Raw genomic sequence first — 72089 nt, 5'->3', positions numbered from 1 at the left:
AATACCTTCTTCAGGGTTAGTATCTACGGCAATATTAATTCTGTTTCAATGTTTGGAATATTAAACTAATATCAGTGTTCTTAAAGTCTTTTTTGCGTATATCGATTTTCAGATATTTATTTTATCTTATTCCAAGTTCAATCAAGTATTAGTGGTAAACGTTAATTTTTACAGGGTTGATATCGATTTTCCTAAGCAACAAGGTAATCCCTATGGCAATACTATTTTAAATGTGGAACTTTTTCTCGGAAATTTGGGCGTTTACATTTGTATTGTGACTTTTTATTTATCGAGCAAACCTTACCATGATTAAAATGACGTTTAAAATCATACGGTTTATAATCCTTTTTAGCAATGCTAGCTGATTATTTGTTCCTGCATTTTAAAAAGATCAATACTCACTTCTCTTTCAACAATACTGTGACGTTTAGCGCCATCTGTTGACTAGTAGCATTGGATGTTACGTTTATGTTTTGAAAGTCGTAACTTATTATTTTAACGCCATCTATTGCTAAGTGGCAAAAAGTGTTAGAAGCAGCATTTAAAAATATGAGGTCCAGTATTGATTTTCAACTACCTAATTTATGCAACTACATCCAGTGACGTCAATTTGGTTTCCGTACTTCCGGTTACAGAATGGAATATTTAAGACTATTAGAATAAAAACTTAGCCTTTACTTATTGAATTTTGATCAAATAATATCCTTTAATATTGTGTTCTTAGTCTTTACTAGGATTTTCGAGGTGTATAGTTAGTTTCTAGATATTCAGAATTACACTTATTATCTCGTCTATTGATCAGTTTCAATTTTATTCTTATCGTTCCCAGTAGCTGTAACATAAGGTTCTCGAAAAGCAGAAGTTAAAGTAATTTATATTTGTTATTGCTATGAAAAAATCTGTAGTTACAAATAGATAACTGCTTCTGTTTGGGAATTGTTAACGTTACTTAACATTAGTTAGCACACAAATAATATGCGGATTTTTTTTAAAGTAAAACATCACAAATTTTTATAAACATTTATTACATTTAATTAATTACGATAGATTAAAATTATGAAAACAAATGCATCCGTAAAATAAAATATTCAAAAATTTCACTCATTAATTTCTTGTTTACATTTCTTAAACAATACTAAAATGTAGACATATCGATTTTATTTTTCCTACAGATTACCAAAAAAACATTTCCATTTCATTATTATTAAAACGAATGACTAACCTCATAGTAATTTACTTAACACAAAGTCTTATACGGAATTATTTTCTTATGGGCACTATGTAATAACTTACTTGAATACAATTTACTTTACAATTATCTATCAAGTAAGTGGTAAAGAAAAAAATAATCATACACCACGACTTTGTACTTTACGACAATGTAACTTTAAGAGACTTTTTTACTTATAAAATGTCTAGAAGTATAATATGTAACTACATCCCACTATTAAAATTTAACGGCATATAGAGAAACCTTACATATCTATGTTTCTTAATGTTATTAAAAAAATAGATATTTGGTGAATTAAAAAGACAAAAAGGCTCGCGTTTTTTTAAACAAATGTTATTTAATTTCAGTATACTTATATTGTAAATAATTTTATCTCTTACAAGGCCTGCAATTTCTTAAAATTACTACCATAACATAAAAGAAGGATTATTATTAAAAAATCACTGAACTGTTTCTTTCTGTATCCTTCAAGATGTCAACACATTTCCATACAAGTAATTCAGCAGTGGAAATTGACACTAATTTTATATCAGCAGTACATTTAAAAACAATGTCGAGGTTCGTCGCAGATTTTTGCCCAGTTGCCATTTGTTAAGACATGCGAGATGCGTATGTCATTATGACATCATATTGTAAGTTTTTAATAAAACTTTAACCATAATAAGACAACTTACAATACAACTTGTGTGGTTAAAATAGGTTTCCACTAGCAAAACATGTTTGAAAACATATTATTTCTGTTTTAGAATAGGAAATGTTTACATTTTTGTATACTTAGTTATTGTATACTAGTTCTTGTTTTAGAATGTGATAGTTATTCTAGTATGTATTAATAACACAAACATTATTTTGTCTACAGGTTTATTAAAAAAAATAATATCCATTGGTTATTTGTTTATTAAAATAGCAAAATTACAAACATTAATTAAGATAATGTCCATAATAAGTTTTTCAGGCATATGCATTTTTATTTACTGATTTTATTTAAAGAAAATTGTCCGATCATTTGCCACATTTCGGAGTCATCTGTTGATTAATTTGAAGTGTAGATTTATCGTACTAAATATATCCCTTACGGATGACTAAACTAGTCCTAAACACTCGATTCCTAAGCAAAAAATTAAGATATAATACATCACATGTAAGTTAAAGTATTAAAAAGGCTAGACAGTGGTATAAGCAACGTATCCAAAATTCACAAAAGAACATTGGAGACGACGCAGATTGTCTTGTTCTTTCTTCTTCTGGTTTGTCTTCTCTTCATGGGATCGTAGCAGTGCATGCACCACACAAACCTCTCTAGAACCGAATTTGTCGCCTCACTTCAAACAAATTCGGATCTACAGGGTAGATGTAGGGCACTAATATTGATGCCGATGGCACCAAATTTTCATAAACTTCTTTCTTCAAACTGTGAATATAAAATCTTATAATTAACAAATATACATTTTTAGGATTTGAGCAACAAAAGTAGATGTGTTTTAATTTTTTTTACAATTCAGATATGATTAATACTTATTTATAAGTTGCTTACAAAAACAAGTCGTTTTTTTTTACTTTGGCGCAAAACAATCAAAGATAAAAATTAAATTACAATAATATTAAAATTAATTTTAATGCAAGATATATCAGAAGAGACATTAAAATGTTCCCGTAGTACGCTGCTTACTCGCTCACCCAACACACAAACTCGAAATCTGAAATAACAAAGAAGAAAAAAAAACGTTAAATTCTGCTCAACCGGTTATGAATCACTTCGCGTCTATATTTAAAACAAACTGTCAAAACATGTATATCCATCACAATTTGTAGTAGTGATGTCAACGCGCGCAGCGGAATTTTTATCGATTACAGTAAAATTAGCGAACGTCGAGAGCTTGTTACACGCACAATGAACACATTGTAGCGTGCAACAGACAGCGCGCGGCGCGGCGCGGCGGGGCACGGCGCGATCGATCATCACAACACTAGTACGCCATTTATAAACGAGCGTTTTAAAATAAACATCGCCGACAAGTGAGGACGTCCGTGTTTGTAGACTTCACTAGCTTCAACAAATCGTGATCGAATCAACGTGACAAGGTTAGAAAGCGACAGGTGAAATGAGCCGTTTGGAATTATTTTCGATGCGTATTACGTAAACCTCAACGGAAGGAACGTAATAGCAGGAATGCCTTTTAGACACTGACCGCTAATCAAAATTCAAAGTGCGTTACGCGGACATGTTATAAAATATTGAGCTTCGCGATTGTTTCATCATCCTAAATAACTGACGAGTCGTTTGTTTCTTTATCTTTCCGTTTTGGATCACACAAATTTACAGTTTTATAATTACGATGTACCCGAATTATGGATAAATATTGATTTGACTTTTAAAGGCGTGTCCGTAGAACGAGAGCCGCGTCGGTAAGTCTGTCGGCGGCGCTACTTGCCCGTGTGATTCGCCAGCCTTGGTGTAACGAGGCCGGCATCCGCCGCGGCGCCGCAACTGGGTCAGAGGACGCGCATGCGCTCCGGACGCCAGCAATGAGCGCCGCCCCCGGCCCGGGATCGAATCAAACATGGACCCCCACTTCTACATCGACCGATGTACTCTGACCTCCCCTTCTCGTACGCGTCCCCGATAATATAGATCTACCCGCGAAAGCTCCAAAGCTCTTCTTCTATTGGGCGTCGCTTAAACGGCCTTTGGATAAATCTGTTGAATGTTCATCCCACTAGTTGCTAAACTGAATCTAGGATATTTTATTAGATCCATTGTCGTCCGCGTAGACATTTCATTACTGTTAGCGACTAGTGTCGACCTAATAATACCGCCTACTGGAAGACTTATTGATCCAGGGAACGTTTTACTTATATCTCTTATGGTCAGCTTACGTCATGTCTCATATGATTGAAGGAAATTGTCTCAAAAGATGAAGGAAATTATCACGCAAAGATTATAAAACGTTCAGTACGTTAAGCACCAATTTTACAAGACAGTAAACGATATTTATTAATTTAAATTAGCAAGTAAATAATAATAACTTCAGTACAACCATAAAATAAAATAAAAAAACATACAGACGAATTGAGTACCACCTTCTTTTTGGAAGTCGGTCAAAAATGAAATCTATTAAGAATTTATTCACTTGAAATTAGGCAGCCACAAGAACCTAAGATATGGAAACTGTACAAAATAGTATAAAGAGATTGACAGTTTTGTGTCAATAGCCACTTGTAAGGTCTTGACTAGAAAAAAAGATGCCTATATTTGAATTTATGAATATAGTAATACTTAATATAAAACATAAATATCAAATGTTGAATATGTTTGAGTGACCTAGTATGAATATGGCAATAACATGTGAGAATAATTGAAGCTAAGGTCAGTAAATAAAATTAAGTCAAAAATAAATGAAAAACTCACCAATAAAACTGGCTGTTTATTAAACTAATTACTAAAAGAGACCACTGAAAATACAACTAACGAACTATATATAGAAGCAACTAACTAAGGTGGAACAGAAATGTGATGTTCCCTCAACGAGAGACGATCTCAGTCTGATGCGTTCGCGCGGCGCATCGTCAATATTGGTGATGAAAACTGTTAGCAGGCCACTAATTGTACCGCAGCCTACATAGAGGCGGCGGTAATTGGCCCATTTACACGTTTTGTTAGTCCGCTCTGCATAATTGTTGGCCGTTTATACGTGAGATATGAACGCGTGAACCACGCAACGAATACAATATTAGGAAATTATGTCGACCATTTAACTGAATCAACACAATTAATGAAACTAAGGAAATGCTAATTAATTTGGAAAATTTTCAGCTTATTTTGACTCATACTCTTTCTTGGAATCGTGTTAATTCGAAATATATCTCAAATATTGTAATCTTGCTGGAAAATTATATAGCATAATTTACATTTCATACATAAATAATGTAATATACATAAATAATGTAATGTAGTAAATAAATTCTGAGTTTTTAACAAATTCGACCCTCGTGTTACATCTGTTTAAACTCGTAATGTAATTCTGTGTTCTCATTCCTCTAAAAGGAAATTTAGAATTACCTTAAAAGTAAAGTATACGTAAAATTCGTCAACATTAAAAATCTTTCGTCATGATGAATGACAAAAAAATCGCGTGGAATATTTTGTACCTTCCAGGGTCCATGCGTCATAATACCCAAGAATCGTTGCGAAACAATGAACCAGATGAAACAATAATGAAAGTTTCCAAAATATTAAAAGCTTTTGTATGCGTAACGCTAATAAACCTGACCCAGAAAGCGGTTATGGTATACAATTATCGGGATGCCTTTGTTAAATGGACTAATATCTGAGTATACATAGAGTCTATTGTCTACGAACTCCAAATTTTATTGGTGCTATTTCAATGTTTTTAAGAATTGCCGCTTTAAGCACAAAAAGCGTGTTTGCCTTGTTATAATGCCTACCTAACAGTTGCAAGCTCTTTTAAAGAAATAAATTAAAATAAATACAATGTCCGAGGTGTGTCTAAAATAAAGGTTTATTTGCAGTTCTGTTTAAATGTAAAAATGTAATAAAGATTATTAAATGAATACTTACATATTTTGCAGGCTTGATGCTCCCATGTTCGCCCGAGAAATTGATTGTGCCCTGAAAAATAATATTGTTACCTTTGAAAAATTTAAATATAAGTAAAATTCTTGGTCATTTTTCCAATAGAGTAACCGTTTAAAATATTCTAAATTCTTAATATCGATACACAATTTCCAGATATCAAGCCAACCTTGTTCATCCCGCTCCTAACGCGCCAAACTGGCGCTTGACAGTCCCGCCAAACATGGCGGCCACTCGTGTGGGAAGCGGAAATACACGAATTACTACGAGTCAAAAAAGGATGGTACAATCTGTACCCGTGTGCAAAAACGAGACAGGAGGCAGGTCCCTGTTATTCCATAGTGTTGGACAGGGATAACGATATAGAATTCGACGAGCGGGTGAAAGGATAGGAATCCCGTCTAAACGGTTTTTAGGGTGGAGTTGTCTGGAGTCCGGGACCGGCGCGGCGCGCAGATGGCAACAAAAAGGGACCGGACCCGACTAAAATTTGGGAATAAATTGAACGACATTTTTGCCACATTGCTACGCTGCCCTTTTCTCATCGCAAGGACACACATTTTAGTTTTTGTGCTGACCTGCATTCTTTACAAGTATTCGTATTATTTTCACTTGTACGTCTAACTTTAACACGTTAAGGTCATATTCAAATAATTTTACTACTAATGTTATGTAATATTACTATGATAAAAGAATGTTTGTGCCAAAACTTGTTTCTCACAGTCGAATTAGTCATATCCAAGTCACGAGGTCACTGACTCCACAGTTATTGTTCGCTTCCTGCGTTTTATTAAACTTCACATTTACAGAGTTAAATGTAAGCAATGTGAAACGTCGTTTCAATTACTATTCTTTCTTTTTCCGTCTTAATAGCTACATTCAATTCATATTTAAATGACAATCAATTTTGTTACAACAGTAGCAAATTAATGATTTGTTTAACACTTCACTAATATAGTTTATTTAATCATTCTGTTGTTTTATTTTATGTTAAATGGGTTATGAAGGAAGCGGACGAACACATAAGTATTTTGCTAAGCTTAAACGATAATCTTTAAGAGAGCCGTAAGGTTCTAACTAGTTGCCTAGGGGTCTATTCGAAATCCTCTTGAATATTGCAAAATTATGTTAATCTCCTTCAAGCTATTGTACAAAATTTAAAGTTTCAACGTTAAGAACATTGTTTAAAGATAACCGATTATATATTTAACCTTATTAATGGTTTAAATTTGCTTTATAATAAGGTTTGAACCAGATAACGAGATTAAGGCGGCGGAAGCTGAGTTATCAAATGTTTGCTTGCACCTTATGACTTCATATCAATGTAGATTATACCTGTATATTGTTTGTCATACGTTGAACAGGTAGCTACTGATAAAACTATATTTGAATAAGATATCTGAGATTATCGCACCAAAGAAATATGGTGTCTGGCTTAGACACGAGGCCGGGATGTATTTGAGAAAAATTACACTGAAATTAGTACAAAAATTTGATAATTCGACGCTATAATAAAAAGTAATCATAAAAATCTGTTTACCAGATCCGAACATAAACAAGAACATACGAACTGAAAACTTTGTCCTTTTTAAATCAATCAAGAAATCAATGATTTAAAAGTTGTGCTTATAAAAATTAATATCAGTTTTTGTCGCCTAAATGTACAAGCTACAAGCTTAAATAAACTTGTTTAAAACATTCAACTTCAATTAAAAAGCAAACCGCTGAAATCAAAGCTGTCGACCCTTCAATGTCTAAAAAACAAGAACTTAAATTCAAGTAAAAATACATCATTTCTGAATAGATTACATTAAAGCACGTAAATAGAATATTAGAATACGTTTATAATTGATTTACAAAAATATTTACGAAGCAAAGTTTTAATGTGAATAACTTTCTAATGAAATGGATTTGATATATTTTTGTCACGCAACTTAACGGTTCTGTTTCATAGCGAAGTTTTAAGGGGAAATTTTATAGCTAACATAAAACTTACGGAAGCCTTGTTTTGATACTTATCATGTCATCGTGCTTTAAGGTAAGTTTTTTTTATAGTAATAGGGGACAAACGAGCGGCTTGAACACCAAGGTGGTCAACGACGCCCATGGACATCCGCAATACCAGAGGAACCAGATGCGTTGCCGGCCTTAAAAGTTATTTTCAATGTACTCTTGTAATTTAAAAGGATTTGTTTAACGTCAAGAAGAATTAGAATTTTGTATTAATACTGATTTCTATTGCCAAATCATTTCAATTTAGAATGGTTTTGTCATTATTTTTTCACTGCGCAGTCAAATTTATTTACGAATGTTTCCCCATACTCTAGCAGTACTAACATATACAATAATCTTTCTTTACTGTTATTGAGGCTTACATTGGAATGGGAAACAATGTTAGATTTTGTTTATTCGGAGGGTGCGAGCGTATGGTTACCAGAGCAGCAGAGTTGGGGAGTGAATTACAAACAAGGATCCAATTTATATGTAAGAGAAATAATTACAAAACGTACATTTACTGGAAGCACGTTGTAATATAAAAATACTTAGTTCAACCACGTCTCACGGGGGTTGTAAAGAACGCCAGGAGACTAAGTTTGTTCAAAATCGGGCGTAAACCTTTGCCTAAACTGTTGTACAACTCTTGTGCGATTTTCGATTGTTTCTCAGCTAATTCAACTGTTTGTTGCACAACTAAAAATCGAGTAGTGTGCGCACCTCCATATAAGTTCATAGGAATCAAAGCGCGGAAAAAAACTGTGATGTGCGCACGCTCTAAAAAACGGTATTACTTAGAGAATATGGTTTGAAAGAACCAAATCAGAATGCGGTCTATTGTACTAAATATGATTTGATTTTAATGAATACTTAACTAGGAGCTTTGAAGTATTGTTTATACAATATAGTCATATTACAATATCGTTTTTAAATTTAGCCTTATATCTGATAATGTATCAGTAAATCTATTAGATAAATTATTAATTTTATTAAATTATTTGAAAACTTATTGGGGTATAAGCGATAATCCAAGTACTTCAAGACCATACATAACAATCCTATTTATATTCCGTACAATGTCACACATCTTGTTTCATCACGATGCGTATCCGTTCTAGTCCAAAGCATATTGATTGCTTCTCGATATCTTGTCAATAAATCTAAAGAAAAAAATCGATTCTATTTGTCAATTCAGTTCTAGTTTATTAATTCGATCGATTCTGATAATGTTGCCAGTTCTTTTGCTTTGTTATTTTCAAAGTATTTATATATAAATATGATACGGCTCGGTTATGAGTTTTGCAAATAGTTTATCTATAATAGTTTTAAAATTAATAAATCGACTTTTTTACTAACGTAGATAAGACATAACGCAGATATCTTTGTGATTTTTCATGTCATCAGTCTGTGACGTCATTATGGTGTTATGGAATCTTCCGAGATAACTTGCTTTAGATTTATTATTGCCAATTGATTTGCCAATTTAGGTCATTTTTATTTAGCTTTAATTTTAATAAATCTACTATTACATGTCATCCTAATATCTGCCTGATTTTTCTAATTTTATTCAAGTTGTAATTATTATTTTTTAACTAAGTATTAATTATAATTTAATAAATAAAATAAAAGTAATGGTCTTCGCTAGTTCCTTTCTTATTTTTAATGATTGTTCAATATTTAAAAGTGGATGTAAACGAATATTAAATAAATAAGTAAATATGAGACCATTAAATATAGTTACCTAACGTTTAGGTATGGAGGTGGATGGGATGGCGTCTGAGGCGTTCCGCACATGCGCAGTGCGGGCTCTGATATCGACAAGTTGGGGCGCGACGCTCTGTTCCACCCCAAGCTATACAAATATAACCAAATCTCTGTTGCTACATGTACTATGTTAAATTTTGTATACGTATAGATTTCGGTTAGTTAACTATGATACAATTTGGATATTACAAGGAAAAATAGTAAAGTAAAATCTAGATTTCTGTGTATTTATCTGAATCCTAGCGTTCCTAAGTATAATTTTATTTAAATACTTTGATAGGGGTTACAGAAGCTTTATAATTACGGAAGCTAATTCTACCTAAATATAGACATCGTTCCATTCTCCGGCTTTTTTTTTTTCGTTTTATTTTTATGATACTGTTATTTACGTATTGATGGGGTTTCATTTGAATATTGCTGTAGAAACAAAGGACAATCTGATTTTTTTTTTAATTTTAATCACTCAATGTATACCCTGATACGGTTTTCCCGTATCGCGTTTGGCAAAAAAGTCGGTACATAAGTGGATTTTATTATACCATACAAAAAATTAAATAGAAACAAACGAAGTATGATATAGTATCTATTTAACTGACAATTAACTTTAAAGTTAACCTTAGTACCCACAGTTTAGGCTTTTTTCATTATTACCCCTAGCATGAAAGCTAGAGCCTTTAACAGTCTATTTCATTAATTTGCAAAATTACATCTTTATTTTATACATTTAGCTTCTTATTTTTACAGTTTTTATTAATACAAGCTAAGAGATGTTAAGATTAAATAAATATTACTAACACTACAGGTATTGAGATTATGGACATTATTAAAATTAAAAGTGGTAAAACGAAATCATACTTTAATATAGTGGGTAAATGCGAGAGTTTCGTTGGGTGGATGTTTGTTAAAGTTTCTAGCCTAAATGTCTAAACGGATTTCGGTGAAATTTAGCAAAGATGTAGATAATAATCTGGAAGAACACATATCCTAATCACTTTTTTTTATATTTCCACGCGGACAGAGTCGCGGGCGAAGGCTATTATAAAATAAAATGTAGGAATGTTTAAGTTCTGTACATTTTGTTATTGCGATAGTCTTTTCTTTTTAGCACTAAATCCGGGGCAACTATATGGGATAAATTTTGACTGATATTTTAGGCCATTATACGCGGACTGCGAAGACGCGTCTTGTATTGTTGGATCGATTCGTTTAGATACCGAACCTAAAACCAGTCGCAACAAAAACGAAAACTAAAAGGTCGACTAAAATCATATCAAGAATCAGAATACCTACATATTAAATATAACTTCTAAGCTGAATAACTTTAATTTGTACTTAGATTTTTTTAGAAATAAGCCTGAAATTTTGATGGTTATTGATGGATTTTAATAGCAAAAAGTTAAACTTTATCTTCGGAAGTATAACAATATCGACATTTGTAAAATGTATTCTTAAAATTGCACTTTTAATTATTTTTAGTTTTTTTAAAAAACATTAAAATAGTGGTAAATTCAAACAAGCTAACTGACAACACCAAATTATAAATAACATAAGTTAATTAATAAATCGGTAGGTAACTTAATAGGCGGTAGTTTAGTATTTTCCAAATTAATTAGATGTAGGTAGAAAAATTATGCTTTTTGTTTGTTATGATAGCAAATGAAGCTGATAGGAAATGTTAACTTCGGAAAAAAAGATCTCATTTTATTAAAGAGAAAATCAAATCTAAAAAATCTTACCAATAGTCAATCAGGCCGCGTAATCACCACCTAGAAAAATTAACTTATTAAAAATATTGTCTCAAGACAACAAAAGACGAAAACTGTAGGTAAAAGTGTGTTCTTACCGTGTCTGCGCAGTCGTATGGGGCGGCCGCTCCGAGTGCAGGGCGAGAGAGCACAGAGCCAGCCCAGCCCCCGCCCCCGCGCCGCGCTCCCTCGCCACACCCCGCACCCCTCAGCCGCCATCATTCGCCCACCCAGGGTTGCCAGCCGCCCGGGCTTTCCCTACTTTATTACATTCGAGGGCTCGGATAATTTGAGTTTAAAATTTAAAACATTTTTAAAATGACCAACAGTAATTGAATTATTAAAGATTTGTGAGGGTTTTTGTAAAGTAATTAGATGGATTTTACGTAAGATACATTTTATGAGATGAATTTTTAAATTCCATGAATATTATTTCGGTATATATTTTTACATGCTATGTTTTTGCACTATAATACATTTTTGTTTAATTACAAAATCACTCTCTAAATACTTTAAAACGATATTTAACAAATCAATTTAAGACATGAATAATTTACTCTTTTTATGATTTTTATGACCTATTCGTAGTAATAATATACCGTAATATTAAAGGTACGGTGTACAAGCCAAAAGCTAAAGCACATTTACGTCAAAACTAGATTTTTTAACGTGGTTTTTCGTGGTGCTACTTCTATTTGTTTTAAATATTATCGAAGTGGTTTTGATCATAAAGTTGTGGAAATTTGACCGAGACGATTGCGATTGTTATAAGTAAAATAAAAATATGTGAATTATTTAATAAACGATTAACGTTTACTAGCGTTTAATTTGAAACGGAAAGGAGTATACTTTCCAATGTATTCAGTTTAAAGCAATTTTCTTTTATGTCTGCAAGAATCTTTAAAGATTTTGTTGTTTTAAACACTCAATCAACATGTATCGGTATCGTAAGACTTGAAATTGTATGTGATACGAAATACAGAAGAAAAATAAACATAGATATGCAAATTATTACAAAATGAATCACAACAAAGAGGCTGATACATGTATTTGCGAATACACTTATGACATCAATGTTACGTAAATTATTACGAGTATAAAAATACACAACAAAATTTGTACCAACAAAAGTGGCAATTGACAGCGAAACCGTTAATACTCGGACGCGTGGAGTGACGTAACCCGTAGTAGCCTGAATATAAAGATGTGTACACACCGAGAGTGACCAGAGTTTCCAATTATTGGAAAACCATTGAAATTCATGTTTCTTGATTTGAATAAATATTTTTAAAAATACACTTTATTTGTCTTTTTTCTAAACTAATATAACAAAAAAGAAAGATTTGTATTTTTTTAATTATTGAAATAACTTAAAAAGTACTTGGTCGATTTAAAAAATTCTTTCCCTATTAAAAAGCTACCTGAGCAACATAGGCAATAATGTAGTAACAAAAGCTGTATTTGTATTATTTTTTAATGTCACGCGGGCGAAGTCGCGAGCAACAACTAGTCTTTTAAATCTTCATAGCCTTTTATTAATGTTTTTCATAAGCAACAAGTATTTTGTTCAATATAACTACGACATTGGATATTTAAACATTTATGTTAACTATAATTCTGATACGCAAAAGTTCGTTTTTTTTTTGTAATTTAAAAATTGTGATATGGCGTAAAGTTTGTACACTAGCATAGTATATGCTTCCACTATATGATCCTTGCGTAGTAACTCTGCGTGCAATCTAACTCAAGGAACTATCTACAAGAACAGAACTCTAAGACGGGACATAAAATACTAGATACTCTTATACAATAAGCTAATTAGTTGATGACACAAACTATCATTACAGTATTATAAAAGTTTTTTTATAATTAAATAATAATAATGCCAATCAAAGTATATTTTTGAATAATTATACATTTTAATAAAAAGCCCTACACTTCGACACGCCTCAGGCTATATTCACGCTATTAAACTTATGGAGTAAACAATTTACTTTAATTCGAATATAGACAAATAATAAAAGCTATCATTGTGAACTAAGCTTACTTAGTGATACGTCCGTCCGGTCTACTGTCTAACGAGATGCCATATGGTGCTGTGCGGTGACTCAATACTACGCGTTCTGAGACGACACTAAAACGAGTTTTTAGCAATATTATTTAACATGTAATAGACAACAACGGTATAATGAAATGCAAAAAAATGTAGATACCATGTTGTAAATTTTTATGTAAAAATTTGAGTAATGTTATTTAATTAGGATTTTTTCTGCCATATTCAAAGCAAATGCTCTTTTTAAATAAATAAATCTTTCTTCTTACTTCAATATAATATTATAAATGCGAAAGTTTAGATGGATGGATAGATGGATGTATGGATGTTTGTTAGAGTTTGTAGCCGAAACGGGTGAACGAATTTCGATGAAATTTGGCATACACGTAGAGGACAGTCGGGAAGAACACGTAGGCTATAGCAGTTTTGATTTTTTTAATTCCACGCGGACGGAGTCGCGGGCAAAAGCCAGTAATAATATAAATGTGAAAGTTTAGATGGATGGCTGGATGTTTGTTAGAGTTTGTAGCCTAAACAGTTGTACGGATTTCGATGAAATTTGGCGTAGATGTTGAGGATAGTCTGGAAGAACACAAAGGCTATTCACTTTTTTTTTCAGATCCACGCGGACGGAGTCTTGCTCTCTTTACTCTCTCTCTCTTTAATGCTCTCTTTACTAATACGCAATATCTATGTGATTTTTCTTACGCCTTACACAAGTTTTTTTTAAACCTCCTACTTGCTAAAACCAACCGTTTTGAATGTTTTAATAATTTCAGCTTGGATAATAGAAACAGTATTAGTTATTTACAACCCTAGAAGTTCAAGACGCCCCATATCCAATCTTTAAAATGTTCAAGAAATTAAGACATCAATAACTTTATACAAGAAGATACAATTATTAGCTAGAATTACATAATTTTTCCTACTTGTTAGACAATGTAATGCTTTTTTTCTTTATTTTTTTTAGTAAAACCACTCCCCTAGTTTATTTTTTTTATTTATAGATCGTGCTACCAAAAGCTATGTATAAATTTTGCATCTGTGGTAAAACTAATCATTTTTAATATTTCACCGATTTTGAATGATCGAATAATATTTTTTACAAATAATGCTTTTTAAATAAAGTGCAGCCAAATGCATCGGTCTGTGTCAATCAGCCCTAAGATTATTTCGCACGACAGAGCCCGGCCAATCCGTGGCCACCCCTTCCCCTATTGGTGAATTTTAAAAAGGGAATTTAATCTGTTCCCCTTCAGACAGCTGACGAGCCTTTTAAAAGGGACCATTTAGTTGATCTGACACTCAGAGAATGTTTAAAGTGTTTAACTGTAAAAATAAAGTAAAATCAAGACTTATTAAGTTTCTTGTAGTCTTTTTTTCTAAATCTTAATTTATTTATTTACATTTCATATTTATCTAGAGATTTGTTTGATTTGATTATGCTTTTTGTGAGTTTTAATGAATACATTAATAACTAAGCGACAGCAATCTTTTGTAAAAAAATTATAAAATAAAATCATGATTGATTATAGCGCCATCTAGTTACAATTTTGGAAACTACAGTTTTTAATTTTTTTTCAAGCATAACTGAATTTGGTTTTGAGATTTCTGTAATTGGTCTGCATATGATGGGCAATAGTAATACCATTCTGCGATAAAAAATTAAAATTAATATAGTGGTAATAAACACAGAAATTCAAAATTTCAAAAGTTCAAAAAGTTTCAGAAATGTTGAAAAACTATATCACTTACCTTTATACTTACCTGTTTAATTTGAAGACTCCAAGTAACCACTAAAGATAGCAAAATATGACCAACAGGTGAAGAGTTGAGACTCTCATACTCATACTCTCTCATATGGGAAAATAACATAATAAAAGTAAATACCAGCGTAGTAGAGGATGAAGTAACATATGCTACATACTGAATAACATTGCCTTCTTGCATTAGAGCAGTTATCCCCCGTCCTCCTCTAGAGCATCAAAAACTGTACATTGAATATAACTATTTCTTATGTCAGTGATAGCTGCCCCTTCCCTAGACTTGTTTGGTTTTGCACTCTTCTTGTGTTCTTTTTAAGTTTGACAATAACCAAGTCAATAGAGGAGAAGCTGTAATGCTAGATACTTGCTTATTGCTTGGCATTAGTTGTAATATGATAAGCATATGCTGTTAAAAATAATTGAAATATTGAAACACTTACTGAAAACGTGGCTTTCTGTGTTAGGCATGCTGGAGACACGATGGCTGGACGATAAGATCTTCGTAGCGTTGTCCTATTAAAAAGAAGTAGATATTTAAAACAAAACTTAACAAATGCATTGCATAGGCGTTGATAAGGGGAAGGGGGAGCAGCTGTAGATAATTTAAAAATCTAAAATAGATATTCGAATTAGACCCCCCTCTCCTACCCAAACTCAAAAGATTATATTAGTTATATCATAAAAAAAAAAATTTGATCCCCCATAAGTCTCAGCAGCGGTTTAAAAAACAGATAAATATAACATTTGTCCATATGTAAAAATTAGTTAAGTATATTATTAAGATAAGTGTTTTTAAACTTTTGTTAAGATTCACGCTTAGTGAACTAAGCATTAAATGCAGACAACTGACGCATTTATAAATATAAATGATGATTACATTAATTATCTAATTAAATAAGGGTCATAAATGTAGAGTCGTCCCTGAACTAACCAGCTTTCCCGTTTGCACCGCCATCTTCCTTCCGCGCATGCGCAAACTCATTCTTTATTTATGACTTTTCATTTTTTTTAATTCAATGTGTCTTTTGCTTTTGTAAATTTAAAATGTAGCTGGAAAATACAAAATATTGTAACATAATGCACTTCTAATTAAATTAGTTTTAAAATAAACAACCTAAATTGTTTTATTACTAATTTCATGAATCGACCTTTTCTCAAAAATGTTAGGTCTCACGTGTATTTTTATAGATCGCGTTTCTCAAATTACATTTTAAGTTGGAATAACGACATCTAGCGTTTTGTAACTGAAATGTAAATGTCAAATGTTTTCCATAGACAACCGAGACGTTGATAGAAATGGCTAAGAGATGGCGCTGTTACTTTTAGTCGGGAAATCACATTATATAAAATTTTATTTCGAGTTTCCGCGTTTTGACGAATTAGTTGACTACTGTACAATTAAATAACATAACCTTTAAAAATACGTAGTTTTCTATCAAACTCTTAATACCGTTACCGAGATGACCTATATAAAGATGTTCGCGTTTTAATATCAGAAATAGGTTAGTTCCAAAGAAAAACAATTATTGTTCATTATAGCTCATCAAAGAAATCTATCTCATAAAACGCGTCAGCTTAAACAAGGTGCGGGGAGTTTCCGATGCAAGTCCCCGCTCCCTGAGGCAAAATCAATACTCCCGATTGCTTTGTATCGGCGCCGCATAAGGCTGCATCTAGACTAGATTTTTTCATCTTTGCTGATACTAATCCTTTTTATAGTCTAAGCCACTATACGTGTAAATAAAAAACAATCAGATCATCTGATAACACGAACAAGCATGTATTTATAAAGTAAACGCCTATAATTTGAAATTAGTTGACTACGTATCGAAATCTCTGCGAAAATTAATAAAAATCACCCTCCAATTTATTTCCAATTTAAGATGCCCTTTTATTTTTAGAGTTGCGATTTAAGATAAAATAAATACTAAAGTACAACATTCAAAGATTTTTTTTAAAATAAAAAAAAAAATAAATATTATTATACTACATATGAAAACCAAAAGCGGCTTTATCTAAATAGCATTAAGGTTTACTTGTTATTTTTTCACTAATTTAGAAAACAAATAGTTTTTATTTGTAATAAAAGAACAACGCCATAGCAAAGTAAAACTAAACGAGATTTGATACAATTACAATACCCGAGCACAATTTACAATTACCAAGGTATTATACAAGTCATAAAAAAAACTTCACTCCAGTATGAACATAAGCTGCCCCGATTTGGTTCAATCACTGCGCATGTCCGAACACAACGCAGGCGCACTAGAGGTGCCTTTGTGGCGGCCATATTTTATTGCTTTTTTTTGGTCAGCCTTTAAACAGAAATATCGCCATTCATGGAAGTCAGGTATAAATTTCATGTTAACAGTTTTTATGCCGGGGGCCTAATGCAACGGAGGGCTACTATACGCCGCTCGGGGATTAACTAAAATTCTTTTAGTTTTGTTTGGTTGAAATTTTTGTTGTCGAAAATATTGAAATTAATCCTTTGTTAAATTGTTTTTGTAATAGGATTAAGAGGCATTTGTATCTAATATCTTGTTAAGTCTACTTTTTTTACACTACTCAATATTTAAATGACATGGTTCTGCCTGATTCAACAATTTTTGCTACTCCCATAAAATGCAAATTTGGGCGTAGCAATCTGGAAAATTGTAACGAAATATTTCTATTTAGCTACATAAATAAAGGAAAAATAAATGAATGGGTACAATATTAATAGTATTAAGTCATAAATTGCTCAGCATTAATTAATTTCTTAGTACTGTAATTAGGAATAGTTGTAAAGATTTAACATTTGCAATAAATTATAATACAAATGCAAGTAAATTGAAAATTATTTCTTTTTAATTTAGCACTTACCTGTTAAAATCCTTATCGATTGAATTTTGCGCATCGGAGTGGGTTGGCTGCCAGCACTACATCTTCTACTGGCCGTCGTATTGACACTACGAAAGCTTTTCAGCGCGCACGAGCGAAACTAGTCTGTGAAAATACTCAAAAGCTGCTTTATCATCTCGTGTGTTTCAGTTTTTAGTGCCATCTATCGGTGACCTTAGAAACTACTAAGACGATTTCAACTTTCAAACTCATACAGTGTGAAGGTTCCAACTCAAAACATGAAGTCCGGAATACAGCTGTTTAGATAACTCATAAAGTAGCTTAAAAATATTACCAACATTTCATTCAACATTTTAAATTTTCTTCATTCTTAATTCATAATGTTAAGCTAGATTAGTTCAAAAATCTTATAAGAATTTTGTCGACGGCTTGTTGAGTACAACGCCATCTGTCCAAAAGACATTAATTAAAATTTCACTGTTTTGATCCAACATGTTTGTTGAAATATTATGGGTTTAATATTTTAAAAATAGATGGCGCTTTACATATTTCCACTTAAAATAATTTGTTTTATAATTTTTCAACAACACAAAATATGTTTTATTCATCATTAGCAAAGTATTTGAACAATAAATGTATTTCGCAAAGCAGTTCTAGAAATAATTTTAGTCATCTAACCTTTACCTACCTAGTTTTCTTCTTTTATAATAGATGGTGCTTGTTAAAATTGGTTTATTTTTAAAAAATATTGCAAAGAAAAATTGTATGTAATCTATAAATAATAATTTTACCACCGGAAAAAACTACAAATCAAATCTATATTGATTACTGGCAAGGCAATATTTTTTTTTGCTGTTTTGTGAAATGATTACATTTGAAATTTACACTTATACAAAAATATAGATGTAAATTGGCGTTTTAACTGCATTTAAAAACACCTTATACCTTTTTATGATCAATGTTTGATTTTGACTAAACCAAATCATTAATGCTGCGTGGTTATATATTTTACTTATAGAGAACTAGCTTTCGCCCGCGACTCCGTCCGCGACTATCCTCTACATCTATGCTAAATTTTATCGAGATCCGTTTAGCCGTTTAGGCTACAAACTCTAACAAACATCCATCCATCCATCTAAACTTTCGCATTTATAATATTAGTAAGATATGCTAGATTTCTCTTCGATAGTAATGAAGCGATGATTGATAGAGCTCTTGTCTACGACTGTACTCAGCCTTTATACTCCGACCAGTGCGAGGGAATTTTTACGTTGCGGAGAATTTTCTCACTTCAATAGTTTTCAATGAAGACATTTAGTGTTTATTATAAAGGATATTTATCATTCTTTTGATATGAAAATATTGTACAAGAACGTATTAATCATTTATTTTGACATTCGCTGCATCTTTTTACTGAATGAAATAGGATGTAATTAATGAGTAGATGATTCATATTATTTAATAAGAACTTATGCACGTTAATTTTACTAATAGTATAAATTCCAAAGTTTAGGATGTATGGATGGATGGATGTTTGTTAGAGTTTGTAGCTGGCTGAAGGAATTTCGACTAAATTTAGTATAGATGTAGAGGATAGTCTGGAAGAATACATAGGCTACTCACTTTTGTTTTTATTCATTCCACGCGGACGAAAGTTAGTCTCATATAAAATCTCACCTTCTTAATGACGTTGCTATTTGTTTGATAATAAAAAAAATACAAAACTCCCTTCGTTAAATATTTTTGAAGCCCCAAGTTCTTTTTGCAATAAGAATTTCCTGTATCTCCAAAACAGTTTGACGAATCTTAATGAAATTAGGCATAGATGTAGAACATAGTTGGAGAACCACAGACTACTTACTAAGTTCCTTTAACACTTGCATAGGTTAAAGAAAACTTTAAATTGTAATTTTAAACCATTATCATTAGTAATGCTTAACTTTTAAATTTTTTCACCACCTGACAAATCGATTATCCATAATAATTTCTCAAAATAAAATGGAATCTTATCAGGGTCGTCAAAACGGTGTCTTACAAGGCTTGTACGACACCGCGCGCGGTGAAAAATGATTCGCGACACAGCACACCTTAATGCGAGCTATCTTATGATCGGCCTGCGGTCTCCGGCTCTACGGACAGCGATACATTAATAATATTACTCATTGTTACGATACACTATCCGCGAACGTATCTTAAAGGGCATGCCTTTGAAAGTATTCGAGTCTTTTTTCCTTGCGCAGATGTCAGATTGGATGATCCCATTGTATTAGGAAAGTAAGGCTAGGTATAATGGTAAATATTAAATTCAAGAACATACAATTTCCAATAAGAGCCAACATAACTATTACGTATCTGTAGATGTTGATAAGGAGCGTACATACTAAACACTTGCAAAAATGTTTTTTTATTAGTTGGTGATCCAATTAGAATTAAAAAATGTGTCTACTCGGAATCCTACTTATTGGGACATCATTTCTGAAGACCAAAGAAATATTTTACGAGCTTTCCAAGATAATGTTTCATCTCTTCCAAACGACATTTTCTTGTTTTTATAGTAGTCTTTGCACGTTGATAGTCAATTACTATGAACGGTGGTGAAGGTATCACACTTTTGAAGGGTAATATATATAGCTATTTCGTTTCGAATGTTAGCATGCAGGAATTGCATTAGTCTTGAATTTAAAGGCAATTTTATTCCTAGATCCTTTTCCTGACACTTGGAATATTAAATCTTTTCCAACAACTGTATCAGAGCGTAGCGAACGAAACGAAATATTCGGACGGTATGATTTATAGGTTCAGCCTCCGATACGCGGCCCGCGACCTACAAACTGAGGCAACCTTCACATTTTTCGACAGTCTTTTGTTGGCGGCACGTGGTGCCGGCGCCCCAGGTTCGGCTGTCATGTCATCGCCGCTACGTCCATTTATCATCACTCAATACTATCAAGCCAAGCGGCGTCTAACTGACGCTCCCAGCGTCATATAACTCCAGCCCCGGAATTCGTGTACGAAAGTGAATAGTAGTCTAAATTAAATGTCTCTTTGGTTTCAGTACACATTATTTCCTCATTTAAAAAATAGTGTTTTTTTTTCTATAATATGAGGTGGCAAAAGAGCAAGTGGCCACCTGAATCCACCGAAATGGAAAGCGACCCATAAACATTCGCAATTGCAGATGCGTCTCCTACCCTGAGGAGGAGACGCACATAAAGAGGACATTTCCCCTTCCTATGCGTCTCCTCCACCGTCAAATCCACTTTTCCTTCCCATCCTTTTCTTTAAGAAAAGGGTGGAAAGGGAAGGGGACTAAAATTAGGCCTCCGGCTCCACACTCATCAGAATTGCATCCACTTCACGCCTGTTTTCTGTGTGGTCGTGGTATTACACCGGGCGAGTCGGCCCATTCGTGCGAAGATGTTAAAGCGGGCTCTACCACAGTTGAATTTTATCTTTAATCAAACAATCATATATCATCATAATTTATTTTATCATCACCAATTTTTCAAATTTAATACACATTAATTATACAATACGATAATTTAAATGATCAGTGGATCCACACTACAGATCTCATTTAAATTGGAATGAACGATAAACATATTTATATTTTATTAAATTACAATGAAATAACACAACTAAAACAGTATCATACAATATAGAAGGAAGATCGGGGAACAATAAAACTTAGGCCGCGTCCTATTGCACAGTAATTTAAAAGTCCATGATACATTTCATAAAAGTTACTTACGCATAGTTTTAAAGAATTTGAACATTTAAATTGAATTACTCTAATCGTTACATCTAATATTTACAAACAATAAATAAAGAAACAAATTAAACGGTTCGGTAAATCAATATACTAACGTCCAAGCTGATAGGAAAAAAAACTTTGAAACTCAGATTCAATCGCTGTTTGACTTAAGAATAAAATTTAACAAAATATCACAGTTGACCACGACATTTCTATTATAACAAAACTTTAAAATTTAACTGCAAGTCCATGGGACAGTGGGTTTGAAAAAAATAATAAAATTAACTACAGACGTCATAGTCATTAAGGAAACAATAAATTTACTCGCTAAAGATATTTAAGTACATTTTACAAATACGACATTAAATATATTACGTAGTCACATGTACTGGTATAGCTTGATCAGGAAAATAGATACTATCACGAGGGCGCCTTAACCGCCTCCTTCATTTCACCACCTTCTAATATGCGAAGAAATTTTTCCATACATTTCCGAAATATCATAAGGTGTGTTATGTTCCTGGTCAAGCTATATACTGTGAGATATTCATAGAATGATAGCAATATTTCAAATGATAATAAAAGTAGATCATTTAAGAGGAACCGTGTTACAAGTGATATAAATATTTCATTACGTATTTACAACTAAGAACAGGAACATAAAACAGTTCTTAAAGAAGTACTAAGTTGGATAATATATTAAATTTCCACCATACCAGCTACATGACAAAATGTATTTACAATATAAAGAAGAAACTTCTAATTACTCACATTATTTCTTTTTATTAACTGAGCTTATATTTTCAAACGACAATGTCTTTCCAAGCATTTCTTTGATCGTAACCAATCAATGGCGATTAAACAAAATTATCAATGTCATACGATTCGAATGGTTTTCGTATTTGACAATTTTTACTAAATCCCTGTACATTTCCGAATTTGTTGTATGTGTACGCATTACCAAATTCAGATCAATAATACCGGTTACGCACAGCATTTCGTAAAACAAACGATGTCTACCTTAACTAACTAGCCATCACAATTTACATGAATAACTTTAAATTACTTTACACTATTAGGAATAGTATGCAGATCAAATTACGGCTTATGACTAGGTAAAATTCTTTCTACACCAATGTTTGTCATTGTTTAAACGTTTTTTACAAACGTCCAAACAATAATGGTACCGATCGAAGATATCCTTCGTTCAAATATATCCGATCATAGTCTCGGACACCTAATAGACTCTATGCATTGAATTTATTAAACTATGTTACATGTTTGGTCTTAAATAAGGATTTTGTTCACACGCATTTTATTCTCGTCCTTCACTTTGCACAAACACGAGTCTTTACTGTCACTGGTAGTGTCCAATTATTTCAACTTTTGTTTAACACATATTGAAATTTTTCGAACAGCGAATAACTGATCCAGTCTGGTTGCTATAACATCAAAAATCTAGATTTCGATTAGAGATGGTACAAGCAACCTCGTCTTATATACGATCGACTGTATGCTTAGTAAATCAGTTATCCACTATTCGAAAAATTCCACTGATCCTATGCGGAGAGATGCGCGAATTGACTCGGGTGAAGGTCGAACTGGTACGGATGGCCGTACGGATTCATATGGTACGGGACGATATTCATCGATGCCATCTTATGTTCCTTCTTCCACTTCATGCGGCGGTTCTGGAACCAGATCTTGATCTGGCGCTCGGTGAGGCAGAGCGCGTGCGCGATCTCGATCCTTCTCCTCCGCGTCAGGTATCGGTTGAAGTGGAACTCCTTCTCCAGCTCGAGCGTCTGATACCGCGTGTACGATGTCCTCTGGCGTTTTGTTTCCCCGTTCGCGTTCACCGTACCTGGAAAATTTTAAAACAAATTATTATAAAAATTTAAATTACGTGTTCGAGTTTGTTTGATGCAGTTTTATTAGTCACAAAACGTGAGGCACGCTACTATTTAGAACTGAATGCCCGTTTGAGCGCCAATGAATACTTGGCTCGATCGACTTCGTGCCTTGCTACGCTTGCCCGATTGTGATATACGGCTAGAGGCGATGCGCACGATTCGAGAGCAAGATTAAAAAGAATAAAATAAAAATTACACGCTTCTACAATTTGTTATTTTACTTCCGAGCTGTCGCATAATTCCGATCTTGTAAAACGCATTGTAGCCAACATGTTGCGTTATAAATCATGGTTTTCGACACGTGTTATTGCAAGACAGATCGGCGTCCGAAATAGAATCGTGCGGAGATCAAGAGCGAGAATAATATTGTAGTAAATAAATAGTTATTATTTGTGGAAAGTCGAGAGAGATGTGCGGCAGTGAGACGAAATCAAAGGAGTGGCTGTCGAACGACGACGTCGCGAGCGGTCGAGTCATCGGTTGCAGGCGCAGGGCGCACCTGTCGCTCGGCGTCGCCGGCCGCCGCCCGCGCGCCTGGCCGCTCGCCATGCCCCGTGATCGATACGCGCTGAGTCTCGAGTATGTCTACCAAATTAAACCGAGCCATTTGTTATATTTCTTTAAGTAGCCTCGCCCGCTAATGAGTTACTTTCGCAATATGATTAAATTATATTCAAACTGTTGCATTTAATAGTTCTTATAACGAATTAAATCAGTTGGATAACATATTGAAATCTAAAACGAAATTATTACAAGGAGCAAAGAACAATTGAGTAAAAGAATAAAATAAGTGTAACGAAAACAGTAGTGAGCTGATTTCCTTTATGCAGGCGGAGATGGCAGGCCCGCGTCAATAAAGATGTTAAACCGCTATAAATATTTGATGTCCGAAGTACTACAAGTGAAGTCGCGGCAAAAACCCTACGGATTGAAATGTTAGTGACAGCTCGATGCACAAACAACCGACTGACAGCATTATTTTAACATAATCCTTGTATAGAGACGAAACGAATGGACGCAATACGAGGGCATATGAATTTCAATGCGATCTCACGAATATGTTGATTTTGATAAAACGCTAACATCGAGTTTCTAATTTGAATTAAATATGACGAGGAAGTGCACATGTTTCAATATTAAATGTAGAACTATTGATTTGGAATAATAAAATAACTCGATAAGCAAAGGATAGTGAACGGTAGCGGGCAAAGAATAACAAAGGTTTGTTGATAATGTAGTTCTTTTATTCTTAATCTGTGGAATTTTAAAACAAAACAAACAATTTAATTGATAATGGCGATCCATCAATACAATTTTCTTATTATTAATGTCATAGATGGATTAAATGATTTATTACATTTAATAATAACCTAAAAGTGGTAAAAATCAGTGAGAAGAAGAGATTTATTCGTCAGATCAATATCAACATTAATATTACAAATAGTAGATTTGTATTTAATATATGAAAAAAAAAAACTCACAACTACTGGTCGGATTAAAAAAATCTTTTGTCATTAGAAACACTCTAATTTACTATTTTTTTTATTTATTAATTATTACTTACATAGGCTATACATATTATTACATTTTACTTATTCATCCGGACGAAGTCCCGGGATAAACCTAGTCATATACAACATAATGCATAATATTCGTACAGTGCTTGAATCTAATAATTGAATAACACAATTTATTCCCTGTCATCTGAATAAAGTTAAAATTATTTACGATCCAAGTGAATAATTGTTCACGTCGTTAAATTAACATAGTGAATAGTTTCTGCAATGTTTATCTTAATACGTGTACTATACGTATATTCTATACATTTTCATTATTAATAATGATACTGAGTTGTGGTTTAACAAGAATACTTGTAATAAAATAAAATGTCTCGTAATAAAAACATCTTGCAAAATTTTCGTAATAATTGACTTTGTAAGTGACCTTTGTGCATATTTATTACTAGCTGTTGCTCGCGTCTTGGTTCGTGCGGAAATAAAAATTGTAGTAAATATAACCTATGTTACTCAGTGATAACGTAGCTAGTTATTAGTGACATAATTTTTGGATCGGCTCCGTAGTTTTTGAGTTATTCAATACGTACCAAAATACACATCTTTACTATTTATAATATTAGTATAGATGTCCCAAAGTCCTAGTCTCAGCTGTAGTTTTTTTAAATGTAAAAGAGAAAAGGTAAAGATGGACTGGAGCTTTTGAAATAAACAAGTATTCATCTAAAACTAGAAAATAAACTACGAATATTTTCTAACTCAGAACATTAATTAAACTTAAAACGTTATGTAACATATAAAATTTAAGTCGCTATAAAGCAAAAAATTCTAGCTAGAAACTTGTCGTTGACATCGACACCACAAATAGGCAGTTTTTATCCGACGCAGGTAATTCTAGGTCACAGACCATTGATATTCCGTCTGCCTGGATCTAGACATATTGCATGGTCGAATTTTAAACGAATGGCATCGTAATACTTATGGATGAGACGATATTTGTTAACTAAAACAGCTAGTGTCTGGTGACGGCTTCATGATACTTTTTACGTGTATCTTGTTTCCAAAGGGATTGCAGAGATTTTTTTTGATATTCTAAATGTTATTTATTTAATAATTAATATAAAAGCGTTTTAATGCTACTAGTAGTTTTATTAAATAAATATAACGAGACTATTTGTAAAACATTAAAGGTAACTACAACAAAATGTAAATTATTTATAAAATCTTAATGTGTATAAATATATGTTTTTTATTTCTATGTGACATGAGATGCTTTTAAGTAATTGAATTAAATGGTTTATGGAAAATGTTTGCAAATTTTCAATTAACGTAATTTCTGTGTTTGTTTAATGTTTAATAAGTTAACGTTAAATAACAATTGAATTTAGTATTATTAGGTATATGAGGCGAAATAATTGTTAATTTTTGAACGATTAAAGTTGCTGGCAACTAATAATTTTGAGTACTGGCTGAATGTGCATCGTGCATGATACATGTGAAGACGACGATAGAATGACTGATGACAGTTGTCATTGAATGGTAGAATGATGCGCTTTTTTATTATAAAATGAATTAGTTAATCTCTGTAAATGTTTGCAATTCGATTAGAGTGCATTGCGAAGTTATCAATTAAGATGGTGATCAACTAAAGATAGTGTTTCTAATGTTATGCGATTGTTATTTCATTATCTCCGACATACGCACGCCTACAATCGAAGATCGTTACCGTGTAAATCAACCTTCGGATTTAAATTCTACACACCGCTCGTCACTCCGTCAAGTAATAAATGTAAAATGCAGATATGTATTCTAATAAATCATCCTTTTTAAAATATATCTTGATTTTAGTAACTTTGCTGATTTTATTAGAACAGTTTTTTTTGTGCAGTATCAGTAAGAGCAGTATAAGAGAATATAATCGACCTTGATGATAACCTTAGAGTTCGTCGCAATGGACATTAATAAAAAAAGTTTTGCATAATAGTAGGCATTTCAAGATAACAATAATGACACGCGTCAATAAACAAAACAAATTAAAAAAAACTGCAAAAAACAAAGCAAATAGATTTATAAAAAATGTTAACTCAGATAATTTTTAATGGAAATGTGATTTGTATTACATCAATTTTATTCACCAGTTTATTGTAAATCCATTCGCACTCTGCGTTAATTTTATTTGCTTATGTCATATCCCTTATTTTAAATTAAACATGAGAAATATCATAAATACAAGTTGTAACATTTTTCTATCTCTCGTATATCTTTCCATCAACGTATATACTTAATAAGCTCGCGTCTCTGAATGCCAACATAAAAATGTTTAGCGATAAAACATCAAAGACGCCATGACTAATGATATCTAGATGAAAACAGAATACATGCAATAAAAGTGTCACGTATTTTTTATAACAGCAGTCAAATTAACTACAGCCAAAGAGCAAAAGGGCCGTAGATTTCGTTTACTACTGAATATTTGCTATGCTATGATACCTTTTTTAGCGTCAGCGGCTCAAGGGGTAAGCACTTGTAATCCATAATTCCTGGTTTCGATCCCGCTGTTCTTTCGGTGAATGAAAAAAACGTAATCCAACCTGCACATATCTCCTAATAAATTCAGAGATGTGTGTGAAGTCAAGCAATCTTCACTGGACCCTCATGATTGACTACGGTTTATTAATTTAGGGTAGGCTTCAAACTCCGGAATAGAATCATATAGAGAGCAGATGATACATGTCGTAGAAATGTTTCTTTAAATATTTTTGGGTTACTTTAATAGTTTTTAATAATCCTAGTTTTTTTTTTGTTTTCTTCTCTTGCAACTGTAAATCTTTTAGTATTTTTGTGTGACTTTATGAGTCTTGTTCAATATTAAAATCACAGCCATTATGTTTTGCTGTATCGTTCATATGTTATGCTGTAAATATAATGAATAGAAATGCTATGTCAAATAAAAATAAAATATTGCGCTTCAAATTTTCTTGTTGAAAGACATTTTTATCTATCTGAATGCAGATGAAAGAATTTAGTGGGAAGTTGTTTTTTATTCGGATGGTGCGGTAGTATAAGCAGATTGCACAAAACAATATTTGATACTAGCTTTCGCCTGCGACTCCAATCGCGTGTAGTTCAAAATACAAAAGTTAGTAGTCTACGTGTTCTTCCAGACTATTCTCTATATCTATGCCAAATTTCATCGAGATCCGTTCAGCCGTTTTATCTACAAACTCTAACAAACATCCATCTATTTTTGATTTATGGCTGCTCACTTTTGAGTTTTTTAATTCCACGTGGACGGAGTTGCTGGCGATAGCTAGTTTGACTCTAATTAACAACATTTTGTTCTATTTACTAAAGAATAATGTAAATAAAATTAAATTGATCAATTTAAATCTGATGTTAGTAAAAGAAAAAAAAGGCGATGCGATTTGACAGTAGGTAAAAAAAAACGTGTTACAAGTAGGAAATAAATCAAGTGGTTAATCTGAATATCCGTCTTCCAAAAATCAGGTGTAAATCCCATTATTCTTCAAATAAAGTAACTATAATAAATGGTATTGTCTCACTGATGGTAATGAGAGGCAGTCGCCAAGGCGTCTTCCCGTCTGTATGTATAACATCTGCCTATTACAAGTAGTCGGTGCATCGTCAAACAGGTCATCACACAATATTCAATATATGCGAACAGACACATTAATCATGAAGAACGGGTGAATTTTTGAAATTTAAAACACGACTAGAGGTTTATAAAAAAGATGAAGACACCGGTAACGACTGAAATAGGTAAAGAATACATGTCTACTGAACACATTGTATGTTTATAATAGGTTAAAAACTAGTTTTGCTCGCGGCTTCGGTCGCAGGAAATTAAAAAATAATGAAAACGAAGCCAAGGTTTCTTAGAGATAGCGTAGGTTTTTAATGGTGAAACAGCTTTTGAGATCGGCTCAATAGTTTTTGAGTTATTTCAATACATACAAAAATACAAACGTTTTTTCTTTATAATCATACTAATATCATAAATACGAAAGTATAGATGTTTGTTAGAGTTTGTAGTCTCAACGGCAGAACGGATTTTGATGAAATTTGGTATATAGATGTAGACGCGGATGGAGTCGCGGGCGAAAGCTAGTATTAGTATAGATGTACGTCTACGTATAATAAATGTAATGTACACGTGTGACTTGATGATAGTAAAATACATGAAAATCGCCAAATGTATGAGTAAAAATCAGTAGGTACTATAAATTAGTCGGTCTTATGAGAAGAGGTACATAATTTGTTACCCGGTGTTTAACTTTATTTTGAAAATAGTGATGCGATTTGATTTTGAAACACAATATAAATTACAATACTTTTGTAGGAGGAAAATTTTTGCAGTGGTAAATCCAGTGCCTTACCTTGAAATTTAAGGCTTTTGTTGTATGAATAAGTGATTTCGACTGAAGAAATATCATTGCATTATGAGAAATATCTACTTCATAATTGATCACGTTCGCATTGTAAAGTACTAGCTGTTGCCCGCGACTCCGTCCGCGTGTAATTAATAAAAACAAAAGTGAATAACCCATATCTTCTTTTAAACTATCCTCTATGTCTATGAAAAATTTCATCGACGTCCGTTCAGCCGTTTAGGTTACAAACTCTAAGATCTATCCATCCATCCATCCATCCATCCATCCATCCATCCATCCATCCATCCATCCATCCATCCATCCACCCATCTAAACATTGGCATTTATAATATCAGTATGATCTATTACCTTACATAGTAGTAAGTCATCTTACTAACTTACAACAAACTGGGGTAATGATTTAAGTATAATGAATTGACTGTAATAAATTAGGAAGTAAAATTATATTCGACGACGGAAAATATTTGCATAAATAATTCTTTTACTTTTTAACTTCGAAGCACGTATTAAAGTTTAACATAATGATATAGCGACAGTGTAGACACACCTTTATGGCGCCAATTCACCTGCGTTCAGTGTAGCCTGTCACCGCGACTTGTCAGTGCTGAGTGACAGCCGCAAGGTGGACTGTCAAGACACTCCCGACTTAGCCGAGTTCCTGTTCCTGATTTTTTATAACTATTTGCTTAACATCACGATTTTTAACCTGTATTTAACCTGTACCTGTATAAAATTAAATTAATTATGCTTACTAACGCATAAATTAAAAAAAAAAAAAATAGAGGAAAAAAATTGTGTTTGTGTGAATTATCAAATTACAAATCGTTCACCCATTTGTTTTTGTTTTTTTAATAATCACATTACTATTCTATCATGGTTAAACATAATTTATTAGAAATAATCAGGCGCGTTTAAAATCAACTACAAAACTTAAAAGGTTAAGTCTGTAAGAGTTTGAAATCAAAAAGGCCGACGAACATGGAGGGCTTACTGCAAGGCAATTATTTTACCTTGTCGCCTACCTATCACGATTCTACCTACTTTTAAACGCTAACCGCGCTTCGTGATACAGAGAGCCTTCTTGTATTTTTTTTTTCGTATCTCTTGAGGGCTATCGCAACGTGTTGGCCAGTCCCGCGGTGAGACTTTAAGCTTTTTGATTTACTTTAACCAACAAGTTTTTCCTTTTTAATTTACGATGTTATCTTTAAGAAGCTACAGTACGATATATGCGATATCTCGATGTTTTATTCTGTAATCTTTGATTAAATAAATTGCCACCTTTTTAAAAGAATGCAGATTTAGTTTTACTCTTAATATATCGTTGTCTTTGTAACGCAGATCTGGGGTGGCATGAGAATTTTTGAAAAAGTATTCGAAACTTCATCGACAAATTTATAAGCCATCCTTATTGAAATTTAATTTAAATTTGCTGTCGTAGTTGGTATACATTTATAACGGACACATAGAAAAGCAAAGACGTACTAAAATAAAGACAGAATTATTGATCAAAATAATTATAGGAAGAGTCATGAATACTACATTAGCTTTGTCTTCAGAAAACATATTGTATAAAATATAATGACTAATTAACAGTTCGGTTGACATATTATATCTAATTTTAACTACACTCAGAACTTAGATGAAGGCAATCAGCTTTAGGAATAAGTGCTCTATGAGATTAAACATACGGGCTAAATTTGAAATCATTATTTTTGTTTGAGAATACAATTCACACATTTAAGAATAGGTTGGTTGATGTCACAGGCGGCTGGGAGTCACGGGAGCGTATAAAATGTAGGTAATGAAATATGGACGTGCGCCGCTGCGCGCACGCACGTACCAAATTATGTCATCAAGTAGAGCGACGCATCTTGTTCTGTTGGTCCAAATGTCGTTGCCTATCCTCTTATTGCTTGGCGCACTGCCTTGCTATTAAATTAAACGTTGTAAGGAAAGCTCTCTCAATATCCTGAGTAACTCAGTATTAGGCAGGGGTGCCTAAACTTGCCTTCCTACCTTTCGTAGATTTTAATCATTGATTTAAACACACATATGGTTAGTTGTCTCTAGGTGGTTATTGTATTTTTCACTTTAATTATTTGATGTTATCGTATTACTTTTCCTTTTTTACATGCTATATTACCCGGCATTGATAATGAGAATGCAAAAGCAAACAAAGTGCGTTTAATACGTCTATAAAAAACAAAGAATGGTTTTAACTTAGAAAGGGGCGTGTACATTCAGAGCAATGAGGTTAAATATCTATTTGCGTCTCGAGACGCCACGAAGAAATAATGCACACCGTTTAAAAGTGAATCCGAAGATTGGCTGATTGGGAAGTCGCTGGAAACACGGAGAGCATTATGAGTGAACATCTCACGTTTATGGTTCACTAATCACGACTGAGAAATATTAAGGACACTAATATCTTGTACACATTTACATAACATGCAATAAATCACGTGCGCAGGCGCAGCGACGGCGCCGTTGATAAATTCTTATTTGAACTTTTTGATGGCCTATTTCGATACAACAGAGTACTGATTGAATCTTAAAGTGTGCTGTCGCATTTTTTCTGCATTGAACTGTAGATTTATTAATAATGTTCTACAAAGCATTTTTAAAATATTTTAATAAACAAACTGAACAAAAACAAATAAATGTATAATTCTAAGAGATGTTTCTCACTCGATTCGGTTCCGAGCACAATCTCTCACGATGTAAAACCGGTAATAATTTCAAAAGTATCGCCCAATAAATGATGCCATAAATTAAAATTAATAATACGCACGCCCAGCGCAACACAGGCCTCATGTGCGGAAAGCTAATTGAATATTAATTTCATAATAAATCTGGCCGAGTCACTCTCTACATATGCTCTTTAATTTATAATCTTTTACGTAAGCAATAAATAAATATAATATTTATAGTATCTCTAGTTTACCAGTGCTTTAAAATAATAAAATAGCTTATTCAAATGTTGAATCAAAGAGCCCACTACTGTCTTTGTCATTAGTATTTATTTTCATGAACATCAATAGCTGCAATTTCTGTAAGTGATTTTGTTACTAATCATAGTGAAGTAACTCTTAACGTAGGGCTGTCAAAAATAATGCAACCTCATTTATTATCGCCATTTATACTAAACTAAAGTTTAAATTTTATTGAAAGTGATAAATGAGTAATTATTCCGAATCACGTCTCACAATTTGACAAGTCTTGGCATATTGAAATACATCACCTAATATCGTGGGACGAGTCTCATATGGCGCGCATAACAAACATCTTCCGTTTCTTGTAATTTATTACTTTTATCTCGAGCACGGTCTGGTCACCGCGCACAAACAAACGACGGCTCAGACAATAAGACAAATCGACCGATTACAGAACACTACCTGTGCGTGGTAGGCCGGGTAATGTCCATGCAAATTGCTATGCTTTTTTGTAACACTGTCATTATTACTTTCCTTTAGTCCAAGTAAAAGTGGAGTCACTTTCTTTGACGTCTATTAGTATATTAATTGCTATGCCATTATGTATAATGTCCTTTCGATTTTACTTGCTTTCGAGACAATAGAACGATCCGGGGAAAAAAGTATTTCAATGGTAGTTGACCTGGTCAGATAAAGCACGCAAACCGACATGGGGTTTGCAACATTTGGTAAGATTCGCACAGAGTCATGATTTATTGTTTGTGCTAAATGCGCTTTGTTATTTTGAAGCAAGCGGCCGCGTTGTTTTTAAAACACCGCTTGTTGTAAATTTATAGTAGGGTTGCAAAATCAAATGCGACGTAAACATATTCTGAGAATTTCACCAAGGAATTACAATGAACCCATTAGGTATCTAATATTAGGTACATTTTCTGGCAGGGAGGTCTAGTAAATGTAAATGCACAAACATAGATGCATGGCACAAATTGTGTCTTACGAAATTGTACACAGAATTTACTTATCTAGTTCCTATATGAAATCTTTAAAGTTATTCGATGATTGATTTTAATAAACAAGTCTCAGACTTGTTGGATAAAAGACCTCGATGTTTTTACGTATGTAAATGTAGTCAGTAATAAGCCTCAAATAGAATATGACATAATCGTAAGGACTCGTTTGCTCACTTTGAGGATTATCAATTAAATGCGTACTACGAAACGTTATCAAAACAATATGATACTACGATCTAAAACGTATGGATATAGCAGTAACTTCTGTGGTATATCTACGTGTTCAGCGAACGGTATCGTTTATCAAATTCGATCATTAATCTAAGACTAGATAAAGGCCAATCCACGGCACCCCGTGCGTCGAAAGAAATCTCCATACAAAACATTACTCGACTGTGTTGAGCGATTTATGCGACGGCCAGCCCACAGAGCACGCCGCGTTCCTTATTGTATATTATTGTAGTGACACCGACTAATTTGTTGGTCGACTGATGAACAGGAATGGACTGCATTAACGAAATATCGATGATCTCGAAACGATAATAGTAACGCACAGAAAGTGCACATAGTTTCAAATTTTCTATTCATCTGTTTATAGAATAGATGTTTGCCAGTTATGTAAATAAAGAAAAACGAAATTGAAAATAGATTATTTGCAAAGAATTGTTTATCTAAGTAAAATTTATTGCTTTGATAAATTTATGATCTGCGAACAGTAGTTGTTTCAACATTATCATTTACTACTTGAGGTTTGGATTAATTTTTATAAAAATTGTAGATATTCGCATAATAAAAATAAAAATCAATTGGTCTTTAATTTATCAAGAGTATTGATAAAATTGTTGTGCAATTGTTTGTAAAGTTATCAAATACTAGCAGTTCCCGGGCGGCTTCATATGCATTAAAATATAAAAAATATTTGACTGTGTACATTTGTCAAATTCGCAATTGCAAATATTTATAAAAATTACCGTTACCATAATAACCTTGTTTACTTAATGTTGGCAGCATTAGCTATGGTCCCTTCCCCACATGAAGGATTGCTCCAATTTTTTTACTCCCTAAGTCTAACAGCGTGAAAACATATAGTCTAAAGCGTCGTAAGTGCAGGGCTTTTTATTAAAGATAGAATTATTCAAAAATATGCTGTGATTGCTGACCTGACATCTTATGCCACGAAACAGTGTATGTTTACGCTTTTTTATATTAGTATAAATTCATGACGATGAAGAATGCATACGTAAACCACGCGATGATAAATATTTTCCACATTTAAATGTGGATGCAATCAATGTATTAATCAAGTCCAATCAATGTGAATGTTTCATCTTAGAGAGTGGATTTATTTAATCCGCCATCGTACAAGAGTTGCGCGGGCGCTGTCACCGCCGCTGACACGAGCTGCGCACGCGCCGCTTCCCTTTACATTTTCAGACAGTGCTCACGTAAAATTGTCGTTTATTAAAACATCGATGTTTGAATACATTGGATCGGGTATTAATATCCCATAGCAGATATTAAGTAGGCAAATTTCTAAACGACCCACATTATAATTCTGAGTATTCAAACATTCGTAATAGATCTGGGAATAGTTTATTTGTCAATAAATTAAAGTTCAAACTACTAGAACTTTTAACTCTAAATAAAACCGGCATTAGTTTGTTTACAAACTGCAGAATCCACGGTTGTCTTACTAAAGCATTAGCTGTCATATGTTAGAATACGAACTTGAAAGCTGTTGCTCGATTAGGAAATTACAGGTGGTCACAGAGTTTATTTATCTTACCTTCCAGTTTATAAACACAGAAAGAATATGATTCATCATCCAACGCTAGGGATTCCCACATATTATTTTCGCAACAACGACAACTTGATCAATTTAGTATTTCTGGAAATGTTGTAAACGTCACGTTACTCCTTACAGATTTAGAAATACTATTTCCAGTTGATCTAATTTGAAAGTACGCTCGAGAATGAATCTCCCAATGTGATTATAGGTTTAATAAATTCCGCGGAATCGTATCGACAACACCAACGAGTTTTAAATAAAAATTCAACATTTTTGTATCGACGCGCGCACAATTTGATAGGAAACGAGTGGTTCTTCGCGCGTCCGACATCTCAAAACAAACGTACGCGCGTTCGTACGTCGGTATTTGGACGTGCGGCGCGCTGGACTCGGATCTTCTTTGAACATGTTTTGACTAGCTAAATCGGTGTATAAACCGCTGCTCTTATTAATATACTTCGGTTCAGTTTTAATTATTGCTCGTTCGTGTTTTATTGCTTTCACACGATCGAGGAAAACATTGCATCTTTGAAACTATCAATTATGACTTGAGTTGATTTAAAACGGTCTTGTAAAAATACATTGTTAGATTGATGAAGAGATATTACTTTTTAAAATATTAAAGTAGTTATTGTTGTACTAATCCGAAAAAATAAACTTTATGCATCAAAGAAGACAAGATTCACTTTAAGAAACTCCGATGATCAAGGTATTGTTTCAAATTTTGATCCGTTTAAAAGTCAACATTTCAGTACACATCGGACTCGTGATGGTTTGTAACAAATACATTTATGCGTAAACAAATTCGTATAAAGAATAAAATCATTTCGTTTTTTAATATTCATTTACATATTGGTCCAACCAATCCTAATCACTGTAAGTCCAGAACAGGTTTTTCGCTGCATACGTATTTAAGGTAGACTGCACTATAGCTGCACTGCGGTACCGGGTAGGTATGCGTATGCATTTGCACGTGCGCGACCCCGCCCAGTCCGACTGATAATAATTATCCAATTACAGAATGACAACCAATCGCCGCCATTTTAATTGGTTCGCGTCGCTTCGATTCGCTATGCATTGATCCATAAATCTGTCGCAAGACTGAATGTATGCAGATATATTCATCGTTGCGTTCTGATATTTATTCAGGAACTGTTAGTGCAAGATATCCTTTAAAGTATTATTGCTTGACTGATGGTTGGTGTTCATTTAAAGCGATAAATGGTTGATTTAACAAATCGATGTTTTTACTCATACAAAGATAGGACGCTAATCGCTATTCCTTCAAGGGCAATGTATTACAATTTCAACATGAATTAGGCTTGCAGTAAGTGATAATCTAAATTACTTGATTTTATTAATATAAACTATTTATTACCATTACGACTACGACCATTTTTTTGTCTGCAGTTAATGTAATATTTGTGTGTTTTGAATAGTATTTTGTGACTTTACAGACATCGAAATATATATTAATCAAACTACATTTTTCCGTCAATTAATCAAATCATCAATCTGGTATTGGCGTTTTAATTGCGCATTGTTTATTGCGCTTTAAAAGCCCAGAGAAACGAATACGCAACATTTTTTTCTATATAACCATTAATAACTGTCGGCGTTTCCTTGGTAAGCGTTTCGCCCCAGTCGGCTTGGGGTAGTTTTACCGCGCCTAGTACTATTGCTCCTGCTAAATATTTGTTTACAAATATTACTTTATAGTCGTTCATCGACGTTTTAAACTTAAGAATGCAAATTTCAAACGAATTAAAATAGCAATGTAAATCCAATACATAAATATTTCCATTAATTAAGAACAGTGAATAAATGTAATGGTCTACTCCATTTAATAAAATCAAAATTCAAAAAAGTAATTAAAACGTTACTTCTAATAAAAAAATCTGTTTCGTCGATTTGAAACTTTATAGAAGCCTTTAGAATTTAAACAAAAGTAGTCTATTGATTAAAATACAGGCGCAAAATTCGTTCAACTCGTAACAGTGAAAATAGTTCCGCGACTCGAGTGGCAACGTTCAGTGAGTTTGTTCTATTGAACAGACGTTGTTCAAGAATTAATGAAGTCGGCACGTCGACCCCTGTCACCGCTGACGTGTGCCCCGTCCTGCTCCTGACTTCACCTTAACATCACTGACCTTTTGTTGGAATGTCGATACACTACGTGGAGACTTTAGCAATGGTAACTGCTGATGTTCTGGACATAGGGCAACACCACAACACTAGTATTAGATAACTATAGTCTTAGAAAGTCCTGTAATTGAGGTAAAATAATAAACTTCGCTATGGACCGAAATTAGTTAGTCCTTGACTACTAAGGACTATCATGAATATCCGTGAGAATATTTTCGTAAATTGTTATGGATGACGTCATGAACTTGCAACTGTCATGCAAACATTCGTATGAACCCTTGTGCTATATGTAAAGTAACTAATGTTTTTGACAAAACTAAAATTCTTTACTTAAACAACGCCGTATATTATGTTCAAACGTACTTATTTAGTTCCTTTACAATACCTGTAAGTACAGCCTAAAGTCTTTAAAAACCTAAATTAACCTAATTCATACGCGTACATAAACAGTTTAATTTACATAAAAATTCTAATAAACGATGATTATATACCAAAGGGTACGAAGACTCTTATATCTTAAAACTTTAATCCTCTTATTTTACCATACGAAAAAAAGAAAAGCTACTATAATAAGGGAAAATAGACTATAAGTCAATTTGCTAAAGAGCTAATTTACATCGCTGATCGTCGAGATACGTCTTTTTCATACTGTGAATAAATTCCAGTTGCTCGTGGTTGAGGCTCTGAAGCTGTCTTTAGACTATTTAAATTCCAGTTCGGTTCGTTGCTTGGCTGGTTTATACGTAGCCGTTAATTTTAGCGAAATTGTATTAGGGAGTACTATCGATCTTATGTTCTTGATTGGGAGGAAGTTGGTAAAGTTTTGACTATAAAGAGACATAGTGAAAATAATAGAAGTTTTTTTTAGAAAAAATAACCAAATTAAGTTTAACAAATATAAACATCAAATTGCGCAGCATTATGCAAAGTCTAAGGTTAAAGTTAATTAAGAAAGTTGTGGATAATAATAGCTTTAAGAATATTACAGAATGTTCTAGACAATATAATGTTAATCTAATTAATGCTTAAGACGGAAAATACATTAACAAAAGAGATAGTAAAACTGAATTTAAATTTAATTGTATCAAAATACAAAGCAAACGCATCGCGGCCGCGGACAGATGTTTTGACAGCTCCGATATTAATTGTGACGTCGGCCTGTCGTTAGGGCATCGCCCAGAACTCTCTTCCGCTTCCATGTCATTAATAAAATGAGCAATAGTCGAAATATTTATCAATGGCATAATCGATACAGAAACAATTATAACCACATCCATCAAAATTCCCGACTCCGCTACAGTTGTAAGGTGTTCGAATTCTTCGATTTCACCATTCGATTTTCGACTTTCACTTCACTCTGTTACAATACTAAATCTGATTACTACAGTCTGTTCACCTCGTTAGGTGAATATTGGTTCTTATTGTGTTGGAATAAAATTAAAATTTCAATGAATTGTGCAAGGGACGAACTACACCATGGTATCGAGTAACATTAACATTCTTATCTCTGGTCTGTCACACAGCGAGAACGTCAAAGTTCGAAGTGAAGAACGCATTATAATTAATAGTCGATGATACGCGTGGATCGTAAACAAAAGCTTTGATAAATGGATTAAAGCCTGATACTAGATAATAACCGCTGTGGGATGTAAATCGTGGTTGCGCTATAGACGGCCAACGGCTAACATTTTTTTGACCATCAACTTTCTAATCTACTTATAAGAAATATAACCAATTTCGCGCTCCAGTGTATTGCAAATTAATGACAAGTGACTGTTACTATCTTGTAAGTTAATTATAAAAAGATATGAAACATGTTTGAAAAATTTCTATTGATAAAGAATCGATATTAATACGTCTGAAATTTAAAAAGACGTTTAATTAATTAAAATCTTGATTAAAAAGTTCAATAATAGCTTTGCAAAAGTAATTTAAATATGTATTTATTTCAATTTAAAACAAGATAACATTTACGGAAATTTACATCAACAAATCGTTCGAATCTACGTTACTCATGCGATAGTTTAATAGATGGTTCTAAACCATTTAATGTTATGACGATGATGGCATATCATTCGTCACTTCGTTGGAGGTGTGATACAACCATTAGAAGTCGATAAGCTATTGCTTTGTTATTGATTGCGTTTGACAATAATTTGTAGTTAGCCTTTTATAGTGTGTGAATTGGGCCGAGTATCAATATACGTATAATGACTACCTTTCACCACCGATTCAATTTTTAACATGTACACAGGTGTAGCAATTTATCAAACATTTTAAAGTTATTAGATACGTAAACATAATTCTGTAGTGTTTTTTAGAATTTAATAAATCTAGTCGTTAGTCATCCTACTAATATTATAAATGCGGAAGTTTAGATAGATGGATGGATGTTTGTTAGAGTTTGTAGACTAAATGGCTAAATAGATCTGCTGGAAGGACGCATAGACTATTCACTTTTGTTTTTTTAATTCCACGCAGACGGAGTCGCGGGCGAAAGCGAGTCTATAATAAACTATACTCAATCATGTTTTGAATTGCATTGAAGGTTCAGTTGTATTATTTAGAAATAATTATTGAATAATAATCATAGTAAATTAGGCAATAGTAAGTGTTATTTTAGTAAATTCTTGCATTGTTAACAATTTGAACGATTAGAACGCAGGATTAATTACAAAGTCCCGCCTTAGGGCGTTACAATGTAATCAATTATTGCATGAATAATGCAAATACGTATATTTGTATAATTCGACAAGCATCTTAGTGCCTAGGTAAGCTTAATGCGCAGGTGCAAAGTTTACTATACATGGTAATTTATTAGAATATCGCTGTACAAACATAAAAAGCTAAAGCTATATTTAGCTTACATATGTCTTTAAAATATGGTATATCAATAGTGTTCCTAATAATATCTATTGTGATGTATATGTGTATGTTCTTATTAGGTGAAAATAAAGTACGTTTTTGAGATGCCGTAGAGCTGGACCTGCGCGAGGTAGAGTCGTTCGACTGACAGGCGACAACGCAGGACAGACGACGCTGGCGCTCTCTCTTGTCGGAGGCCAAGAACCACTTTGGGTCGCTGCGCCAACGTAGTAAGTAAAGTATGTTTTTGAAATCACTTCTCTTACCAATGTTCTTCTGTGCAAGTTCCCTTATGTTTAATATGTGCAAAAACGTCAATTTTTTGCTTATCGCTTATAATGTAGGGATTAGTTAAATAATCCTGACTAATTGAAAATCCTGCGTAATAAACCAGCTTAACTTAACTATTCTAGGTTTCAACACTATTAGTCTGATATTTACGACGTGCTAAACGTAACATTTATGCGATATGCCTACAGTCGTAACTCGCGGTCGTAACAGTCTCGACACGTGTGGTTCCGAAATCAAATTAAAATCATGTTTGATAAGATCGAGTGGCAGTTATGGGAATTTATGACTATATTACCTGCGCCGGCGCATGGCGACCGACAAAAACCAGGTCCGGACTACGCAATTATTTATGGGCCCCGCAAATGATTATAGTTTACGATCGTTTGACTGGATACGCCTCTGGCGTGCGTGGCGGCACATCTAATTGAATCAGAAAGTTTAGTGTAGTAAAAAGATATTTTTCTAACACTTTAACATTGTTTATTTTTTTTTGAACTGGTATGTAGGATAAAGTCGCTTAAAATACCAAGCATAAAACATGGAACGCACACAAAAATGTGTTGACCGCAAAAGATACAGAAATAAATCAGACAGATGACAATTTAAAGTGGTTAACCCACTAACTGTGACCATTTTAGATACTTTGATCAGATCTTGTCGAAACCGAACCTGTGGTGAAAAAAACAAGCGATTATAAACTACAAGCCGTTGGATTAAAGTTCATAATCGTATACAAATAACATTCGAAGCATAAACTAGTGGGTGTTTGTTCTACAGTCTTTAGAGTCAGTATTAGAGATTTATGTTTTTATTTAAGAATTAATGATATAGTGTGAGTAATCGTCGTTATGCTAATTTACGTATTTAAAATCTCAGCTCATAAAGATAACTAAAATGAATGTTGTGGAGTTACCTGCTCATTGGTAGCTTTTAAAACATTTCATGATTAAAATCTTATTAATTTCCGCGGAATATTTAAGGTGTTTTTGTTAGTAATAATTTAAACGTTGGTGTTTTATATGAGAGGAAATTATAAACAAATTCGCATGCTATAACAAACTGATATTATGATTGGGCAGTTTACTGTTAGTCAAGTTGTGTTCATATACCTATTTAAATTTGCTTACATTGATGTTAAATGTAATTGAAATATATTTTTAAATACGATAGCTTTATAGGAAAACGCTTATCATGTTTTACCTGCGTATTTTTGTAAAATTTTAGTCTTAAAGAATTACAATACCTATAATGTACGGAACCTTAACTATATTTACAGTTTGTGCTTGTTTGTTTCTTGTAAATTAATTTCAAAGTAATTTCAAAGGCAATATTTTAAAATCACTTATAGCCCACTATTAAATTTATTACGGTTTGAATGTTTAAATAAAACTTAGTATTATTAACCTAATGTATGTCTAATTTTGTTTCGTTATCAAGACTGAGCATTTACTGAATAAATGCTAAAATGCTGAATAAATGAGTTATTGAACATTAACTTTGTTAGGAACTATTCAAATTGTGTAATATTAGTTAACGAACTTTTACTAATTTAAGGTCAAAATAGTAATACTTTTGTATTAAACTCATTATTTAATTTTAAGAAAAGATACTATTTAATATGTTTACATGTAGAATTTTTGCAATATTTTGCCCTAAACGCTCCCAATCGGCACCTGGCGCCGTCCCCGATGCTTTACTTTACGATCTGTTAAAAGACTGACTTTACTGCCCAAATTAACACGAAATAAAAATGAAACCGAACCGCACAAAAAATAAGCGAAGGTAGAAGATAAAAGCTTTAAAAAAGGTCCACGTCAAAACATTTGATTGTATTAATATTTATAGGCCGCACCGCCGCAGGAAAGTTGGTTCCTTGGCTTGAGATTGAAAAAAAAAATGTTTATCAGCCCGTTTAGCTTTTGTGTAAACCGCGAAATCTTTTGTAAAAGATATTTATTGCCTCGAAAACAATTGCAGTGTTACCATTATATCAATATAGACAGCAATGACACTATTAAAGTTTTTTTTTAATGTTTCGGACATGAGATTGAGACGTTTACTTCGTTTTTGATCCAACAATGGCCATTGTATTTTTATTTCGTACGGAAGTAACGTTTTTACTTTTTTCAAACTTACAACTCAATGTATTTTTGATAGCAAGGGTTTATGTTTGAAACGGTAAATGTCTTAGTTATATTTAAAGTTTATATATTGCTACATAAGTGGTTAATGTAATTTGAATATGACTAACCATATGGTAGAATGTCTAACTATACAAGGACACAACTTATGGTTTAAATTTCGTTTAAGTTTAGCCCAGTCGAGCGGTTACAAGAGAAAGAGTTAAAAGTTTCGGAAGTAGTTGTCGCGAAAAACAACGGGCATGTTAATTTTGTTAGCGAAAGAAATCGATTTGCCTTTTCGTTTTGCCTTTGGAACAATAACGATGCACACAGGTGCATCTGCAGGCAGCATCGCTGGCGCCTATAGACTAGGTAGAACTACACTTGACTCGATTGAAACCATCAGAGACCAGGCACCTGCAGAAGGTGAGGTTGGCACCCAGCTGGTAAGTACCAATATCTTTAATTATCCCCTTGTTTGCAATATTATGCCCTCCATTTCATGCGTAATCTAAGGGTTTGTTGTATTACAGGATCCGAGCCCGTTTTGAGCAAAGAGTGGGTTTCAGTGTTTCGCAACTCAGTTAGCCAGAGTTAGGTAAAGTAATATTTTTATTTGTCGATTAAATTACTATTAAGCTTAGAAGAGATAGGTTTTCTCGAAAGAAATATGCAGATATATTTTTATAACCCCCTTAAATAGATTAAACTAAACTTTTATAATAGTTACTGGATGATTTGAGTCATCCAGTTACGTAGGCGTCGGAAGTATAGAGTGAGCTTTCGACAGTACACTAGTTATTTCACCGAGAGATAAAGCAAACATTAAATATATTATTACGAACTGGATGGCATTACTAATATTGTATCGCTTCTATCATTATATCTATCTACTAAAACTAGCATGAAAGAAGCCATTTGCAAAATAATAAAACGAAGACAAGGACTGCTGTAATGAAAACAGGCTCAGTGTTTTAATTTCGTTTCAATAAGCCGTGTCGCCGTTCAGACACTGATTAAGTTCCTCATAAGGGCACCACTGATGCGCGCATGTGTAGCCTGTGCATATTGCATATTCGAAATTAGCATAGGCATCTTGGGTCGTTACCTCACACTAAACCGGTCTGCACTTTCGAGAACTTCAATTATTAAATTTTAATTGGGTATATATTTACTTGTGAAACTTTCGTACTTTTAAACATAATACAATTTATGAACGTAACAGGTTTTGAAGTTTAAAGGAAGGAAAGGAAAGTTAAAATGGTTGCTTAAACAGATTTTTTATAAAAATAGTCATAATATTGGCTACTACATTTTTAAAGAATACGAATAAAATAAAGTTTTCACGCTTTTTTCGTAGTAATATATTATGTTTTGTTATTAATTTTTTCATTTTGTTAACCTTTATTAACCTCATTAGAATTTTTTGATAGTCAATCTATTTGTGACAGTTGTTTTAATTTCTATGCATATTTTTTACATATTAAAATAAGTTGACTAGTCAATGTTCAAAAAGAAAGCAGATCTATGAATAACGTTTTGCAACACCAGTTTATTTAAAAAATCATATTGGTTTCTATAAGTTAAATTTAGTGTCATTATCTATTACTAGCTTTCGCCCGCGACTCCATCCGCGTGGAATTCTAAAAATAAAAGCCTATGTGTTCTTCCAGACTATCCTCTACATCTATACCAAATTTCATTGAAATTCGTTCAGCCGTTTAGGCTACAAACTCTAACAAACATCCATCCATCCATCCATCCATCTTAACTTTCGCGTTTATAATATTAGTAAGATAAGATAAAACAATACGGTTAATTAACGCAGTTTTATAAAATAAACTAAACGAATAAATAATTTTATGTAGAATTCTAATTAATACTAAGACATTGCTATAGATCAATTCACATTATACACCTGTTTGTTATTTACATTCACCAGTATTTTTTCTAACAAACATTTTTAATTAGAAATACAACTTTAAAACGAACTTTTAAAAGACCAAGTTGCAATTGCAATAAAATTATTTAAATTTGTAACAAATTACTTAATAAACTAATCTTTGAAAATAACACTTTGCCTAGTTTTTTAAAAATTAATAGTGAGGCCGCAACCGCACCTTTTCTAGCTGTATTTTACAAGGCTAAAAGTTTCCATCAATAATTGAAAGAGGAACGTCTCGAGGGAGTAAGGAAGGGCTTATGGGAATCTTGATGTCGAACTTTGTTTTATTTATATCCCATGTCTTAGAGAAATACTATTTTGTAGTAAATTATTGACAGATTAAAATTTGTTTTTACTGTTTTTGAAAAAATCAAAACAATTTATTGCATATAGACCTGGTCATACTCTACAGTTCAATAAGTATTTATCGAGTTATCTGATTATAGGGCGTCAAAAACGAAAATAATGTCTTCTATTTTGTAGTTATTTAATAGTAATTGGTGCACAAACTCGTAGTGACGTCACTGTTTAGAGGTTCTCAGATTTCGCAGGCGATCTAATTCTGCAATATCATCGTCGCCATCGCACGGGTCTGAGAGTCGACCACGCCTCCGCCTGACTACTCCCCATACCTCTTTTATTTACTTATTTTATACCAGTAAGCTTTAAGTGGTTTTGTTTGTGAACCCTTTTTAAAAAGGTATATATCTCCGTGCGATTTCAGGTATTATATGGTCGAAACTATTGAAAAAAATGTTCGTCAAAAATAGCAACTGTAAGGTTTAAAATATCATCTTTGTTAATTTTTTGTACAGTGTACGAAAGCCAATTCTTAGCATAAATATTTGTATCGCGAGTGAAGTAGCAGCCGCGACATGCATCAACCGTGTTGATTACTTCAATCATCATTTATTATGCAAATGACGGTTGAGAGAGAATTACATAGTAATGCGACTCTGTTTATTACCACCCAGGCAAAGAATCAATTAGGTAATTCTGTTCAATTATCGCAAAGCCTCCTGTCAGTGCTCACATGTTTTAAATTAATAATAATTACTGTGAGTACTTATACGTTATTATAGTGCGTAAGGGAAACAGTAACTTTGAATTATAGTTGCTATCCAAAATATTACTAAATACTAGCTTTTGCCTGTGATCCCGTCCGCATGGAATTAAAAACAAAACAAAAATGCGTAGCCTATATATTCTTCTAGATTATCCTCTACGTCTATGTCAAATTTCATCAAGATCCGTTTAGCCCTTTAGGCTACAAACTCTAACAAACATCCATCTATCCATCTAAAATTTCGCATTTATAATATTATTAAGATTTGAGTGAAAGAAAATACTATGGCGTTGTTTTCGCTGCTTTTTTTATTTATTTAGAATTGAAATGCAAAAGTTACAAAGTCTCATAAAACAATGAACACGTTCATTAAAACTCAAAAGCGGTTTACTGTTCCGAACTATACTTGAAACATGCCAACTAAGAACAGCACGGAGCATGCCTTACCATAATATTATTTGAATCATAATTTACGGCGTACGGCGCGACTGAACGACTTGATTTATGTATATGTACGACTCGGCCGCTAATCTTTACTGGAATTTAATTTGTTATTTATTTACTAATCGCCGCCGGAGTGTATCTCGGCACAGGTAAGTTTTGCATGTAATTTGAATCAAGCGAGATATCCTGTTTGTCGCGGGAGCTTTTAACGAATCCGTAACGATAAGTTATGTGAGAACGGAATAAACTGAATTTGTTATTAATGTTTGTATGGTAACTGTAGGCTTTCACTGTCGCAACTATTCTATGAAAACATATTATTGTCGCTCTCAATACATTTGAAAAACGAAGACAAAGATGTATTTAAATTTTTTTACAGCAGTAGTATTTACGTATAAAAAGTTTCAGTTTAGCAAAGAGTAGCTTAACGTATACAAACATCTGCATAATTTTTAAGAACTAGTTGCTTACAATGTTAGAACCTAAAGTAAACGTTTACCTTGTAATATAAGGGTTACATCATCGATTTATCCGTCTATAGTTTACTGAACACAGTTCAATCTCATGATGGGTAATTGACATAATTGGTGAGCTCGTGGGGTCAACTTCCCTCCGGACGTAGCTGTCCTATGATTTGCACTAAACGGTAAGGCCCATAGCCCGGCTTTTAGCAATCGAATGAAACGACGATCGTTTTTCATAACTATAGAGTTTCTGATATTTGAAACTACATAATATAGTAGTAAAAATTTTGAGCAAAATTAAATAATTAGTGTACTTTGTGGTTGCATTCCTTATACCAAATATCAAGAACGAAACCATAAATTTGTTCCAAATTAAGTTGTAAAAGAAAGTCACGCGATTATGTCTAATTCGGTAATTAACACTTTCAATAGCATTTTTCTACAAAATAGAGTTACTTCACAAATATTTCCTGAATACAAGTACTTAGATTTATTTCTACATTTTTTCACATGCTTAACAATTGCCCAAAGGATCAAACCTGTAATATAATAATATTACGCAAGCCTGAAGTCTTCATTCGCACGGGCGTATTTTTAACGCTCTCCCTTATAAAATGCTTTAAAATCACTCTTGTTTCGTTCGCCCAGATCTCACAGTACTAAAAAGCGTCGCGCTTTACAAGTGCTGCCCTATGCAGAAATACATGAACGCATTTTTAGCGTTCGTTATAATAACGCCTGTGCAATTGGCGGGTAAAAGGTTAATATAGAACTGATGCTTATGAAATTATTTTAAACAAAAATCTATCCTTATAAGTTACAATATTGTTATCTAACTTTATAAGCACTGAATGTAAATAAAGCGACAAGAGTGTTTGTTAGGGATCGACACGCATACCTCTAGGTCGCTGCCACTTGCGCCAAGTCCTGAGTAATGGCCGCGGGGCATGAAAGAATCGACCTACGGCCCCGTTTTAACTTTATTACCATACTTCGCTATGCTTCTGAAAAGCAGCTTCTTTATGCAAGATAATATACCTACAATGAATTCAACATAGATAGGTTTAAGCTATCTACGTTCTATGAAAATGAACAGTTTGTTAACTGAAAATCGCTAATCAAGGTGTCTTACAGTAACAATTGGCTTTGAATGCTTTCAAGTTTACCTAAATCAATTAGACTCTCTAACGTTAAACATCGTCGCATAGAAGTTTACAATCAGGGAAGGGTAAAATCAACAGTTAAGATTAATGTTCAACAAAAACATTTATCGCGCTAAAAGAAATAAAAACAAGCGAATACTTAATTGTCTTTGGGTAAATGACTTGAAGAAAATTGATTCAGAATATAGGCACAATATTCTTTGCAAACCGATTTAAGATACAAAGGGACCCATATGTTTCTACATTTTATGTAATTAAAATAAAATGCATGGCACTTTATTCAAATAAAATTTAAATGTGTTTATCGTTTCTCGTTTGAAATTGATTAATTAATGGTTTAATTTACAACGTTTTAGTTTTAATTTTACACGAAGGTGTAAATAAAATTCCACAGTATTCTAACGTATCGATTTCAGCCAATGTTAAGTTCCAGACGTAAAAAGATAAACCGCTCGCTAGTAATTAAACAAATGTTATCTTTTTCAATGAACACGTATTTTTCTTCTATTTAAGGCGTAGTCGATCTTATCTTTTAAGTGTTTAATAAGGTAAACAACAGGGGAAAAATAGGCATTAGGTCGAAAGCATTTCAAAATTAACAAATACACACGTCACATTTTCATTGCCACTAGAAAACATGTAGCCATCCCTTTCATAGTCTTTTAAAATGCAGAAATAGCGATATGTTCTTGTACAGGTGCTTCTGGAGTGAAAATGACTTTAAAACTGTGAAAAAGTAAATCAATGATAAATGCCTACTAATGTATATCTGACCGTTCTATCATTTTTTATTGAATTCTTTATTATGAATAGTATGGGGTTGATTTTATTTAATACGCATTTCTTTATTTAAACCATTGTAAACGAATTAAAATGCTTTGCTTTCGACTGATTTCGGATACTCAACGCGCGGTGTAATACATAGGTGTGTTATCTCTAAACAACTAAAATAGAACCATTCTAATGATTTTTTACAAACCTTGGCAAGGTCAGAACGTGTTGAACGTCAGTAAAACAATAGTGTGTCAGCGAGATTCCCGGAACGGCGTGCGACATCTGCGCCCGTCTTTATCTCAGGACATCTAACGCGACAGCCGTTGCGTTCGTACGTCTCATGTTCTTTATTATTACTTCCAACGCTTTTATTTCTCTTTTAATTGCTTTGACACTACTGAGTTGACTACGACTTAACACGTTGTCTATGATGACTAAACTACGAACTCACTGGCACACTACATTACTCTATGTTGAGATATAAAAATAGAAAACATACTATTGAGAGGTTCAAATATGTTCGATAAGTTTAAAAATAAATTAATTTAGTTCATGTAGGATCATCATATGATCCTGTTATAGTCGTCTCTCTAATATGCTATTACCAAGTTCCACTAAAGTCTAAAAAGAACATAACTACAAGAATGTTTTCCAAAGCAGTGGACTATTAAAAACAGATTAACCTATATCAAAAAATCTGATTCACTGTTAACACCAGAAGTTTAAATCCAACGTCACGGTGACGGCGCACTTTCCTCATCATTAGGAGTCAAAAAGAAAAAAAAGTGTTCGACGCTCCGCCGTAAGCGCCCGCCAACAAACAAAGCCATTACGCCTTATTATGGAATCCATCCATCAGACATCCATATTGATCAGACAGTAATGCATGCTAATGTTTTATAAATAGATATATAATTTATTTTGTCTCCACCTTGGCATCCAATTGATGAATCGTTTCATAATAGAGCGAAAAGTAGATTTTAACGTAGGCGTGGTTTCGACGCCGGCTAAGACTAGGAAGCTCGCGCTATTAATGATTTCACGCCGATGGTAAAAAAGTGTGAATCGAGTTTTTCCACCATTCATTGTTCTCGCGCTCTATGAACACGATCAGGCGATACAGTTATTAATTCGGCATGCGCACCAAAGAAAATTACAACACAAAGAGATACTCACTTTGGCCGAGATGCACTCTCTTCATCCACGGGTAAATCTGCGGAGGATTCGCTTGCGAGTTCGACGCCTTGGAGTTCTTTGTGTTGTTTGAGCTGGAGTTATTCGCTTCGTTGCTTTCATTGCTTGACGTACTGGACGCCGGGCTGGAAATGTTCTGGTTAACGTTGGCCTTGTGCTCCACCGGCGAAGCAATCGGCGTGGTCAGGCCGAGCTTAGCGCTAGTATTGCCGACGGGGTTCTGGCCGACCGGTCCAAATCCAGGAGAGGTTCTACCCGGCCCGGAAGACGTGGACAGATCTTGGGGTGATGCCACGCCGGTAGTAGAGGTTGAGTCGGCAAATTTGCAGCTCGCATTTGCCGCCTGACTCGGCGTCGTTGACAACAGGTTAGGCGAGAGCGCGCCCGGGCTGGGGTTCGAGTGCTGGTGCATATGGCTCGGGGTACCTCCGAGTCTTTGCGGATGTAGCTGAGTGTAGTCAATCATCGTCTGCGGCTGCATGTGAGCGCCGGTCGCTGGAGTTGCATATGGATGTTGCGGATAATGGTGACCAACCTGCGGGGGTGAATAACACGTGTTTGGATAGGCCGTCGCCGCCGCGTTTGGGTTGTAGTAGTCTGCCCCCGGCGTAGGCAATCCTGGGTGTCCACCTTGCTCCACGGGCGTTCCCGTGCGCCCGGGCGCCTGGTTTCCATAGCAGGACGCCAGCGAGTTGACGAATTGATAGGAACTCATCCCTGCGTTGTAATTTAGGTCGTTCATCGGTAACAGATTATTTTCGCCTATTTTCTCAAGTTCACTCGAAGGCTGTCATTCTTTAGATGAGCGTTGAATAGTCTAGATGGACATGTTAAGTGCTCCGGACGTTTGCGCTCCGGTACAATTGTCCTCTCGTAGCGGAGTTTGATCGATGGACCTGTGATAGAATGAGACACATTAGTTGGTCAAGTGTGATATCCTGTTAGAGAAGACTTATGGTATTGTACGTGATAAATGTACGGTATTGAACGAGCACGTGTTCTGTATTGTCTACCTTGTAACATAGTTTTAGAAAATAAATTGTTCGTTTGAGTAGTATGAACACAATAGGCCATATATAAATTTCATATAAGTGTTCACGTGTGTTGTTCCCTGTTAATTAACACGCTATAATTAGCGCTCGATTGCTATTTTAATTTCGAGATGCACGAAGTGTGAAAAACAGACACGCGATCACAATATAGCTAGTTTTAATAATCTTGTTTTTGCATGAAGTCAATGCGCATTCACAAGTCAACCGTATGTTAAAGCGCAAGAACAAACGTTGTACAGACACATGTTAAAGCAATTGTATTTAAATTAACATTACAAAAATAGTTTTTCATTATGCATTATGAGTGTAATCATATGCATGATTTAAAAAATGTTTTGTTAAACACTAACTTAAACGAAACGGATGACAGAACAAGTTGGTTCATTAGAATTTCATGGTAGGCAGAAGTAACAAAATTGAGAAAGCCTACATCATCTGGTTGAGAAATCATATCGTGGCTAAAGCGATAACATCTTAAACTTAATATCATCAATTATGGGTATATTTAATTAACACAATCTATCTTAAGTACGCACATAACAGAAGTATAGCATACACGGGGGTCTATTACAAAACGATAAATTAATAAAGCGACTTTCATGTCTAACGCGCACACATGTCAAGTGCGGAAAAAATCAGCTTCGCCACGTGGTCGGGCTATAAAAGTGTCCGCGGAGGTTTATGGGTGTGCGCGGTAGGCCGAATGTGACTGCGCCCGATTTATGGACGTATCTCGATGCATACATCTTTAAGAGCAAATTAGCAGTCATTGTGCATTCGATTTATTCGTCGTTTACGCAGCACCGATGACAAATGTGTGAATTTTGGACCGGTACTCTATTTTTATGCGCTTGCGACGGATACTGGGGCTTTTAAATGTTGGCATTTTTGAAGATTGTTTTTAAAAAGAATTTAAACAGATTTATACTTTTTCATGTTAAAGATAGATATTACAAGTAATTAGTGTAGATAACATATTTGTAACTAGAATACGTGGCTGGCAAAATTTAAAATACTATGTCCATTTTCTACGCGAAATTTTTTTTCTTCTTGATTAGTTAATACAGAATAAGTTAATAAACAATAAGAAAATAGTGTATACAATTTAACACATTTCGACTTTTAAAAATAATAATATATGACAGAATATAATAAAAAGGTATCTAATTTCTTAGCGGATGTTAGTAGATTTATTTTATACCTGGACATTCTGAACTAAGAAGAAGATCCACGCTCTATTCCTTTAAAACTCCAAACTCTTTAAAATGAGAGAATAGAGCTCTCAAATTAAGTTTAAATTGTACTTAAAGTTCCGTGTTTTCATCGTAGCGTTTCAGTACTAAGTTGGTAATAAAATATTGTTTTTTTCGTTTTCATAATAGCATTAAAGTATGGTATATAAAATTATTTTGATTTTGTAGTCTAAAAGTATGTTTCTCAACAAACAATTTAATATCCCTTACCCCCTAGTTTTAATCCGTGTGTGTGGCGCATTGACATCAAGACGACATGTGTTCGGTTTATTTCAGTTTTAAATTTTTGTCACTCCCGTCCGGTCCAAATTAAATGGGCCGAAAGATTTCATTGCTTTTGTTTTACTTCATTTCTCTAACATCTTGAAGCGGATTCAAACACGACATCCTTTGATGAAACGATATAATATTTATAGTGTGTATTTTTTGGTGCGATGTTTTTATTGTACTAATCCATAGGAGAGAATATAAAATCATGTAAACATTATCTATGCAGTCCCATACATTTATAGTAAGTAAAAGTATTTCTTGATCTAATCTAAAGTTTGTAATAAACACGAGTATTTACCTATACCCTTAGCAATAAACGTATATATTTATTTACCTAACGACGAAATAACCAACATCCTTCAGTAAAAAAAAAATTATGCGCTCTAGAAATATTACAAACCAAAAAATTACATTCGAATGTTTTCACTAGTAGAAAATTCCATATATGTATTTTTATGTACATTTTGAAGTATCTGCTAGGATTAAGTTACTTTTTTCTAAGCACTTATAGCTTAGTTTAAAATTAATTAAATTAATTAGAATTATAAGTTCATCGTTTATAAAAAAAAAGTTGTTTACGTACAATTAAAAAGCTGTGTATTTTGTGAAAACGACTACAAGTTGTAGTATGAATCTTACAAAACATTTTAAGATCATAAATCTAACAGACATGATGAAAGCGTGCTTCTGTCGCAATTAACATTTATTTTATTAGGCAATAATGCCAAGGGGCCGTGAGTTATTATAAACTGCGCCACATCGAGTGGCCAGTTCGAATCCACAAAGTCCAAGAAGATTTACTGCGCTACGGTTTGATTTTATGACTTCGCGCCTTCGTTACACAGAGTATATTAAATGCACATTATAATACTCGAGAAAAAAATGTTTAAGATTAATATACTCACTTCGGCTATGCTCAAATTTGACACTAAGAAATAACTTTTACAAACACATTCAAGAGAAAGTAATTCACATTAACATCCCACAAGTGTTTTAAAAAATATTCTGACACTTTACACAGATAACGAATTAAAAATTGTATTTAAAATTAATTTCAAAATTCGAATCGAATGTTATCGCGTTTCGAAATTTGAACGTTCGAATCAGGCGCGCTCGGATATATGTCCGAAAGTTCGGCGCGCGGCGGAAAACGGCTCGTGTTTTCCCGGCGTTCGGGCATCGAGTGCAGCGCGCGTCTGGCTGAGGTGAGCGCTGGCCGCGCGCGGGGCCAGTGCGGGGAGCGAGGGGCACGCGGGAGGCGGCGCGGGGGGCGGGGCACCTGGCCCGCTACCAGCCACCACGTGTGCGCGCCCGCGCCCGCTCCCGCTTCCGTGCCCGCTGACAGCGATTAGCGTAATTAGGGTACCTACACCGTCGCAACACAACCTATCGGATTTCAATGGACCGATTGATGATTATTGATGGTAAACGATCGGCGGCTACGTGTTTTGTGGCACTCATTCTACGCCGATATGCAATTATGGACATTTTTTCTTTATGTTTCCATTCACTTCGACGAATTGAATCGAAATTGTTCTTTCACCACCTGTCATTGATATCAAATATGATACAGTTTCGAATTGACTTCCTTTTAGACATTCAGTGATAAAAGATAAATGAATATCCAAATAAACTAATCAAAACATTTAGTAAATTTTCTTTGAAAGTTCGAATACTTACCTGTGTATTGCTATTCATTGTCACCAGGTCCGGATTCAATAAAATTTTCAGGAGCTAGACTACACGAGACAAAGATTGTCTTATAGTACGACGTAGCGCCTAAAGACATTCCATTTCTTAATTTCTTTTTTACTACCCTTCGACTCTACAAAAGTCGTTACTTAGTAATAGTTATTTCTTACATATTTAGTATTCAAAATTGAGCCTTAATTAATAATGACTAATGTAAGTCTATATAGATTGCAATCATATTTCCTTTGAGATATCAACAATATTTATATCGTCTCATTTGCACAAAAACTAACAGACAAACACACAAACACATCCATCAAGAGCAGAATTAAAATGATTCCTCATACGCGGTACTTAGTATCAGTCTGTTGTAGCGGACATTCGCCATGCATCAGTCGGGACGCGACACGACATCTTTGTGAGGAGTAAAAATTGCCGACCGCTATCCATAATAAATAACCGACACTATGTGTCTATTTTTATTCACCCTGGAATTGTTTTAAACGGTTGCACTGCAGTAATATTTAATATTCCTTCACCTAGATACTAATAAACTAATGAGTATAGAAGAATAATCATACTACTACTAACAATGCGAAAGTTTAGATGAATGAATGTTTGTTAGAGTTTGTAGCGTAAACGGCTCGACGGATTTCTATGAAATTTACTATGGATGGAGAGGATCGTCTGAAACAACACGTAGGCTACTCATTTTTTTTTTACTCCAAGTGTAAAAAAAAAAAATGTGTAAGATTGAAATGACTAACCAGATGCGGTCGACATAGCTGGAGAATGAAAATATATTGTGTCAACGAAGTATTCTTGTGATTTCAGGATGAGAGGATCAACACGATATCTTTCTCAATTGAAAGAGTTGAAGATCAATTGTATCAAAGTCGTTAGGCTAAAACCTACAAGTCGATGATTTTAAAGCAAAAAAATGTAAGCTATGGTCTCTCATATATTACTTTTGTAGATAGCGTAATCAAGTGTTATAATAATACTGAAAGGTATATGTAGAATTTTCTTTGCAAACATCCGCCGAAGTATTCGTAGTATTTTCTAGGTTAAACTAGTATTCAATGAGGTGATTTATGTAAATATTTGTTCACTACCCTTCCTATATTTGGTGAAATATAAGATACTTAAAGCAAGGAACACATGACATTGTAAGTAAAGTGAGGTTTATTTATATCCTTTAAATTCGAAAAATTAAGTTATTTTTTAATAAATATTCCACTGATTTCCTGCGATGCCTGCTTCGTGATTTAAGAATTGTAGTTAATATGAATTTTCTTAATAATTGTTCTTATTACATTATTTTTATACTCTCGGAGAAGTTAAATGCATCCACTGGATCAAGAACTTACTTCCTTCTTAGACAAATTGTAGTAAATATAGCTTTACAGAATACTTTTACTCATCCGGCGTTTGGCACAGGTAGTCATCTTTCTGTTTGATTTACAAATAAGTCCCTTTTTAAATATTAAACATAAGTATTGTAAGATAAGCATTTTTATTAAAGCTCCATGAGTACGTCAGATACCTAGTAATCTAGTGTTGTATCTTTCATAATTAATTAATTAACGTCTGTACAATCTGTATTAGTTGGCATAAATGATTTAAAAACATAAATCACGTCCACATGCGCCTTAATAATGGACATTTGTTTTACGCGGTTTTAATTGTAATGAAGTGCTAATTATACGATGCGCATTCGTCTGATGAATTATTTAGAAAATGCCTAAACGCGTTCAATTAACGACTTTGTACACGGCAGCGCGTACATGTTAATTCGTATCATTGTTTTAAAAAATCTAAAAGTTTATTAACATTTCTGAAATTTCAAATTAAGCCGTATTTATATTTAAGATTAAATTAAGCGAGTTTGAGTTCTACTTTCTTGTATTTAATTAGTCATTAACAAAAAGCAATTCAAAAGTAAAGTTTTTAAAAAGTTTTGAATATTTTGATACTGATTACTTAAAACGCAATTAAAACTTAATAACGAGACTTTTTTGAAAACTTTGAAAGTGGAAATAGTGTAGAATAATAGGTCTGTGCTTCCGCTAACTTTATTTAACCATAAGTACAGCCAGTTTCACGTCTTCAACAACAAAAACAATATATTTGCGTCAGTTTTGCACAGAGGTAGGCAGAGACAACGAACCGCGCGGTCATGACACATCATTCTCGTTTCTACATTTATAGGTAAATCAAAAATAAAATAAACACGATAATAGTGATCTAAATACATGTTTTAGTTCCTGATGTTTGAATATAAGGTAACTATTGTAAGTCCCTGGTGACACCTTGGCTTCTCGAGGGTCATAAAATTTATTAGGACTTAATAATCTCGACATCAGAAAACACGCACATGCTTCATAACATAACCGATGTCTTCTCTGACTTCCACAAAATTTATGGCACAAGGGTGCACGCAGCTGTCTCTTTCTTTTCAACTACATGTGATAAGGACGGAATTTGTTTATTTGAAAATCGTTTATGGCTATTTAATTGGTCTGAGGGTACGGAAGATGATTTAGTGATGTTGTTTTTCTGATTTGAATTTCGTTAAGAGAAATCTTATGGGATTGCTTTTATCAGGTAAAGTGTGCGATTTTTTCTTGTTTTTGAATTAAAATAATCCTATATTGCTGTATATAAGTACCGTAATAAGGTTTTTACCATAGTTAATTGACAATTATTTGTAAACTAGCTTTCGTCCGCAACTTCGTTCGCGCGGAATTTAAAAAAAAAAACTTATTAAGCAACCTACATATTCTTACAGACTATGTTCTACATCAGTGCCAAATTCCATCAAGATCCTAGAAGCCATTTGAAGAATCGTAGTCACAAAGATGGATTCAGCCAATCTTTGGCATTTATAATATTACTAAGAAGAGAGATTAGCTGCATAAATATTTAAAACATAAATAGGATCTTATAAGATTTGTTACAAAGTTTAATTAAGAAACATTTATATTCTAACAGGAACTTACTATACCTGGAATTAGATGGAAAATATAGCTTCCGTTATTAGTCTAAATTCATGACTGTTTCACAACTGTTCGTTAAATACTACCTAGGTTAGTATATCTTGAAATCTATGCCGTATGATAAGTAGATATGTCGGCAACGAAGATTGTTTTGTTTTCCTGCATTCATTTGTTTAGTTCCCTCGTTCTTCATTTAAATGGGAATTTTAAGGTAAACGAGCAGAAAACCTTGCAAAACCTAGGATGCATTTTTTTTAAATTTCGTGTACAAACGAATACCGTTATAACAAATAATAGTTTCGAGTTATTTTCATCATAGTTGAGGTGGAAAATATTCCAAGAGTAATACGAATTAAAAAATAAAGTGTCATTGCCTATTATTATTAACCTAAAAAAACAATATATAACTAATTCCCGATATTAAAATTGATTTTACAATATGATAAACGTATCCATGTAATTTACAAAAAAAAAACTTTACGTCTAAAGAATGTTAAATATTTTTTTGCCATCATAAAGGTGTTACATACAACCAATGCAAGTCGATAATAATATTCAGCTTATAATAGTACATAATTACTTAATTCACCACTTAATTTGCAATTGAATGGTAAAAAATTTGCATACGATATTTACGTGGTCTGCCGTCCCTCACGCACACGGTGTTATTTCATACGTGTGAGTGGGACAGACAGTGCAGTGCGGTGCGGCTGTGCTGCAAGCGTGCGTAGTGCAGTGGCGAGGGGCGCGGCGGCCTGCGTTGCGCACTGTACCGCTATTGGTTAATACCGTTGAGTGGGGTGCGGACGTTAACAGGGAAACTTTCTACTACAGCCGTGGAAAACTTTTAGAAAGTATTGAAAATTTCCATATTGTGTTTCAACACTCTTTAACTATTCTTTTGAATATTTACTTTGAATGTTGTTTATTTTTATATTTTATCTCTACGTAATAATTTTTATTTCTAACTGTTGCATAATTTCTTTTTTATATCTACTAATTATGGTATGATACTATTTAAAAATATTGTTGTCCACGTTAAAAGGTTTTCTTGGGAAAATCGTGTACTTATTAAGGGGTAACTATTACGTAGTTATATTTTTGAATCTATTTTAGGGCATTAAGTTGGTCTTTTTTGTACTTACTAGTAAAAATGAATGTATGATGTAGGTAATTGGACAGATTATTGTATAGGTAACTATTAGAATATCGGCATTAAAGCTGGAAGCAAAAAGTCCAAAGTAGATCGACGTGTAGAAAATTGCTGGACCATACCCCTGTGGAGCCTCATATGGTGATGAACTCTCTCATTCCAATAGGACCCACTTAACAAATATCTTATTAGTAAAACAGATATGTAAAATCTATTATTTCGCTCGACTTCTTAAATTCAATACTTGTGAATCTGTTTACTTGTAAGAGGTAAATCACTATTTGCTTCTAGCTTCTAGATCTTGTTTCTCTAGTGGAACTTTTTCGTTCAAGAAATCTGTTATTTGTGCAACTGCTATTGGTCCATCAACCACTTATAGCATCAACTTTATACACCTATGGTAGTTAAACGTAGATACATGTTGCGTACAGGAGACGTCATTTTAGTCCCTTTGCCTTTGAACCTTTTCTAATAAGGCAAGTAGATTTGACGGTGGAGGAGATGCAAAGGAAGGGGAAATATCCACTATATGTGCGTCTCTTCCTCTGTCAATTAAAGGTATGCAAGGAATCTGGGCAGCTGGCTGTCTATAGGTAGAGATCGCTTTGCTTTTTCAGCGCATTCAGGTGAACGCTTGGTGTTTTGCCACCTTATAAAAATATAGAGCGTTCTGTTCTTATTGGTTTTAGTTAGCATATTTTGACCAATAGTGGAATACTTGATATCAAGTTCAAATTTTTATTGAGGGTAATGGGAAATAAATATCACTTTACTATCTTTTATATTTATTTATAGTAATCGTAAGAAAGTGGACAAAGAGGTGGGAACTCCTCTTTTTACTTTTCTTTATATTTTGCATATTTTTACGTACACAAAAAATGTTTTTACCGGTGAATTGATTTGAAAGGAAACGTAGTACATATTTTGATCAATTTCTCGTAAATATTTAAATTGTTTTACTTTATTCATTTTATTATGTAAAAGAACACAAAGCATTTCGTTATCAGAACTTTACTTTTTCTGTTTCGGAACCACTGATAAAATATTTCACAAATAATCCGCAACGCGGCGCCACATGACTGAAAATACTGAAGTAAATACTGAGAATACTTTTTTATACAGATATAGTTACTAATTTCTTTTAAATATTTTTCCCAGCCCACTTCATTTATTTTTAATATTTTTCTTCTACTCAGTCCTACTAAGACCTCCGCGATAGATATTTTCCTAAGTAATAAAAAAGATAAAATAAACTTTATCAGTAAAAGATATTGGGAACTATCAGTAAAATTGTAATCAAAGACAGATCCTCTTATCGAATATGTAAAGATATGTACGAGGTTATCTTAGTTTATCTGATGAATAAGTCATCAGTAAAGCCTTAGTACCTATAACTTAATTAAACTTTGGAATTCTGGCATTCTAAAAGAATAACAAGTTTTTAAATGAAATCGTATATCTGCTTAATTTAAAAATAATACTTTTAATTGAATAAACTTTTGAGGATTGGGTAGTATTAGTCTAATCTTTTTATAGTGATTTTTAGTTTAAAAGTTCATGGATGTATGTACTTTTACTTTTGAGTTGCCTGTTTAGACTTTTAACATTCGTTTTTCCTATACTTACGTAATTCAGAAGTTTCCGATGTCTACCCTAAATAACAAATCAAAAAGTTATAAATAACTAAGTGACTACACATTTTCTTTACTTGTTCTGATTACAACGATAAACGTTGCATCGCGGTGCTCTTTCAGGATTTTGTAGCTAATTATTTAGATCTACTGGGTCCTAGACTTTCTTATTGTATGTTAAAATGTTCACATAAGTAATAATTTGAGTTATTGTAATTTAGATCTCCAGTTGACTTTAAATAAAGTAATGTGTTGAATAAATGCATTTAGACAATGCATACGCTCTTTACTTTTGTTTCATTGCGACCTGAGACATCCGATCACAAAGCCCTATACCTACATATATGGCTGAATGTTTTATTACATAGGCTCTACAGCTTCAGCATTTTAAAAGGCTAAGCTCTATTAAAAAAGCTCATCACCATCATCATCATCCTCCTTATCCTACTCCCGTAGGGTCGGCACAATATGTTTTTGTCCTCCAAAATAACTTAATCATACGTCATCTCATTCATCACTCCCTTTTTGATCATGTCACCTTTCACGCAATCCATCTTTTTTTAGGTCTCTCTTTCTATTAGTAAAAAGCTGTTATAAGGAAAAGAAAACTTCATTTTCGTACGATAAACTTTATTAATTTTATTAACATCTCTTCACACTCACGTCTCCAGTGTCGGGGAGGGCGAAAGAGTGACATTTCACACGATTAGTCAAACTGTCGCCCCTTGTCAAACGGCGCGAAGTCAACTCGCCCTTTCGACATCCGACTCGCGATTATTGCTGCTAAATGCTGTTCCTCAGCGCTTCCATGACATGTTGTGTTATTGCTTGCTTTGAAGAAATGTTTTTAACTACGTATACCTTTTGAGCGTCAACAAACATAAAATTAGTATATTGTACGAATACAGCTAGTTAACGACGTGACCTCCTACCCTTCCATGACTATTTACCATGACGATGATCTCCTACCCAATACCTTTTTCTATCCTTTTTAGTGGATAATCTCTTTACATCGAGAATAATGTGACTAGTCTGTACAATTTATTTTAAATACCCAAAAACATCATCGAATTCTTAGGGATTTCTTTATGTTTATGCATCCATGAAAAAAACCTAATGCGTCAAACTTCAATATCTGTCAAAGCTATCGAAAGCACAAATAAAGTATTTGTTTCATAAAACTCACAATTTGTTTTATTTACTACTGAAAAAATATTCATCGTAAGAAACAAATTCACTAGAGTTATTTTGCATTACAAGTTCAAGTGACTATTCAGAGGAAAATAATTATAGAAAGAGCGGGCGGCCTTCGGGCCCGGGCTTGCGGTGCGTCGCTCAAACAATGCTAACTTACATTTAGCTGTCAGTCAAAAACAATTTGGAATTTCGTTCGCGCTGAGGGTCGGTACGAACGTACGGACATCTATAGAGATGTTACTTCGCTTTTGTTTAACATATTTTTATATGATTTAGAATCTAGCTCTTCTTCTCAATTTTCTTTTTTCTGCAATATGAAGATGAAGGTGTCAGTAGTATCACAAAAATACATAAACTTAAGAATAGTAAGAATTATTTTTTATCTCTATTTTCTATATACTTAAAAATGAAAAAAACTAAGTAAACACTGCATAATATTTAAACGAAATAAAAACAAAAAGCAGTAGCACAATATAGATTAGTCATTATAATTAAAAACATTAAAAAAATACAATTGTTGAAATATTTTAACTGTTACATGTTTCAAAAGAAAATGTAGTTTTATGTAAAAAAAATAACATAAATAGGATTTGTATTTTAAAATGAATTGGGATAGTAGTTACAGCTCTATAGAGATCGAAATAGAATTTTCGTGTTTCAGCAACGCGGGCCGTTCGCCGCGCCATCTATCATTTCCTCCATCCACTCGCCGGGTTAAACACATAAGTGACATTGACGCTGATTCCAACACCAGTATAACTTGAACTTTCCCTGAAATTGCGCCGCTTGTAACAGACGCAACAAACGCTTTTCCTAAATAAAACTGTGGATCAAAATATATTGGACACTAAATGGATTCTGGTATTGTTTGATACGTCATGTTAAGTTAAGTCTAGGTAAATGAAGGTGTGTTTTGATTTGAAATGTGATTGACAAAATTGAAATTCAATCTCACAAGGGAACGATTGAGTAGAAAAGATAAAAATGAGAATCTTACTATTTATTCTATTAGATAGATTTCGAAGCAAATTTTATCTCAATCTGAAAGAAAGTAACATCATATAAAATAAATAAAAAAAATAAACAAAAATCAAGAAGTAAGAGTTATGCTTACAGAGTGATGAAAACTTGCTATGAAAACTACAATATTATTGACAAAAAATGTCTAGATTGCGGTGGTGCTAAATTCGTGATTTTTTAGGCAAAATTATAATGTATTTCCCCGCCTCGCTGTTTCCCTAATGAGACTAATTTAAATATAAAACATTCCTTTTTACACTTTCATGTCTAAGTTTCGATAATAATAATTTTTATAATAACGACATTAGCCATAAAATCCAAAATTTAGCATAATAAGCCATCGAACAGAAGCCTGTTGCAATTTTAAAAAAACAATGTGACTTTCAATTGAGTCATTACGTATTTCGCTAAGGCGTCAAACTGCCGTAACTTAATAGCTGTTATTAAATATTATTACACGGCGAATTGAGAATATCTGATATTTTGTAACAGTTTTGTTTACGTCATATATGTATCACAATTTTACATGTATCATACAAGAAATAAAGTAGTGCTGCTTGCGTTTTCAACTATTGATCCGTATATAGTTATATTGTGATACTTGGGAATGTTATTAGCTTTAGAAGGCATATATTGGATTTGATATGCAATAGGTCGTTTAAGTAAAATCTCAACAATATGCCATACGTTTCTTGTACGTAAAGAGGAAAGATTTATATTTTTGTATGCATTAAAATAATTCAAAAACTACTAGGCCGATTTAAAAAATTCTTTCATCGTTAGAAAGGTAATTTATCTGTGAGTAACATAAGCTATATTATTCATTCTTTTTTAAATTCACGCAGGCGAAGTCGATGTTTTTGTCAAATGTTTTCAATTTTTGCGAAATAGGACAACATGACGTCCATCGGACGTGACGTAACAGTAACATCGGTGTCCATATAAAAACATTCTGGATCGACAATAGAATCTGTTGGGCGCATTGTCCATGCCGCGGGACCATTTATCACCAACGCTCGGCTGCCGGCGCTCGAACGCAGCCCTGATCAATGCTAAAGCTAGGGTGATTTGCTGTCGGTAACCATTAAAATTTTTCATTTCGAACTCTGTGTTTGAATGTTTCAATATTACTATTTGAAACAACACACATTCTTAATATTCACTGGACAATGGCAAATCGTCCAAAATACTAGTCACCTATCATATGCCATATTTAGTAATATATACAATTTAAATAGAAGAAGATGGGTACGCTTCTATAATATTTTTTACGTCCTTTTCTCGACATAGGAATGTAAGCTCCTCTACTTTTATATTATATATGTATATTTAAGAAATATTTAAAAGCTATTCATGAAAAATAAATACTAACACAAGCATCTGGACTCATATACCTTGACTAGCTTAACATATACATAGGTATAGTTATCTTGTAAAATAAGCACATGAATTTAAAACGTAATCAAATATACAAGCGTTATCATTAAACAAAGAGGAATAGAAATTACATTCACCTATCAAACGGACACTTTATAATGGAGAATGTTCATATAAACTGCCACTGTAACCAGCATACCTCATTATTTAATGCATTGAATGCAAGTAATGAAGTCTACGTAACTTAAAATAATTGCGTTCAAATTTATGACCGTTGATAACGTCTCACTTTGATCGCATACGATCAAAGGGGCCGTGTAAAAGCATCTGTACCTCGCGTATTTACATTACGATAACACGGAAATAGTTCATACAGTATTTATTGCTTTTTATAAACCATTAAATTAAATTTAATTGTTGATTAAGTATGCAAATTAAAGATACATGCATTATCGTCAAAGCTGAACAAGCAGGTTGATTTGCAACCATGTCTTATTTAATAAATTTATTAAAAGATTTCAAACGAAAATGATATAAACTTAAAAGTTTAAGTTAGTTAGGTTAAAGTATAACACACTAGCACAATAAAACAAATGTGCGCCCAATGTGTAGTTCCAGGCTTTGTTAGATCCGTTGGGCTGTTCTGATTCGTAGTGATTAAACATCCATCCATCCATCTAAACTTTCGCATTTACAATATTAGTAAGATATAAGAAAGTAAGTAATATTTGTACCTAATTAATATAATCATACAAATATTTTCTAGTTTTCTCTACACCTTATATCCAAAACTAAATTTGGTTCCTTTAAAGGCAAATAACGTATTCAAATATCCATTAGAAGGTTTCTTTTGATCCAGCATCAATGAGCTCTGGCTCGTTCGACGTCGGGATTAATTAGAGCTGCCATTCACTGGCTATTCAGAGTGCCTCGAGCCAGCGAACGGACCGACAAACTTGCACAGAATGTATTATCCTTGATCCATTATACCATATTATTCAAATCAGCTCTGACGATTAGCTTACCTTAGCACTAGACTGAATTGGTCCATAATTATTCGATACCTGCTCCCTTCAACTGTTTTGATATAATCTGAGGAATTTAATTACACATTTATTTCAATTAGCTAAGATCTAAGGTATATTTACAGTAGCGATGACACAAATTTCAAATTAAATAACATTCTAAAGTCAATAAACCATAACAATTATACCAACATTAAAAAAATTGGAGATGTGCCACAAAACATATATTAATTATGCATATCATTAATATATGTTATATTTTAAACATATATTATTAAAGTAAAGCTTTCTTAAAGGATGGTTATTTTATAAATTCTATTTTAATATAGTTCCGAAACTTTCGAAATCAATAACATAACATCTAATTCCAAACTTTTAATAAACAGATTTACTTACTTGTTTTTAGTATTAGAAATATTACACTAATGATATAAACGAATCTTCACATTTTATACAAAACAAATTTAATTATTTACCTCCATATTGCTTAAATATCACTATAATACTTAAAATAAACAAAATACAAACCACACACAATCAGCCATTTTGTTAAAATGCTCTTCGCGCATGCGTTGCCCATCTCGCCCTTGAAAAAGGGGATTGAATGGATGTCCTTTTCTGACCTATGAAAATATACTATTGCCATTTCTTTCCTAAGCTATTGTTGTTGTCAATTCAAAAGCAAAGGGTCGGATTTCAAATATTAGGGCAGCGTACGCTCTGAACTTGGTTGCAATTTTCGCAAATATTTGTGCGTACTTCACTCGTGTGAACATTTAAAGCACCAAGTTGTATCAAGTTATCTAAGGAAATTCTAAAAAGAATAAAAATACGACAAGAATAAAATTTTGCATTAATTTTAATTAATTACAAAATATCTGCGATTACCAAACTTTTTGACAAAACCATATATAATTGTATTGAAAATTTTAATTCATATTTAAATGCGCATATTACTTTGTATATTTCATTGCTTATTTTCATTTTGTAAATTATAACAAGAAACTACTTAGTGCGGATAATTTAATCATCTAATTAAAACAACATCCTTTAATTTATTAAAACTTTTTATGACATATAACAAGTACTAAAGTTAGTCTAACCGTCTTTACTAATTACTAGAAAATGTGTCCAAAAATTAAATAAATAAACTTCAGTAAGTAGGCTCAGTAATAACAAACCAACATCTCTTAGGAAATTGCCGACTATAAATCATAATACTTTCAATACCGGTAGCGTTAAAGTCAGGTAGTAATGATAACAGGATTACGAAGCGAAATCCCTTAAACTTCAAAACAAATCCCAACATCTAGTCATAACATGTCAAAGTCGCCGAAAATATTTGCTCATTTAAATGGTCCCGAGAGAGCAATGAACTTGCAGTATTTAACAAACGGTCTTTGTACTATCAGTCCCTGGAAAGGGTTTAATCGGTATTTAAAAATTGAACAATGCTTCTTTGAAGTCCACTGCGCAGTTTTAACAGGATTATTGCGAAGTGCCTTCTTTGCGAATTGTTTTAAAGATAAAAGTAGGCACAAAACAACCTTTGTCGCATCAGTAGTGAACGTTACAATTTTCACTTCTCAAACTCAAGCTTTTTTCGGCTTTTGCTAAAAGATGGTGGCTATCTGCTGAGGTCGATTTTGCGGCCAAGTACATAAATTTTGTGTCAAATATTATGTTTTTGTCAAATTATTTGATATGTTGACAATGTTTCATGGATGTTTTAAGAGAAATAACAGAAAAACCCCAAAAAATCGTATACCAAAAGCATAAAATAACAAATAATGTTTTAAAAAAGTAAACAATCATTTAAATTTAATGTTACTAAAAATGGATATGGTATAAATAAAAAAGAATGTTTAGTTTTAAATAATCAGGAATCAAAACTCCTCTTTATTGATAGCGCCTTTGTAATTGACTAGAGAAGTACATATCAATCATAAATAATCAATCTTATAAATACACAAAAACTGTACTATGTAAATAGGAACTTTTTTCTTACATCGCTATATTTACATAAACTTAGGTACACATTCATACGATGAATTTCGTCAAAAAGAAGTTAAGTGGCCGTTATTTAATTCACTAATTAGTTTAGTTAAACAATCACTCAGCCTAGATTTCTCTCATAAAATAAAATATTAGAACAGTGCTAAAGTGTCATTAAAATAGAAAATTACAAATAAAGTCAGTGGAAATACAATTATAGGAAATCAATTTACAATAGAATCATTTTTAATAAAAATACAAACCGCTTACAATCAGTCATTTTGATATGTTATAAGAACGTCTTTAAGAATCATTTTTATATTGATTTTAAACCTAGACAAATGTTTCACAGTTTAAAGCTTCTATCAATTAAGTTTTTGGAATATGCATATACTCGTACATATCTGTCTATGTTGATTAAAAAAAAAACTCCTTACATGAGAAATAAAATACAAATATTTACACTTTTGAAAGCTATTACTAATTAAATCTAATTAAAATAAAGACATAATTTAAAAATCAACTAATTGTATCAAGCCCTAACCTGATACGTAAAAGGTCACATGTTTTGAATTAAGCCATCTGCGTAGTTCGGAATCATACAGTTTTGTGGTATACCTGGATTATGATTTAAATTTGGAGATGCGTTATTTAAATGATAATTCGTATAGGCTCCTAAGTTAGACATCTGTTGCCTTGTATCCATGTATTCCGAAATGTTTCCTACCTTGGGTAGGTTATCGTCAATAACATACGGATCAGGAGAGGTCGACAACTTTCCGTCTTTCTTTGCCTTCATTCTACGGTTTTGAAACCATATTTTAATTTGCCTTTCAGTAAGGCCAAGTGCGTGGGAAACTTCTATACGCCTTCTTCTTGATAGATACTTATTGAAGTGGAACTCCTTTTCCAATTCTAATGTTTGATAACGGGTGTAAGTCTGCCTCGTACGTTTTGATCCTTCCTTCTTGTCGTCACCTAAAAATCAAAAATATTTTTAATTAATACTTATTAATTTTTCGTTTACTTTAGTATTTTAATTTAAGGTTCGGGAGTAGGTTGGTTACCTCCGGTACTCTTCATCCATGGATAGAAAGCTTGTACATCTGGAACAGCGGCCATTTTGTTCTCGCCGTAATCCACATTGTCCCCGCCTGCACTGACCCTCGTCACGTCCTGACAGCTCTCGTCGGTACCTAGTGATGATGGCGTGCTCTCCTTTGCAATAGGCGCCTCAATATTGGCGTCTATCCTCTTGCTTTTTGTTTGATCTTCAGATTTAAATTCACCGTGAAATTGAAGCAAATTTCGATCAGTTTCTTGCATCTTTGTTTTTGCCCAATCATTAACGTCAGTCACGCGGTATCTTTGCGCGGCCTCTTGTGTATACGTTTTGTCATATTTGGCATAATAGGGCGAAATCTTACGGTCATGTGATTTCGTTAGTAATGCCCTTAAATTAGGCGAATCTTCTTCATCTGGGTTTGTTAATTTATTTACGCTCGACGTACTATGTGGCGATCCATAACTGTTTTCGGACACACTACATTGACCAGGAGAATTCAGCGACCGTACGTCGTCACTTTTAGCTTCGTAGCATGTGTTAGATGCAATATTTCGTTGATCGAATCCATTATGTTGCGAATAATAATTCAATTCTCGCCATTTATTTACCATATCCAAATTCATTTGATTGCCATAGTCTGGATAGTTATGCCAATGTATCGGTTCGGATTTTACGACACTATTTGGAGAATTATGATAGTTTTTATTCATTACATCAGAAGGTACATGAGGATACTCACTGTTTTGCTGATAGAAGTTATTTTGATAATGTGTAAAGCCGTTCGGGGGTGTCGGATATTGATAAGCATGGTTAGGATTCGCTTGGCGTACACTTTGTGAGTAGAGATCAGCACTGTTGGTCCACATATCACTTGCACGATTACCAGCCGCCACTGATGACATTACTTATGTTATTTCAAACTTATTCACTATCACTTTTCTACTCTAGGTCACAGACTATTAGCACTAACACTAGCCAGTGTGGGAGGTGTTCCGAATGCTGTGTTGACTGCGAAACGAATGCAGTAAGTGTCAGCGGGCGGCAAGACCCTACAATTGTAATAATTTTATATGACCTAAAAAAAAGTTTGGGGTACTTTCAACAATAGCGTCGCCATTGTCCCTTTGCGAAGTTGTTAAACCAGCTTTTCTGTCTCTGTCTAACGCTCTCTTCGTTTGTTTAAATAGTCATGAGGAAAAGAGACAGCAATTATTTAGGGGAATATATTGCAAATGTCCTATAAATGTTTACAATGCCAATATTTCCAATACATTTCTATGTGTGCGTCTGTGTGAGTAAATCATTGATTGATTTGTCGTAGTGTGAGTGTGAGAGGGTGGTATAGATTGATTTTATTCTATTATTGGTTTAGTGTAAAGCCGCGTATGTGTGTCACTGTGTTGCAGTTGCAAGATATATAGGATGTTTATAATTTCTCAATGACTATGAATCAAATAGTAAACTTGTATGTTTTAATTGAATTACATTTTTAGCCTCTTTTCACAATACAATAAACATATTTTTATGACGTAAAACGATTAATATTTTTTTTGCTATAACTTAAAATTTAGAATAAATTGCAAATCTATTTATTTTATTAATACAAAAAGTTGCAATGTTAACATTTACTCTAATAATACTTTTCTTTCTCTTCCTTCATTTTTTACGCATTATTAATTATAAGACACTGTTGCTAACGACTTTGTCCGCGTAAAAATAAAAAACTAATTATTAACATTCTATGATTCTATGTAATCAGTGAATACATTGCTTTTTAATGATGTAAGAATTTTTTAAATCGACCCAGTAGTTTTTGTGTTATTTTAATACATACAAAAATACAAATCTTTCCTCTTTATAATATTAGTATTCGAATTTGTATCATCCTGTAGAACACGATCCGTGTAAGGCACATAACTCACGCTGTAACAGTTCAATCGGAGGACAATGCGAGGCTGCGCGTGCGCCGCCCGCTTGCAACTGTGCACGCGAATGTGCTCTAATAGAAGCAGGCAAAAAATGCCCATTAATTAATTATTTATTTAAACGATTTTCATAGTCATTATTAGTAAAATTATGAATAAAAATACATGTATGATATTGGATAACCTAGTATTTTTTACTATTTTAGACAGAAATTACGCTAATGTTAAAATTACTTTTTCTATCATGTTTGAGTTTCGTGAGTCGATGATAATTATCTTTAAAAAATTTTTGAAAACGTCTTTGCCAGTTATTCTTATACTTATTATTATAAGCCTTCAAGTTATAATAAAACATGAGGTAACTTGTACAATTTTTGAGGATTTATTAAGTTACAATACAAGTGATTGTTCACAATTTAATGTTAAATCTTATAAATGCGAAAGTTTAGATGGATGGATGGATGTTTGTTGGAGTAAAACGGTTATTAAACGGTTAGTTTAAACGGTTGAACAGATCTTGATAAAATTTGGCATAGACGTAGAGGTTAGTCTGGAAGAACACATAGGTTAGGCACTTTTGTTTTTTTTTTATTTCCAAGCAGACGGAGTCGCGGGTGAAAGCTAGTCATTTAATATTAGTGAATTACACAATATAGAAATATTTATAATGTATAAAATAAATAAGGCAATACAATAATATGGAACATTTATATGATTTCTAGTACAAATGCAGAGTCATGTTACGTTCGCAGTATTGCACGCCCAATGGTAAAGCGCGGCGTACACTGATGAAGTCGACATATGGAAGCTTTGTTATAGCGCACACCTCCCGACCGAATCCAAGCTCGCATCTGTCGGACATGCGCACACCCACAAATATGCGTATTGTATACTTTGCCTTTATATTTGATTGCCTTATCCAGTCAGAAAAATTGGGGAATAATGTCAATTTGGCATTAAAGTTTAATAAAATTAAAATTATCGTTTATTTCTACAGCTATTTAACAGTGTTCTTTAAAAAAAAACAGTATTAAATCTATACTATTATAATAAAGCATAAACACACACTTATTTGTTGCCTAAGATGTCAGCAATTACAGCATATTTTTGAATAATTCTTTTTTTAATAAAAAGCCCTACACTTACGTCACACCTTACGCTATATATTTTTACGCCATTAAACTTAGGGGGTAAATATTTTGGATAAAAACCCTAATGTGGGAAAGAGACCATAAGTTGCTGCCAACATCAAGGAAGCAAGGTTGCCATGGTTTGTCATGTCATGTCATTTTAACATTTGCAATTGACAATTTGATACATGTAAACAATAAAATAATTTTATGCTGATGAAATCACACGGGAACAGTTAGTCATTTTATAAAAGAGTACATATTCTGAAATTGTCAAAACGCCTAGGTTTACTGCAACAAACTTTGTTTTTAACATTGTAATTTACTCTAACATTTCTCGAAGGTTTAATCAATTTTTTTTAAAGCCGTTTTAGCTATAAATTATATTGTTTCTTACATTTGTATTTTTTGTTCAATGAAATAAATTAATAATTATATCGTTACAATACAGGAATTTCATACTCCCCTGATATTTTTTTAGTTTTTAAGTCAAGCTATAAATCATAATTTTAACAATATCAAGTGTCCATGAAAAATAAACAAATATTTCCTACCGCTAATGGGTCATATTATAGTAAACCCATTAAGGTCTAATATGTCTAAATATTTCCAAACCAGTAAACATTACAAAATAAACACGACTTAACGGGTTACAATAAAATGTAACAAATAAATATTTAATAACCAGATTAAGCGCACCAAGTCGACCTCGCCGCGTACAACTTTTAAATAAAACTTAACTTCAATTTCACACTGAATTCCAAAATCAATTTCTATTGGATCCCTTTTTAAAAAAACATTTCATAACGTCATAAAGCACAACCATCATCTAGTTCAAAATTGAATTGTACCATATCAATCTTAAGGTTGTTTATCGAATATTAAACTGACAAAAACATTGAAAACCATTCATTAGTATGTCAGTTGAAAATGATTTCAAAACGAAACTCGTGCGCCCTTCCGTGTATGGTGTTAGAACACATTTTTGTTAACCGTAATTCGGCTTACATTTTCGTCATACCGTGTCGCTGACAATACCACACCATTAATCTTGCGAAATCAATCGATGGCTCATTCAGAATACTGTATTCGGTTTTACCGCGGTGCCTTTTCGTTCGATGTTTACTTTAGATCTTTTTGCTTAATTTATTACTCACGTTCCAAAAAAATCTACATCTGTCGGTGGCATTGTAAACGAAATATTTTTAATTTTTTACAAGACGGTAGGTAACTACTGCGAGTCTCCGCGAGTCCGCTTTCTGAAGAAAAAAAATATAATTTTATTACAGGAGTCATAAAACAATAAAGCACTTTCTAAGTATAAAGCTTTCGGCGCGTCTTTGAAAACGACGGTGAGTTGCTAGTTGTAAATCCTTTTTTACCTGCTCCTGGTATTTGCAAATATTTTCTATAATAAATTTAGATATTGCAAAAAAATATTGCTTTATGGATGCCGACAGACAAAAACAATAGTCAAGAATTTCGACTTATAAACATGAGAATCGCTATA

At 33.2% G+C, this 72089-nt stretch overlaps 2 protein-coding genes and 1 long non-coding RNA gene across 3 annotated transcripts; all 3 read right to left on the bottom strand.

Moving 5' to 3' along the window:
- Positions 1 to 2779: 2779 nt before the first annotated feature.
- LOC106104322 lies at positions 2780 to 11490 on the bottom strand. Its single transcript, XR_001225666.1, has 4 exons — positions 11428 to 11490; positions 11321 to 11350; positions 5811 to 5861; positions 2780 to 2928 (listed from the first exon to the last, which is right to left on the bottom strand). It is a non-coding gene; the product is annotated as an uncharacterized LOC106104322 (long non-coding RNA).
- Positions 11491 to 21595: 10105 nt separating this feature from the next.
- LOC106104329 (homeotic protein Sex combs reduced-like) lies at positions 21596 to 53538 on the bottom strand. The gene is made up of 3 exons (XM_013284352.1): positions 53275 to 53538; positions 49777 to 50690; positions 21596 to 23610 (listed from the first exon to the last, which is right to left on the bottom strand). Exons 2-3 carry the CDS (start codon positions 50534 to 50536, stop codon positions 23306 to 23308), a joined length of 1065 nt encoding a protein of 354 aa, XP_013139806.1. The 5' UTR covers positions 50537 to 50690; positions 53275 to 53538; the 3' UTR covers positions 21596 to 23305.
- A 13479-nt stretch (positions 53539 to 67017) lies between these two features.
- LOC106104071 (homeobox protein Hox-D10a-like) lies at positions 67018 to 68426 on the bottom strand. The gene is made up of 2 exons (XM_013284009.1): positions 67526 to 68426; positions 67018 to 67436 (listed from the first exon to the last, which is right to left on the bottom strand). Exons 1-2 carry the CDS (start codon positions 68424 to 68426, stop codon positions 67018 to 67020), a joined length of 1320 nt encoding a protein of 439 aa, XP_013139463.1.
- Positions 68427 to 72089: the final 3663 nt, after the last annotated feature.

This window comes from Papilio polytes, unplaced genomic scaffold, assembly GCF_000836215.1.
Source record: "Papilio polytes unplaced genomic scaffold, Ppol_1.0 DF823691.1, whole genome shotgun sequence".
Taxonomy (NCBI): Eukaryota; Metazoa; Arthropoda; class Insecta; order Lepidoptera; family Papilionidae; genus Papilio; species Papilio polytes.
This window is presented reverse-complemented; position numbering and strand designations above follow the sequence as displayed.

Bases quoted from the DNA above. Each gene is read 5' to 3' on its own strand.
- LOC106104329 (XM_013284352.1), bottom strand. From the start codon at position 50,536: ATGAACGACCTAAATTACAACGCAGGGATGAGTTCCTATCAATTCGTC. The intron at 23,611-49,776 runs GTGAGTATCTCT...AAAATTTTCCAG, and splicing joins GAGAGTGCATCTCGGCCAAA to GTACGGTGAACGCGAACGGG.
- LOC106104071 (XM_013284009.1), bottom strand. From the start codon at position 68,426: ATGTCATCAGTGGCGGCTGGTAATCGTGCAAGTGATATGTGGACCAAC. The intron at 67,437-67,525 runs GTAACCAACCTA...TTTGATTTTTAG, and splicing joins ATGGATGAAGAGTACCGGAG to GTGACGACAAGAAGGAAGGA.